We start from the raw sequence: 69,086 nt of genomic DNA, 5'->3' as shown, positions 1-69,086 counted from the left end.
ACTGACAAAGATGGAAGATGGCATTTAATAGGACCCCATTTATAAAGCCTCTTATACATCTGCTCGGTTTAAAATCAGCAGAATTTGGTACACACTGAGAATGTAGCATATATGTAGGATTGTTTTTTTTATTTTCTGGAAAGGCAGATCTTGGAAACACACAGTTGTACCACACAGCAGCCACCTGCTGCCAGTGACCAAGGCTGATAGAACAGCTTTTGTCTTTTAAATCTTACTGTACTAAAACTCCTCTAATTCAGAATTGTGACTAAGTGCATTTTAAAAAATACGTGTTCGTGTTCCTCCTCAGATCTGTACCTCCAGAGAGACTCAGCAAATTTTAGAAGTAAGAGTTGCGTGGCTAATTAAAATGCATGTGAAAATTAAAACTTTATATTAAGGAAGGGAATTGTTTTATTGCTATTTCAGCATCCAAATATAAACATCTAGAAATTCGAAAATGCTGTATGCATGGAGTAAAAGTATATCCAGTAAGTGAGACTTGCAGTGACAGAGCCCGGCGAATTCAGAGTCATCCAAAGTGCATTTCAGCATTCATAAATTGCTGTGAATTTGCAAACAGACTGCGGGAAGAAGAGCCTAATAAGCTCCTAATATTGGCAAGAAAACGTAAGTTTTAGACTCTTTAGACTCTCGTAAGTTTTAAGACTCTTGTGTGGACATGTAGAGACACTCTAGACTCTACTAGAGTGTGAATAAATGTAGAGGTGACAACTTAGTTAATCTGTTCACCCTCTCTGATTACCTCTTGGGATTTTTTCAGAAGGAATTGTGCCAGTCTCCATAGACTTTGACTTGTTACCCCTACAGAGCAGTTCTTTGTTCTGATAGAACTGCTGGAGAGCTATATTCTATTCATCCATGTTTAGAACAAGCAAAAATGTGTTGATCGTGTGAAGAGAATGTTAGTTTGAATGCTTAACTTGGAATCCTTTGCCTAGGCCTAAAACAGCCAGTAGGTAACATCTCAGGAATGATCAGTGGGAATGTGAAATGTCTTGTGTCTCCTGTTCTCTCCCTATAATTGCTTGTTAACAGGTTAATCTGTCCAGATACTGAATGGCTGTCCATATGTATAAATAGATGAACTGGAATAAACAGGCTCTTGATTTGGGTATTCAGGTACTTTTTTTTGTATCAGGACTAACCTGAGGCAAATAGGCTTATAGAATACAGTATCACAAAAGGAAGATATAATGATTTTCATGCCTTTAGTGGAAGGCCTTTGTCAAGCGTTTTTTGGTTGTTTATTTTTCTCTTGATTTACTCATCTTCTACAGAATTTGAGGCTCTCTTGGAACTAGATGAGACAGAAGTTCGAAGCTATTTTCCTGAAAGCTGGTTATGGGAAGTTCATCAAGTTTCTCCACGGTACTTCTTTTCTCAAGGAAATTACTAACATCATCAGGTTACTTTCTATAAAGTAAATGCTAACTTGAGATAACCTGTGTAACTTTACACACAGTCACAGTGTGTGCTAGGATGCAGTATTGTGTAGGCACACTCTTCCTGTCATGTTCTACATGCAGGAGGTGCTGTCTGGCACCCAGATTGAGTCCCTTTTCTGTTCACTTTTTACCTTGCTAAACACCAGCTTCCATGAAGTCAGCTAAAAACAAGCTTATTCAAACGAAACCCAGACTTTCAGTTCCCAGTGCTCTCGTCTTGCCTCAGACACTGCAGTTCTTCTGTGCACCTGCTGTTTTTATGTTGATCAGCTGTTGGTGTTAGCGAATAGTTAATGTATGAATGTGCTGACTGTAAAGAAAAACACTTCCAAACACAGGTCAAAGACTTTGTCTGTCACTCTGCCTGATTCGCTGACTACCTGGGAGGTGCAAGGTGTTGGCATTTCTGATAAAGGTAGGTACTGCAACCCAATTAAGTTGTAGCCAAAGAATTAGGTAATTTTTCAGTCTGGATTTTGTAAAACCTCTCAGTTTAGTTCCCATGCATATTCTCAAACGTTCATTTTCTGGTTATAAAAGAGGAAAAGACAACATAAAAATACATATTTTAGGGAAATGAAATTACTTCATTTCCTGCTATGAGGGTAAAAATGGCAGTGCAAGAGAAAGGTGGTCCAGCCTAACGACTTGTATTTGATGGAGGCCCATAATAAAGAATTGAGAAAGAATATTAAAACATCACAAATAATGAGTGACTCCTCCATAGCACACCTGTGCTGTGACCTGCTGTCAATATCTTGGGAACCTGAGGAGAGAAAGAGATGGATTTTCCATTAGATATGGTAGTTTAAACAGAAGAGTTTCTTTTAGTTTTGGGAACAAATAGAAGGAGCAAAAGGACTACGATGTCAGCAAGCATATGAAAGAAATGCACTTGAAAGTGAGTATGTAAAAGAAAGTATATGTGAAGAACAGGAAGCAACAGCTTTGGAAAAAAACAGGGCTATTTCAAAGTGCATTTTTAAAAATGATAAATCATCAGTAAAGGTGGCAAGAATGGTTTATCAGAAGGGAAGACAAGTAGCGTGATTTTATGTGTTTCATTTTGTTAGGTATATGTGTTGCTGCACCACTGGAAGTGCAAGTTGTGAAAGACATCTTCCTTAGCATTCATGTTCCTTATTCTGTGGTGCGAGGAGAACAAATTGAATTAAAAGGATCTGTTTATAACCACAGAGCTTCTGAAATTAAGGTAATTTGTCTTCCTGAATTTTATTGAAATATTAACAAATAAACTGAAAAAAAAGCACTTCCTCTATGAGTACCTATTATAAACAGATCTCTTGATCAGGTTTATGTAGTCCTTCAGGAAGAGTTAAGTATGCTCTGCTATACTATGTAACAGTAACATACGTTAATCAGTTCATTTCCAGCCATTTCACTGACTATGATGTTGTCATGGATTTGTGTAGCAAATTTGTCCCATAAAAGTTGAAATACAATCTTTCTACTCCAAATGTTGGGATAAGATATCAAGTATGTGATGGGATTTTTGGAATAATGTGCTCCAGAGCTAGCAGGTTATTTTGTCCAGGGACTTGATGCAAAAGAGCTTCTTTTAATGAAGTACATTTAAAGTGAGATGCAAGATTATTGAAAAGTATGTAAAGATGTCTGTGATCCCCAGACATTGCTAAGGAACATTTGTTAATGTGTCTCTAGTGCAAAAAGCAGCAATTCTGCAATTAACACCAGTAATATTTGTTCATTGTAGACAGAAATAGAGTATTACAGTAATAGAATGCTCAGTATGATAGTTCAGTGTCTTCAGTATTTCTCTGGTAGTTTGCCTGTTGTGAAGATGAATATTTAAAATCTTTCAATGTTTCAGTTCTGTGTTAAAATAGCAGCTGGAGATGGAATCTGTTCTTCTGGAGATTCTGCAACTTCTGGAACAAGGATGCACAATTGTGATTTGAAGAATCTGGGTGCTGGTTCCTCAGCACCAATTACGTTCAGGATTCTTCCTTTGGAATTAGGGCTTCACACCATCAACTTCACACTGCTGACAACTGGGAGCAGTGAAACTGTGGTTAAAACATTGCGTGTAAAGGTGAGAGAAAAATGATTATTTCTGATTTTCATATTGATTCGATTACAAAAAGAACAAAATATATGAAATCAATATATGAATATTGCTTTATGTTAATGTTATTTTACTCCCAAATATCATGTGATATCATAGAATTAATTGAGGTGTACGCAGTGGAAAAATGCATAGCAGGGTATTTGTGTGCATTTTATACCTTGCATGTGAAGACTGTCAGAAATATACATGTGTATCCAATTGCATAAGCGAGGAGAGCGTGAAATTCTAAACTGCTTGGTTCTGATTTTCAAATGCTTAATCCTATTTCACTGAAAGATATTTTTTGGAGGGGGATCTTACACTTTCCTGAGCTTTCATTTAAATCTTTTGTTAAACCTTCTCGAATACTTTTGGGAAACAGATCATTAACTTAAATATATTGTGGAACAGTCAAGTAGAACTCAGCTCTACAGAAGGATGCAGAAGGCAACTAATGTATTTGTGTGTAACAGTGTTACTGTTCTCTGCTTCTTTCCTCCTAATGCTTACAGCCAGAAGGCATTAAAAAAGAACTTCACGCGGGTGTCACTTTGGATCCACAAGGTGTTTATGGTATGAAAATTGATTCTATGCATCTGTATATATTTTCTTTACTTTCTCATTTTCTGGATTCATGCAGTTACGATGCTCAAGTTTTTTGTGATATGAAAAGATTGGCACTTCTCTGTTCTGACATATTCTTTGTGGGACGAGTCCAAGGATGTCTTGTCCTCCCATTGGCTTACAAATCCAGCTCTAAATATCTAGCCTTTGAAAAAATACATTCTTGAGAAATAAACCATTATGTATTTTTAAAAATATGATGTAATGATACTTTTTTCTTTGTGTGCTTGAAAGCTGATCAACAGGTATGTTAGTACTAAAGATGGAATGTACTCGTTTGATCACAGCTGACTTATGAACTCAAAGATATTTCCTCCTAACAGTAAAGACAAAAGTACAATTACAGTGTTTGCATCTGTTCTTTTTCAACAGATGATACTGTATGCATGCATATTTCTACTTTTCATGTCATTTATTTTTGCTGCTATCTTAGACAGTTGAAACATTTAAATCCAAATGTTTTATCTTAATTCTCTACTGATTTAGATTTTGCTGTGTTATATGTGCATCTTCCTTTGTAGGTTCAATCAAGAGACGACAAGAATTTCGTTATAAAATTCCACTAAACCTGGTCCCTAAAACAAAAATTGATAGAAGTGTCAGTGTAAAAGGTAAATTGTATTGAAGCTTTTGATATACTATTACTCCATAAACTTAAACTCCCTTTAAATTTGCATGCATTTATTCTTAGTTTTTTGCTTTTTTTTATCTTTCTAGAAAAGGCTTTGCAGATCACTTAATAAAAAATGATTGCTTATAAGTCAGTCAGATTCTGTCCTTGGATTCACTTTCCTGATCATTCATTTAAGTCAGTTTTGTTATTATTCTTTCCACAGGACATCTTTTGGGTGAAGTAATTGCCACAATCCTCAGTCCTGAAGGTCTCAGTACTCTTACGAGTCTGCCGAAGGGCAGTGCAGAGGCAGAGCTCATGAGTATTGCCCCAATATTTTATGTGTTTCACTACTTGGAAGCATCAAACAACTGGCATGTACTGGGTCCTGAAACCTTAACTTCAAGAACTCAAATGAGGAGGAAGATGAAAGAAGGTAGAAAAATATAACTTCTCTTGCTTCAGATTTGTAGATCTTCATGGACTTTGCTGAATAAGAAAGATAATGTATCTGAGTGAGCAGATGTAACCTTAATGTCTCTTTTTGTAACTTTCTTTCTGCCTAATATATCCCTTAGGAATTGTAAGCATCTTGTCATTCAGAAATTCTGACTTCTCATACAGCATGTGGAAGAACGGGCAAGCTAGCACATGGTGAGTTGGAAGTCTTTGGATTTGCATGAATGGAAGAGGTTTGAGTCAGTCCTTTGCTTTCATACTATAGCTCATTTTTTAAAGGGTGATATTTACAAGTAGGACATGTAGCATCATAGTGAGTTCGTATCCTGAAGCATGGTATTTGATCCCTATTATAACATTATTTACCACTAATTATGGCCCACTTATCAAATTTAAAATTACTCTCCAATATCTCTTTGAACTGTGGGAGTGCATTACATACCTGAATCATAAACAATGCAAATCTGTCTAATCTCCAGCAATTTGAGAGCATCTGCAAATGAAAAATATGAAATATTCATCAAATATGAAATATGAATGAAAAACAAAAAATAATGTATTTGATTTCTTTGTCAGGTTGACAGCTTTTGCTTTAAGGATTCTTGGACAAGTGAATCAATATGTAAATCTTGATCAAATTTCTGTTTGTAATACACTTCTGTGGTTCATTGACAACTGCCAAATGCCAGATGGTTCATTCAGTGAATTTTCAGATTATCAACCAGTGAAACTACAGGTATGAAAACTGCAATGTTTACTGTGTGTGCAGAGCAAGAACTGAAGTTACAGAAAGTGCAAGATTTTCCAGGCTGCATTTCACCAGAAATCTAGTTGGGAGAATTCTGCCAATTTTACCTCTTTGTAACTAATTTAAAGAACAGCACAACATTACAAGTTTTCCTGTCCTCCCACTAAAAGTAGCTGTGTGACAATTCTTAATGTTTAGAAAAAATAAATGTGTAGCTTGATTTTACAAAATTATAGACCTGGCTTGAGGACAAATATGTTTTTGTCTCTTTTACTAATGTGCTCTTAGCTACAAAAGACTCCACATATTTTCAGGTAAAATCAAATTGATATTTCCTACAGGAATTCCTATTTCTTTCCTCTCTTAAAACATAAAAAGTTGTAATTATTGAAATTAACTGATACTTCTATTTAATTATATTTAGATATTTTATTTTCTAGGGTACGTTACCCAGAGAAGCTAAAGAAAAATCTTTGTATCTCACAGCATTTTCTGTTATTGGAATTGAAAAATCAATTAAAATGTGCCCTACTCAGGTAAATAACATTTTTATTTCTGCCTGCAGTCATGTTCTGGGATTCTGATTTCTCTATTTTCTTTAACATTTGTTCAAAGAAATCAGCAGGATTTTTTACAGTGACAGAGGTTAAGATTTAGTTGCTTTCAAAATTGGTTAAAGAACAACAATGAAATTCTAGATCACTTTATGGTAAACTGTAGAAAATACTATGCAATCCTATATTGTCTTGATAGATGTGTGTAATCGGTGTATCTAAATATGCATTGTATATGTAAAGTATATACATATACACACACATACATAAATGTCTTATACATGTAAGCTGTAGTCTGTTTATTTTTTCAGAAAATCCATGATGCTAAAAACAAGGCAGGAGATTATTTGTTGAAAAACACACAGGCTGCTCAAAGCCCCTTTACGATGGCAATAATTTCATATGCTTTAGCTCTTGTGGATTTGAATCATCAGGCTGCAAGATTGTTGTTCTCTGCTCTGAAGAGGGAAGCATCTGTCATAGGTATTGCTTATTAAATTCTCTCAAACTGTGCATCAGGCTTGATCCCCAAGTAGATTGTTCTGATCATCAGCTTCTAGAATAAATGTCATTTATCTTCATCTCTTATATATGCAGGGTGCCTCCTTTTCCTCTTGAGCTGCATAGACAACTTGAAACCTTTTTCTGTACTTGTGTAGGTGACCCTCCTATCTATCGTTTTTGGAAAGATGGTTTTAAAACACCAGACCTACATGCTCCCAGTTCTGTTACTGCACAAATGGTTGAAACTACAGCATATGCATTGCTTACTGCTTTGTTAAGAGGAGACAAGAGCTATGCTAATCCGATCATCAAGTGGTTGTCTGAAGAACAAAGATACGGTGGAGGATTTTACTCAACTCAGGTGAGCTTGTAAATACTTTGTTCCCATTCCTCAAGTGCCACAGTCTGAGAAACCTTAAGAGGATGCTATCATTAGATGACCCTGCTTGACAATGTCCTGTACATGGCACAAGCATTGAACAGCTCTCATGCCATGGTTTTCTTTGTCTCTTGGAAATACATATTTTTGTGAAGTTCATTATAAACAGAAATTTGCAAGCTGATTCCACTGACTTGAGATAAGCTGAACGAAAGGAGTCATACCAGAAGGCTGTTATAAATCAGAGTCAGTTATAAAACAGAATATTTCATTTTGTGACATGTTTGTTCTTTTTTCCCCAAAAAATGAGGTATGCAATGTAAGAGGGTTTGCAGTTTTGTTTTCTGTGCAAAAACTGTATTAGAATAGAGTGGAATAGTTCAGTTGGAAAGGACTCATACAGAGCTTTGAGTCCAGCTGCCAGAGAACTTCAGGTGCTGAATGCCTCTTGAACACTGACAAATACGGGCCATCAACCACCTCTCCAGGAAGCCTGTAGTGATCATACTATGTAGAACATTCCAGTTCATACAAGGCTCCTGATCTTTTCAAATTATAAGGGAGAAAGAACAAATTGCAGAGAGAATATGACAGGTGTTTGCTATTTACTGTTTGCTTGTCTTTTCTTTAGTGCTTGCATTTGTTTGTTTAAGTTGCACAATTATGCCTGTGAGAATAGCTGTGAGATAGCTTAGCTCTGTCTGGAGTGTGCTGCCATGCTGCATGAGCTCTGCAGCAGGTAATGGTTACCAACAAGTGTCATCCTGTTTAAGTTGCAGAAAATGAATTGCTTTGTAACAATTTTTTTTAGTTTTATGTTTCTGTAAGTAAATCTTTAAAATCATTTGCTGACAGGATACTGTTAATGCTCTTGAGGCCTTGACTGAATATTCCCTTCTTGTCAAACGGCTTCATCTGGACATGGGTGTTAAGGTTGCATACAAAAATCATGGAGACCTGCATCTATTTAAACTGACAGAAGATAATTTTGTGGGAAGAACCGTGACAGTGAGTGAATGGCATCTCTTCTGAAAAGCCAAAGCAGAATTCTGTTTAATTTAAGTAGTTCTATGAACTTTAAAAGCACTGCCAAATTAGCTTAATCCATTGATAAACTGGTATTAATATGACATAGAAAGTGTTCAAGGAATTTGCTTATCTGCTACATTTAATCATTTAGTGTGGTTTTTTTACTGTATAACTCATCTCTGCTTGTTCCTCTCAAGTTGTGTTGTTGTGTTTTTTGGTGGTGTGTTTTTTTTTTTTTTTTTTTTTTTTTTTGTAGAAGCTGTTTGTGGCCTTAATTTGTATCTGAATATAGAAAAGACAAGCAGTTCATCTGGCTTCAGTTATCTTCTTTACTATTAAAACTATTTATGTTTAACACCAATCCCTTAGGTACCTTTGGATGATGACATATACATAAGCACAGGCAGCAGCACTGGCATAGCTACAATAAATGTAAGCATGCAACCCGTTTCTTATTGGTATCTCCTGTTTGTTAACATGACTGCTGAGAAAGAACATGCAGCTTTTCATAAGCTATTCCTCTTGTTGCCCTTACTTTTACACTGAAAGGATGGATGTGATTTTGGCCGTTTTGTACTGAGCTGATGTAGGACAGTGTGTGGGCTAGTGTTTACATTCATAAAACAATCAGGACTTGTTCATGCAGTACTTTTAGTCTTCTAAACACCACCAAGCCAGAGTTGTAGTTTTACTTGTCTCATAATCCTCCAACTCTGACGTGTCAATGTTAGCATTTGTATGCCATATTTGAGCATTGTTTGCTGTTCCTGTACTGTGCTATCTGTTTGTTTGTAGGTGAGGACAGTATATAATGTAATGGGCACTTCTGAAGAGTCATGTAACTTTGAATTGAAGATTGTTCCAAGGAGAGATGATGGTAAAGAGTTAATGTGGTTTTGAATATTGCTGATTGGGTCAGTGCTTAGGTGGGGGAAGCTTGTTTTGTTTGTCAATGTGCTTCTTATTAGGAATGATATTAATGAATTCTTCCACTGGAAAAATTGCTAGAAGCTTTTTTGCCCTTTTTGAATCTATTGTCTTTTTGTGAATGGAAATATTTTTAGTGTGTTTATGTTGTTGCATTTTTACTCATTTGTAGAAGTGCTATTACAATTGAGGCAGTGAGAAATATAAAATTCTAGCAGAAGAAAGAAATATAATAGGAGAGTGGTTTGTGGTAAATTCTGCGAGGTACTGAGACTTGTACAACAGGGTGTACAAATGCATTCTGAGCTTTTGCTATGAAGCACTTTTAACAATTGTAGTACATGATAAATCATAGTAAGCATTAAAGCTGACATTTTTCCCACATTATAAAATACTTTGGTGTTGTTTGTTTGTGACTGGACAATGGGTTCACATGAGAAGTAGCTACCAAAGCAGTTTTTAAAACTCTGTTTCAGTTATGAGAACAGTTGACAAGAATTTGGGGTTGCTATTTCTGAAGTGTTTTCAAATCACTTCTTTGACTCTTCTTGATTTAAAAGGTTACAGAGGGGAAGATGGTGAGCCACTTGGGCGCTTGGAGGCTTGTGCAAAGTAAGTACAGCTGGTGGGGGTTAGTTGGGTAGTTTGTTATTATTTCTGCAGTGATTGAGCCAAAGTTTTGTTTTTAAATGTGTCATTTAAATTCAGTGCTGGTTCCAAACATCCTGGATTGCTGAACATTCAGCACTCCTATTTGCAAAGGAGTAATTCCCATCTCTTAAGGGATTTGAGTTGTGCAAGGAAATATATTGTGGCTGTATGTATACATAATGAAATTTCTCTAAGAATGTTATAAGGACTTTCTGCTCTTATATTATTTCTTAGTTATTGTTTTCATATTGCATTAAGTGACATTTATATTCAAATCTTTTTTTTTCTTTTTTTCTTTTTCCAAGAGAGATTAAAATGATTTGTCTGCTAATCCTCCCTTGTTAATAATAACATCTGGTCTTCTGATCTTGTTTTCTTCATTTTTCTCTATGCATTTGTGTAAGCAATAATCAAGACAAAGGTCATTATTCTTTTGGGAAATAGTTTTCATTGATTGATATCTGAGTGCTCCAGGAAAATAAGTATTAAGAAAAACTCCTTTAAGTATGAGAACTTTCACAAATCTGAAATGATTCATCCTGAATATATTTCTTTCTGATGGTGTTATGAATGTTGATAGTTTTCCTTGAGATTTCTGAGGTGGCACGCTGAAGATTATTTTTAGTTTCAGTTGTGTTTAAGTAATTTTACTTTAAATATATTTTAGGTACAGGCCCAGCACAAGGGAGCCACAGTCAGGATCTGCTCATGCAGTGATGGACATAAGTTTGGTTAGTGGATTGGAAGCAAATAGAGAAGACTTATCTACTGTAAGTATCAAAGAACATCTTCCTTCTGCTGGAGATTTTTCTGACATCTGTGATACTTACTATTCTTCATCTCTCTCTGTTAAACTAGTAGTGCAGATTCTATTATATTCATTCTATTTTCGTTGCTGCAAAGTACTTCTAATGCTGATGAGAATAGTCTACCTAAGTGTAGAATCTGTAGATTCAGATCACCTTCCTTCTACTGATCAGAAGCCAGACATCTAACTAAAGCTTGTAATACAGGCTCCCTCTGTGATCAGTGGAAAGAGAGAAGTGAATAGAGACTGGCTGCCATTTGTGTTAGGATGATGTTAATCCACCTCTGGAGGGGTTTTATCTGCTAAGTGTGTCGAGGATTCTCTTAGTGTTCACACCTGTTAGGTGCCTGAAATCTGTGAGATGAATCTCCACTGCAGCATCAGTCCACCTTTACTGCAAGACAAAGGCACTCTGAGTTATGGGATTTAAATGGGGTGCTAGAAATGGACACAAGTATCCCTTTAAAGACAGTTAGCTTTGTAACTCTTCGTTGTCTTCATGCAATGTGTAAAAGGAAAGTTTCCTTTAAAAAAAAAAAAAAGGCAAAAAAATGAGAGTATAAGCATCATAAGAGGCAATTGGAAAATAGCTTTTTAGGTCTCAAAATTGTGTCAAAGCTACTGACTGAAAAATTTTCAAGGTCATCTAGAAAACTTTATCCATTTTTTTTTTCTGTTTTTCTTCCCTACAGCTTGCAAGTGGAGTCGACCAGTTGGTAGCTGATTATGAGATAAAAGATGGGCATGTTATTCTGCAGATAGACTCTGTATGTTACCTCTATCGTAACTGCAAGAACAACTTCAATTCTTTCTGTATTTCCTTTTCACAGCTTCTTCATTCATGTGTCTTTCAAATAGGTGCCAGCTGATCAGTTCCTCTGTGTTGGGTTCCGAATAAGTCAACTTTTCCATGTTGGAATGCTAAATCCTGGCACATTCACTGTATATGAGTATCATGCACCTGGTATGTATTCCATGTCTCCACCCTTGTGCTTTTTAGCTCTTTATACCTTTTTTGAAGGCTACATTTTTCCCTTCTTCCACAGCTTTCTCATCCTTGTTATTTTAAGCACAGGTAATTTCCGACTCACAGAATTTCAGTGCTATTTTCCTGGTTTCTCTATATTTATTTATTGTATCTTTTTGGATCTTGTAGATAAAAGATGCACTGTATTTTATAACCCGTATGGAAATGAAAAACTTGTGAGGTTGTGTGAAGGAGATGAATGCAGATGCATGGAAGGTAAACTTTTTAAAAGATGTTCTTCTATTTCATTTGGTGTGAAAGTGCAGTTTAATGCTTTGGACAAAATCATTTTAAACCACAAAGAAAAATCCTCTGTCCTGTAAAGATACACCTTACTTGCATTAAAAAAACCAACCAAACAAATAAACAACAGCAAAAAAGTTATTGTTACACCATGCACTGCCATCATTACGGTGTTTGTCAGTTACAGTAGATTATCTGGATCAGGTAGAAGCTCGTGATGTTTTTTGGGAGGATGCTTGATGACACTGCCTTAACCGTTTGTATTTTCTCTCTCAATGTAGCTGAGTGTAGCAAAGTACAAGAAAGACTGGATCAGTCGATAACTGCTGATACCAGGAGAGAAGCTGCATGCCAGAATGATATTGCATATGGTAATATTTGAATTGTTATTACTTATTTCTCATGCTTTTGCTAAAATTTAAGATATTTAAGAGACATGGACATGACACTGGGAGACACGGGTTAGTGACAGGACGCGGTGGGTGAGGCTGATGGTAGGAATTAATGATCTTGAAGGTCTTTTCCAATCTAAATGATTCTGTGTGACTTAGGGGTTAGGAGAAGTTGTGGATCATCAGATAAGAGCCAAACAGTGTACAGCTGCAGTCATAATTTTATCAGAATTTAACACAAAGGGATGCTGTATCTTCTGCCTGAGCATCTGTACGACATTTGAAACGTACTGCAGGAAAAAGGAATAAAAAACCTTTGTTTTGTGTTGTTTTGCAGTTTACAAAGTGAACATCTTATCTCGCAGTGAAGAAGGTTACTTTGTAAAGTATTCTGCAACTATTCTCGATTTGTATAAAAGAGGTGAGTGTCCCATTTCTACTGCATGTAACTATTTCACTTAGAGCAAGTGCTGTTTGGTGGATATTGCTGAAGCAGATGACAAAAATCAAGAGTCAAACCCACTCATTTCAGGAGAGTAAAAAACCCTAGCCTCAAATACAGACTTTGAACATTCTTGTCCTAAGAAGGGCAGTGTTTGCACGATGTTTTTAGAAAGTTTTTCTGTATTATAGCTGTTAACAGTCCTAAACCGTAATCAGTTCATCACCTCTTAAGAGATAAAACAAGATGGACATATTCCTGCTGTTTTTCACCCATTTTTTGTTTGAGTTTAATCAATTGGTAAGTGGTTTTAATTAATAGAAAATTATTTAATCTGTACAAGGTTTATTTACCATTCTATTTCATTTAGCAATAATTTGCAGGAAACATGTTTACATCAGCAAATTTTCCTGTTATACAGTAAGTGGCAAATAGCTCACTGTCCCACGCCATAGGACACATTAGTGTTTCCTAATACAAATGTGATGAGAAAGATTCTTCTTATGTACTGCTCAATTTTTCAATTCTACTTCAGGACAGGCTTTTGCTCAAAAAAATAACGAAATTACCTTTGTTAAAAAGAAGACCTGTACTGATGTTGAGCTGAGCCCTGGAATGCAATATTTGATCATGGGAAAAGAAGCCTTAAAGATAAACATCGGTTACAGTTTCAGGTAAGAATCTTCCATCAGAATGTGCTGTGCTGTCAGGTGGCGAGTTTCTGTATGCCATAAATCTCACATAGTGTCTGATGTGTTGTTTTTTAAGCATCAGTTCAACCAGCAGTCAGTCAACCGATGTGTTTTCAGCCGTGTAAATTTAAAATAGGGCTATGAACAGAAAGCAAGCTATTTCTTATTGTATTTCTTTTTCTATCTGATGGTTTTCTCCCCAGATCTTACTTTAAAATATGAGCATTGTTGATCCTTTTTTTTTTTTTTTTTTTTTTTTTAGGTTCCAATATCCTTTGGACTCCAGCACTTGGATTGAGTGGTGGCCTTCAAATACAGCGTGTACATTTTGTCAGGAGTTTTTAAACAGAATGGAAGATTTTGTTGAAGATCTCATCATCAGTGGCTGTTGATCTACGTGGAGAATTTTTAAATTAAAAACACAGATCACATCTCATTTAAGAAATCCTCAGTTGTTTAGTAATTCGAGAACTTAACTGTCATGATTATTACCTTGGAAAAAACTCTTGGCTTGTATTTCATAGCCATTTTTTTATTACCTGGTAATTTTCAAAGTATGTTTTTTGAGCTTGGATGGGAGAATAATGCAGAAGACTTCAAAGACGTTTGAAGTCAGATGAACTGAAAAGGAATGATTGTAAAAATAACATGGAAAAGACTGTCTTTTGCCAGTAGCAAAAATGCCTCAGAACACTGAAATCCAAAGTCTTGTAAAAACAACCCTGCCTTCAGCACACACACTACAGAAGGAAAAATAAAATGGCTTATTAAATAATTTTGCTAAAGCTTTAATTTTCAGTTTCTTAGACCTGCAGATGACAGAATCTTGCTTTTTTTTAACCTTTGGTTGTATCCAGGCACTTAACATTTTTCATTCAACATTTGGACAGAGTAACAGATGTTTAAATTAAACAATGCTGAAGGTTTACTAAGTTAAGAAATTACAGATTGTTCTAGTCCATTTATTTTAACAATGCATTGAAACACTGCAGTGTATTTCAGACAAACAGCTCCCACTCCCTGCAGCAGAAAGAAGCCATTTTGGAAACCTATAGTTCATATTCAATAGGCAGAAACTTCACATTTTGTAACTAAACAAACTGAATTTATCATGCTGAAAAACAGTCAATATGGCCTTCAGTATAGCTGCAATGTTTCAGTTATGGACTTATAATTGCTTGCATTGAAGAATTGAAGATAGTTACTTGCAAATTATTTTGCTGTAATACGAGAAAATCCCCTTAAAATAATGCAAACTGTGTTAGTCTAGTGACTGAAAAATGGCAGTGTTAAATTAAGGCTAAAAAGAGACTAGTCGTGCTGTTACAATGAAAAGTACAGCATGTGTTACAGGGGAATCTCATTCTGAGAGAGCTTGGATCGAGGGGTTCCCCTTGCTGCTGCTGACTAAGAATTTCAGTCATCACCTGGTTTGGTAAGTCCTCTCCAGAGAAGTTGTTACATGAGATATTAGAACCAACTTTGAATGTTCTTGTATGTGATGGCTTGTTTTTTTTCCTGATATTGTTAGTATGTCATCCATGTATGTAGAGAAAAAAAGAACATTTTAAAACTTGTACTGTATTTCTCACAGCTTCTATTTTATGAAGACCAAATTTTGGATACTAACCCTGCAGTCTTGGTTAATAAATTGTTTGAACAATTATGATAATAAGTAACAACACTATAGTTTCTATTACAGTAATATGTAAAACTCCTGTGGAATTTGTTAGTATTTATAACAAAGCAGAGCTCTGTGTTAATTTAAAGACTGCCCAGCTATGCCCATGAATCATGCATAATATCTTGTTTTCCAAGTAGATACAGCTGTTTATCCTTAGTTTTTTCAAAGCTGCTTTAGTTTTGAAAGTCCTTTTGCTAGGAAACCTATTTTACTAAATACTAAAACCTAAATTACTCCCCTTTTTATTTAGGCATCCATGTATCTTAAACAAAGGAATACATTCAGCTTTTGAAGCATTCCCAGTTTGCCACTGTGATAGAAACAGTAGAGGGAGTGCAAGAACACAGTTTTTGTGCAGGTCCTATAAACATCAGTGCTTTACTGCCTCACTCCCTGAAAAAAAGAACTGTAACAGAAAAGTTTCAATGTCCAACTACTGAAAATGCTCCACTCATTTCCTGGTGGATGAAAAACACACGTACTTTACTGTATAGAGCTCTGAAGTCGATTTTGTGTCAGCAGGAAAAACCACTTCCACCTCTGCAGAGATCTTAGTCAACAAATCCACCACGGGACAGGAGCTGTGATCTCTGGGATTGGTGGGCACATTCTGGATTTGCCAGCATTACAGTTGGGACTGTGGGACAACGTCTGGGCAGGGGATGCAGAGCCTCTCCTGATCAGAGCTCTGAGCATGGAGTGGCTGCAGGAAGCAGTGGGGCCGATTGCTCAGCTCACTTGCTTTATGGAGTTTAACAGAGCTACTTCGTTTCTCCCCAGAAAGACGTGGTATTTGAGAACCTGGAATAGGAAATGTGCACTGGTGCTGCTTCCTGCCTTTTAGAGAGAATCTAGTCTAATTTAAAACCACAGAAAGAAGGAAATTCGGAATTCAGCCTGACAACATCCATGCTCCTGCACTAACCTGGGCACTGGCAAGTATGTGCACACAGTAATGATAATGGGGCTTAAGCTACAAGTTAAAACATTCTGTACTGAACAGGAGGCAGTTCATTTACTGTCTATGACATAAATTATTTTATTCCCTAGCTTTTCCCTTTGGACTCTTTTCTGAACTTCTGTAGTATTCTATTGTACTTTCTTGATACGAACTCAATTCTATGCTCCGAATTCTTGTTTAAAAAATAAAACAAGTCTGAAAAAATATTTGTGCCATTCATTTGCACTTTAAGGCACAGCAGACTGAATCATTTACAACAAATGTTGCTTTGGCACTTGATAACTGAATTTGACCACTAGAACTCTTGCCTTGCCTCCAGGAAAGTAGCAGATAAAGGGACAATTTTCACTCTCACAGCTGCTGGCACAGGCCAGGTTGATTCCTAGTAAAACTCGAAACAGTTTGATAGAAAGTGCAGTTGCACATGTTCATTTTTATTGACTAGCTACCCAAAAGCCTCATGTCCAAGAGCCTTAAATTCCCTGTTTTCTCTCTCATAGGAATCCCCTCCATCCAGACTGTTCAATATCTGGAAAGAAGACAGTCACGGCTGATTTCATTGTTGGTTCTGTGAGTACTTTTTTTGGATCTTCTGTACTTCTCTAAGAAGCATGAGAAGATACCACTGTATCCAATACTGATTAGATATAAACTGAAACTGCAGAGTGAAACATGCTTAAAAACTTGGGGAGGTTGCCTGGGCAGTCCACCTGTAAACCAACTTCTGAACTGCATGACATTGTAGTGAAGGTAACTGTGTTTTATGAAACCCAATTATCTCCAAGAACAACACACCTTCTGGGAAACATTTCTTGTTTCTCAATACAGAGATGCTGCCTCAGCTGCCCTTGCTGAGGTAGAACTCGTTGATTTGATTAAAGTGCAATGATATCATTGTATAAAACAGGTATATCTTTGTCCACTTGACACATGTGAATTATGTTGGTCCTAGTCAGTAAGACAGGAGAAAAATGGAAGTAGCATAAGGGTGAGTTTAGAACATTCTGCCATGCTTACCTTAGTGATTTCTAGCCATATAGGCCCGAGGTACTCAACTAATCTCAGAAAAGAACAGAAATTCCTGGAAAAATCCCCGTATAGATGACTCATCTGTATTATAAAATGGGAATTACTACAAGACACATTCTGTACTTATATACTTACCGGGGATTCTGGACATTAGAAAGGGCATTTAATCTGAATTGTGCAGTTTTTTTGTTCCTTGGTTGTTTGTGTACATGGTGTGCGAGTCTCCAAATGTTCCAGGCTCTGAATCATAGGCTTATGGCTTTAGTGGTTCCAGAGAAATAAGCATTCAAATACTATATTTCTGTATTTTATCCTCAGGCTGGCCTCTGTGGCATTACCAGTCTGTCTACACAGTAATGCACTTGTCCAAGGACCATTGCTTCAGTCCAAATTGCCTCCCTTGCTTCTCTCAGAAGAGAGACAACCGGCCTTGGGTCTGTCGGTTCTGGCAGGACAACAAGGGCCGCTGGCACACAGGCTTGTTCTGGCATCCATTTATTGGCACAATGGCACACGACAGTCAAACTTGTCTCCAGAAGTGAATTGCAGGTTGCTTCTAGCAATGCATGCTACCCACCGAAGTGAATGAAATGGGGTTTGTCATTCTAATTTAAGTCTCCTTTAATACATTTCCAGATCAGAATCTGAATAAGATTTGCCAGATGCCATTCTAGTGTGATTTCCTCTCTTGAATACTCTTGGCAGATATGGGAGAACTGAGTTGGTTGAATTCTGGGATAACAACAACAAAGGGTTAACACTAAGCAAGCCCGTTAGTTTTAAGTTTATTTATTTTGCTTTTTAAGAAGTATTTTTCTGTTTGTTTCCATTTGCATTTTACTAATTTTTTTTAGATAACTGAATGTTGCAATGAAGTGAAGAAATCATTTTGTGACCAGGAATTTATCCAGTTGATCCAAGCTAATAAATGGCTTGAACAGATCAAATTCCTCCCTGGTGTGCATGGTGACACGTGAAACTTGCACTTCTTTGGTCTGGTCGTGAAAGCTTTGTGCTACACCAAACTACTGTGACTAATGTAGGAAGGAAGCCAAATGGTGCCACACTGCTGTATTAGCAGCACAGAAATGATTTATGTGTATGATCTTTCTGGATGCGTCACGAGGCCTAAGCAGACTGAGCCAGATTAGTTCTGCCAAAACTCTTCTGAGTGAGAAATACCCCACAGTTTTAGTAATGCTAAGTCCCTGCAGCACGTGACAAGCCTTGCTTTTTAAAAGTTGAGTATCTGTAAGTGACTGCCATCTTTCTTGGTGGACTGCAAAACATACCATGCTAACTACCAGGTGAAAGAGAAAACTGCTTATGTGAGCCACTGAGATGCACTTTGGGCAATGCAATGCCATGACATCGCACTGAAATTAGCCTCTATCTTTGCATAGCAATAGAAATGTTCAATATAGGCTCCGTTCTGAGCCTGCAGGTGGGATCCTATTCAGGGTGGAGAAACAAAGACAGCAGTAAGATAATTGAATCTAATCCTCAGTGAGGCTTCTTTCAAGTTCAAATATCTTTTCAAAACTCAGCTCAAACTGTCGTTTCCACATGTCAGCAGATCCACTTACAGTATGTGTGTAGAAGTGAGCAGAAGAGATGAGAGAACACATGAACACATACCTGTTTTTTCATAGGAGTGAAAATCATTTTGTAATTTAAAAAGTCCTTTTTCTGAGGGCTGCCGATTTGGTTCTCAGCCATTGTGAGCTTTCTTCTGACCCTACCTGCAGAGGCTTATTTACAGCCCATGTGAACGTTAACATTTCTGCGTGTCTCCTAGAAAAATGTGTTCTTAATCTCCTGCTGAATTCTTACATGAGAACACACTGAAATTTGGCACGGCCACCAGTTATTTTCCAGTAAAAAACCACCTTATAGCAGTTGCATATGCTTTCAATTTTTAAGGTATTTAGTAATGTTTTCACCTCTAATTAGCAGAAATTTCTGGGTTTGGCTCTTTCATTCCCCTGGGAACCAAGAGTTTGATTTTGCCAGTTGCTGGGTCATTACAGAATTCCATTCCTCGTGTTAAATGTTGCTTTTCAAGTTCTGAATGAACTTGGAACTCAGACCAGCAGCAACTGAGTTCCTGGAAAATACTGAACCGCATTAATTGCCACAACTGTCATAAAAAGAGCGTTCAAGTTTAGAAAACAATCACAGAGAAATCTTGAGTAAGGATTGCTGTTTTCCTTTCTGTCCCAGGAAATATCAGTTACACACAGGTGCTTACCCGTGTCGGTAGCTGGAAGGCATGAAGTGCAGGTTGTCCCTGTGGTTCAGACTGTGATTCCTTCTTCTGCTACCTGACAACTGAAATGCCAATTCCTGCTGTAAATAAAGCAAACAGAAAGTTAGACGTGATGCACTCTGAATCGGCAGAGATATTGAATGACAAAAATTGGGGTTTACAGTGGAAAATCAGTTGTCTTTTAATGGCAGCAGCCCCACTGGCGCCACAAAAAGTTCTCCAAAAGAAGCAGAGAGGCTCAGTGCTTGGATGTAGCACGATGTAAGGGAGCCCTGACATGGACTTGCATTGTCTCGCTTGGCTTTACGACTGTAACCTCAACAGTGCATTCTTTCCACTGGCCATTATGTGTTCTCTGCAATTTAAACAGTGAGGCCACAGAGCTAATGGAAATCAGCGTTGTTATGATTATTTTGGAGAAGCTGTACTCCTTACATTTGATATCCAGATCTGCAGTTGTAGTATTTCTACTACTGAGTCACAAAAAAAGTGAAAATCTCTTTTCAAAGAGGAAGTGTTTTTAAAGCATCTCACTCCCCCCACACACAGAGATTCATGTTACTCCACGCCAGTTTATACCTGATGAAACGTAATGTGCAGTATAAGGCTTGATTGTTAGTGCTGCTGACAGGCTGGGCATGAGCTGCAGCTGTACCAGAAGAGCTGCCCTCACTGTGCCAGGGCTGCTGTCTCATTCACAGAGACATTTCCTAAGCACTTTGTGCCCCGCTCACTTGCTGTGGGGTTTCAGTGCCCAATTTGCGATGCAGATGTTCAACAAAGAGTCTCAAGGTTTGGTTTCTTGGCCGAATACCAAAGACACTGCTGGGAACTTTTCTGTAATGATCTGATTTTGGAGTCCCATCACTGGCAGAGCTGCCAAGATACTTGTCCTCATGAGAGGACTCTGCTCATTCATTAAAGCACTGTCTGCTTGCTTCTGTCTGTGCACAATATAGACCCATCTTTCTCTGTGCCTACTTTTTCCCATTTACAACTTCCCTCTTTCATTCAGGCTTCTCCTGTGTTAAAAACATCTTTTTATTTCTCTTTCATTTTTCTTTAAATGCATCTGATTTTGTCTTGTTCTGCCTCTGCCCACTATAATATTCTAAACATCTCTTTAGGATGAAGGTGATCTTACTAACAACGTGAGTTAACTACTGGCAATGTAATGGTGTGGTTGTGGCCTTCACTCTTTCCTCCATTTCTCTCATTTAAGGAGAATTAATGAAGACGTTTGTTAAAGAAATGTATTTCCATTTTCTGTTTCCACTAATTAGTCCCAAATATGCTGAGATTTCTGTTACCGGTGTCGTTTCTCTAACGCTCTGTACCAATGAACTGAGCTATCAATAGAATATCCATTCTTTGCCAACTGCTTTATAGTTGAAAATGTTGAATCTTAGCTTGTTTCTTCACGTTACATCCAGAACATTGGAAGAGCTCTTTGGCAGGCTCCTGCTGGGCTCAGCTCCCGTTCCCTGACTTCTCTCCAGAGCAGTAAGAATGGAAATAAGCAGCTCAGAATTTTCCAGTTCAGATCAGGCTCTGTGTGTGTTAAGAGAAACAGAAGCACAACCACAAGCACAGAGCAGACCCTTGATGTAGGCAGGCTGCAGCAGAAAGCAGAACTTCGCCAGCTGAAGCTGCCAAAAGCCATCCCACGTCAGCTGCAGACATCCATGCACAGCGCTTCTCCTGCTGCAGAGATGCAGTGACACAGGTGTGCCACCAAGTCCCTGCTGTCACAGATCTGTGTGATAGGTGGCCTAAAAGCAGCTTCAGTCGTCTCTTTGTGATGCTTTCACTCTCAAGTAGTACTGTGCATAGGAAGCAATCTGGGACACCATGGTGGAGAGAAACACTTCTTCTCTTTACTTTCTTTCAATGGGTTCCTTGGCTTCTGTTGTGGAGCTGCTTTAGTGAAGCACTGAGATCAGAGAATTGGTGCATAATGCTCATTTTAATGGGTGCTTTTTTTTTGTTTTCCCCCTGACAAATCCTGAAGAGATGCTCCAGAACACCCGTTATTGAGGGGGAGGGGAAACCCTGCGTACTGAGAAGCTGAGGATTATACTGTGCTACAGAGAATATGAGCTGGGAAAATGTAGAGGCAGAGAAGGGGGTAAAGGAAAAAAAGATTGATTCCTGATGTCTTTTTGAGGAGCAGAGTCCAACTCTTCCAGAAGTTAGTGGGAATCTTTCCAGCTCTTTCATGTGAGTGGGGCCGGGTCCTGGCAATGGCACCACGTGGAGCTGAAGCTGGCCGTGTGCCATCACACTGCAGGTAAGGGATGGAGCTGCAGCAAAGCTCTCACGTGTGATAAGGACAACAAAAGATGGAAGTGCACGGCTCTGCACCTTCTTATTTGAAAATCTGGAGGGTGAATGGACGGAATCTTACCACTCTATTTACATCTATCTCATGGGGGCTAAAGTCAGGAAGGTGACAGCAAAGAAGATAAAGAGTGGATTGGTCTCAGCTGTGCACACAGGTGAGCACTAAGCTCTGGTTCCTGGAAGTACTGTGCCCCATGGGCACCGGGTGCTTTGCTACTAACCAGCTTTCTTTGCTGTGTTTTACCCATTTTTCAGTGTTTCCTAGGATGCAGACACATTTCCAGATATTTTATACTAACTGAAAAGTGTGTTTTTATAGTGTGAGACCTCCCTACTTGTAGCATTTTTTCTGTCTGAAATTAGATTCTCGGCCTTGAAAGCACTGTTTGCACTTTGACTGCAGTCTTTCAAACGCTTAGCATCCAAATGTGCCATTTGTATACATACTAAAAACTCAAGCTCTTGGACGCTTCTAAAAGGACAACACTCAAGTTATAAATACTCCCTCATGAGCTTCTTCTCTCAGATGTATAAGTGAACATTCTCCTTAAATAGTAACGCCGTGAGCTGTGGTAGGAATGGCTCTGCAGTGAAATGATGCTGCAGAGGTCGGTCCCTCTGAGCCACATCCTGTTTTCAGTTAACTGATCTCATATGGGGGAAATTTGTCAGAGGAAATATATCTAGTTTGGAAAGTACCAAAAACTTATCTCTCGTTTCTTTGTGTAATTCAGCACCTATTGAGATTGAGGTGCCGTATTTTCGAGAACTCTTGAGGCAGAAGTGGAGGAGCAAGCTGGCAGCCCGGATGGGTGGCCTGGAAGGTGACAGCACGCAGCGTCCCTTCAGCCCCAAACCAAAACTCCTCATTGGTGCAGCAGCAATCTTCCTGAAATTATCAACTTCCAAAAACTTACAATTGCTTCATCCAGAACTGCTTTTAGAACCTCTTGAAAAATGAGCTCACTTCCTGGCAGAAATGCTCTCTGCCAGAATAACTTGCTATGACTTCTCACAGCTCATTATAAAGCAATGACAGCGAACGTCTGAAGCCATACCATCTCAGGCAGACCACAGTGTCCTCGTAGATTCTTAGCTCTGTACTCAGAGCATCCACAAATCTACGTATAGCACAGAGAAGTAGAGAGAAGTGGAGATGAAGAGCCATTACATGTGATTCTGTAAGGCAAGCCTTCTGCTCCTGCGGGTGGATCTCAGTAGTTAACTGGAAACCTCAGAAGTAGCTAATAAAACTGACACACTGCTCCTCTTCTACAAGATTTTCACCAGCTCTTGCTCACACCGTTGCTCTCACAGAGGCTGTGTGTGCAGGTAGCACGGCTGCAGCACAGAACACGTGTGCTCCCATCTGCTTGTGCTGGAACAACACTGCTGAGCTGCCGCTGGTGCTTTTCACTGCTGAGATGGTGGTGTTTTGCCAAAGGGAATAAACGCTGTTCCCTCTTTGCAGTGAGGGAGGTGGAAGCATTCAGTGAGTTTGTGGTTCACCCAAATGCTCTTGTGATGTAGGGCAGTAAGCCAGATGAGTGCCCTAAAGCTGACCTGTGGCAATTGGCTCCATCCAACTCAGCTTTCCTTTTCTCTACAGTGACGCTTTCCTCTGCATCATCATTTCTTACCTGTTAAAACCTTCAGGAAAAAGAAAAAAAAGAGAAAAAAACACGCATTGCTTGCCAAAGACAGTCTAACCCAAAGGCATGTAATTAAAGGGCCTCTGGCAAAGCGAAGGACCAAATTCTTGATCCTTCAGTCTTGTGTAGTGGTTCTGTGGTCTACAGGGTGCAGCTGTGGAAAGACACTGCCTGTGCAGCAAAGGAGCTGAAGGAGGGGTGAGAGCTGCAGATGGAAGAGCCCAAAATGGTGAAGGAGCCGGAGCAGTTACCTGCTTATGTAAAGATGCTTCTGTGTTGTGCAGATGTTTTTAATAGTTCCTGTTGTCTGCAAGGCTGCCTTGTTCCTAGAAGCTCCCTCCTTCCAATCTGTGATTTAATACAGCTCTAATCAGTTTGGTAATCTGTAATTGTGGCAAGAGGGCAATCAGCCCATGTGACAGCAGCACGCGTGGCACTGTTATCTGAGCAAACACAGCCCAGAAGCTATCAGACACTCAGTGATAACCAAGCACGGTGCGGTGCTGGCACACTGTACATGGCTATGAATGCCAGTGAGCGTTGCAGAGTAACAAACCAATGGAAGCAGCTAGGGCATGACCTCTTCATGTTTAGTTTCCTGCTGGGACGCCCCCAGCAGTATTCCCCACGTGTCTTTCACCGGGAAGAACGAACAGATTTGCATCTGAAACACTCTTCTTACCGAACCCCAGGCGCCGCGGTTGCAGCACATGATTTCACAGCAAACCCGCCTTATCCCGAGAGCGAAACTTCAGCTCCCAAAGGCCCCGCAGCGCTGCGCGCACCCCGGCAGCACGTGCACGCGCCTGGCGCCGGGACCGCAAAGGCCGCAGGGCCGATAGCAAAGCCGGGCGTTCCGGTTACGGCTGGGCGCACGGGCACGGGGCGGTTTTCTCTCCGACGATGCTCCGAGCGACCGGGCGGCGCCGCACCGACCCCGGGACGTAACGGCATCACCGCGTTATCCGCCGGCCCGCCGAGCCCTGCGCCCGCCCCGGGCCGCCGCTCCCCCCAGCCGATCCCGGCCCCGCCCCCCCGGGAGCCCAAGGCCGCTCCTCCGCTCCCCGCGGCGCTGCGCCTCTCCGTGCCGCCTCGGCGTGCTGAGGTAAGGGGAGCGGGAGGAGGCCCCGCCTGTGCCGGCCCCGCCGGAGCTCCGGGGGCGCGGCAGCCACTCGGAGCCGCCGCTCGGATCCCGTCCGCCCCGCTCGGGGCCGCCCCGCCGTGCCGCGCTGCCCTGCCGGGCTCCTCTCCGGCCCGGGCCGCTCGTGGATGTGCTGGTCCCGTCCCGTCCCGTCCCGTCCCGTCCCGTCCCGCACGCGCAGCGCGATGCTGTTCGTACGCGCACGGCGCCCGCACGCGGTTTGCAGCCCGGCTCCGTTCCGCTGTTCCCGGGCTCGGGCGGCTCGCGGTGCGCCGCTGCCCGCTGTATTTTCATCTTGCGGCTCTCGGCAGGACCGGCGGGCCCTGCGCTCGTCGCAGACTTCCCTTGGGTACCGAGCGAGCGGCCTGAACCGCAAGGCGGAAAACGCTGCTTAAAGGGGTGTTTAAAATCCCGGGGGTGCCCAGCAGCCCGTGTCCCAGTCCCACCGCTTTCCGGCCCTCGGCCGGCCCTCGGACCGGATGGCAGGGATGTCCGTGTGGGCTGCGGTGCTCGGAGGCGAGCTGCGGGCTCCTCACACGCCGGGCTGCTGCTCACAGGGCCGCAGCTGCCGTCCCACCTCAGCCTCTCACCGCGTCTGCTGTGTGCCCCAGTACTGCAACACGGACGTGGGGTACCTCCACCGACAGCAGTGCGAGCATTTCTGAGCAACAGCGAGACCCCCAGAGTCAGTTCTGGGTGCGTTCCCAGCGGTGTTCCATTGCTCTCATTAACCAGAAGCCGTGCTGAACGTACTTGCACCTTTTCACACGAGGCACTCGGTGCTTTTGGAGGCCTTGAGGTTCCCTTTCTTCGTGTTGCTGGATATGTTATGGCTTCAGGAAGGTCACTGTCAGCACACCTGTTGTTCAATTTCTGTGCCTATAAAGTGTAATCCCAAATTTTGGCCCCTGGAAATGGAAGATTGTTGGGGATTTACTGTACAGGAAATAATTCTGTGTGTTATGAACCGCTGGGATTGTGGCTCTGAAATGATAGAACCATTTACTTCATCTTTCTATGAACTCAAACACGAGCAGAAAACCCCAGAGCTTCATTTTAGCGTGTTGTCCATTCTCACGTTGTGCTCGAGGGAAATTTTACATCTGCACAGTAATTTCCTGCAGGTCCCTCGTCAGACCTGCTGTGACATTTAGTCATGCACGTCAGCTGCACATTCAGTCCAACAGATCACTATGACGACTGCACTGCTTTGGGGCTGTGCTGTGGCCTTGGTGCCGATGTGCTCCCTCCCAAGGCAGTGAGCAGCACCCATTTCTCTCCCCTGCTCTCCTCTTTGCCAGCAGCTCCCTTCAGATGGCTGAGAAAGCAAGCGGAGGCCCGCAAGATATCCCCAGCTCTTCTCCCGATGAAAACGAGTTTCCTTTCGGATATCCCACCAGCATCTGTGAAGATGTGCCCGAGCAGAAGTACCTGTGCAGCAACTGCAACAACGTTCTGAAGAAAGCCCTGCAGACGCTCTGCGGGCACAGATACTGCTCTGCCTGCCTGTCCTGGATTGTCCGGTAGGTCCTGACCGCAAAGCTGGCACTGCTGTGTGCTCAGTAGGTGATGCTGCTTTCAGCTTTGCGAACAGTACATCTGCCCTGCAGGTGGGCAGTGAAGTTGCAGCAGCGATCGCTGTGTGAGCTGATGGTAGCCTTGGTGTTTGGAAAGCAGCAGCAGTCAAGGTTCAGTGGCAGGATTCTAGCACTGCTTCAGTAGCTTCCAGCTTTATTTTTCCTGATCCAGGCTGCTCTTGCTTTGCTGAAATACAGGTAGGATTGATGGCCTTGAGGAATAAGACCCAGTCTTGAAACCAAGCATTTATTTGCTTGGTTCGCTTCGTTATGTTTTTGTTGGTGGTTCTTGTTATTTATTAATTTATTCTACTTCAATGTCTTCAATAATTGGACCTTTCGTGAGCAAAGACTGCGGATTCCGAGTGGAAATTACGTCCATGTTTTCATTTATTTTAGTGTATATGCAAAGATCCCCTGAACTCCAGTTCAATAATCCTTTGTTATTTTGCTCTTCTTTTTCCAGGAACAATAAAAATCCAGTTTGCCAGAAATGTAAAGAGGAGGATCCCAGCACTCTGAGTGAAGGAAGCCTATTGGCAGAGGAAAGGGTGAGTTGTGGTTCACAGTTCAGTCATGTATCGCTTACTGTTCTCTGGTCTGCTCTGCAGAGCTCTCTTCTGCTGCTGTGTGGTTTCTCCAGGCAGATCACTGCACTGTTCTGTGTCCTGAGCACACACACAGGGCTCACTCCCAGCTCAGCTTCTTCCTTTCTTCCTGACTACATGCAGGAGCACCAAGACATACACGTTCTGTGTACATTTGTTAGGCAAGAATGAAACCCAATAGTCAGCTGGCAGCGAGGAAGAAGGCAAAATATAGAATATGGCTGCACCAAAGTAATGAATCTGCAGTTAACACTGAAGATCTCAGAAAAAAATAAAAAATCCTTAATTCTGCAATAAATTTCCCAGTAACAATTTCAGGCATCCTAGAACCAACTGAGTGTTGGCTGTCGGTTCTTTTACAACGTTTGGATTCTCACTGGGTCTTCTGGGACCTCCTGCAGTCTGTGGGTGGGTGGAGGTGCTGGGTGAGCTGATCTGCACAGGCAGGTTCTTGCTGGGAAGTCTTCACCACAAAGGCACGATGATCTGCCTATGGACCCATCCAGAACAAAGGGTCTGGGCTTTGTAAACAGCATGACTAACAAAGGCTGCATAGCAGGTTTGTTCTTGGCTCCGTATCTTTTCCTGATAATCTCTGCTTCACCTTTGCTGCGGTTTTGCTTCATGTTTATTCCCTCTGCTATCTGATTATATGTTTATATTTTAAATAAGGTACTTACACTAGAGGAACAAAAGGCCCTATCAGGATATGTGTTTGATTATCTTATCCCTTGACCAGCTTCTGTGGTAGCTTCCGTCCCTTCCCCACTATTCAAGTCTTGCTGCAGTGCTGTTCATCAGGATTTCAGTGCCTTTATTTAAGTGTGGACATGATTGGTAAATACTTTTCCCTCCTTTCATTGTAAAGACTCCCTCCAGCCTCCAACTTCCTGACTCACTTCTGTGTTAGGAAATCTGCTGTCATCTGCATTGTGTTCTTATTACTGTCTTGTTCCTGTGCCAGTGTAAAATGCAATATTAAAAGTGTGCAGGGTTTATTCATTTGCAGAATAATTGTACAATTCTTGGTGGTTGCTATAAGAAAAAAGATCTATGCAGTCAAAAAACATCTGCCACGTGGTTTACATTTTGTGAGTACACAGCACTGTGGTAAATGGAAACAGCCCTTATCTGGGAAGCTTAGGCTCACTGAAGTCTCAATCTTCTCCACTGCACTTCAGGAGGTGTTAATGACCCCAATAATTAAATACTTCCATTATAGAGTCTGCATAGCAGCACCCTCAGGATCACCTCAGCACATCCACTGCACGTGATGTGTGTCAGATTTCTGTGAAGAGGAACTCAGAGCAATAGCTGTTCTGTTAGGTGTATTGGCAGTAAATACAGATAGCATCAAATGGTTTATTTTTGAGTCATAACCATGAAGTGATTTGATAATTATTTGACTCTTACCAACACCAAAATACTTGCTAAGTCAAACAAATCTTGACACAGTCACTGAACTCCTGTCCCAGGAATGCATGCTGACCTTCCTGCGTTTGCTTTCCAGGCCTTTGGGGATGCTGCCATTAACAAGGAGATTTCTGAGCTCAGAGTGCACTGTGTGACCCTTGGATGCAGTTGGTGTGGTACCATGAAAAACTTCGAAGTATGTTTGCATTTCCAGCTCACTGTTCTCAATACCATGGAGTCACAGACCATGGAATGGCTGAGGGTGGGAGGGACCTCGCAGCCCCCCCAAAACCTTCCCTACAGCCTGCTGTGAGGGCTGCCTGCCCCACAGCTCACCCTGCAGGGCCCATCTGTGGGGCACACACAGCTCTGGGCAGTGCCACGGCCTCGGCCCCTGAGGGAAGAACTGTTTTTCTGTTGGAGTGTTGGCCTCTTTAAGACAAACCCACCTGGTTTGCTCTGTGTTGTAAATTTGAGAATCGGAGCCCCTCTCGGCAACGGTGTTGTGGCAAAAGGGATTTGAGAGCTGAGCGTGTGATCGAAATTGGCATTTCTGAGGCATTTCTTTCATTTGGCATGAGGCATTTCAGGGGACAGGCATCTCCTTCTGAAGACAAAATCGGCTGTGACACAGCACCCATAGAAGCTTCAGTAGAAGAGGCCGGGAGAAACATTTTCAGTTCAATATTGTGTTTGTATGGCAGCAGAGCTGTTGGACATTGCCATGGGAGAAATCATGCTGATGTTTTTTCCTTGGCAAAATGAGAAAGTGCAAACAGTGAGAAGGGAGTGTTGTAGAAGTCATTCCGAAGGTGGGTGAGAGATGCACCCTGACTGCTGCACGGAGGCTCGATGGCTCTGCCCCCCTCTGGGGCTGTGCAGGGATGTCAGCACTCTGACTGCACTCATCCTGCCGGTCCGAGCAGCATAGAGCTGCTGTTGGAATTAATCACAAGTTGTGTGGGCTTTGTCTTTCTTTCTTCTTCTTTCATGTGATTGTTTACTTAAGTTAAAAATCATCAAAAAAAAAAAAAAAACCCAACAAAACAAAGCAGGAAAGACTGTGGATTTTTCAACAGTAATTTTGGTATCACTGCAGAGTGGGTCATTGCCCGAGGTTCGAAGAGATGCAAACAACGCTGCAGGGATGGGTGCTGTTTACAGATGAGTGTTTATCTGCAGTTTAAGTTAGGGTTTGTAACTTTTGGCTTCCAGGAGCATCAGATTCTGTGTGAATATGCTTTGATCCCTTGTCACACTGGCTGTGGGCACGTGGTGATGAGGAAGAAACTTGCAGATCATTTGGAAAACGGATGTGTTAATAACATGACCGTGTGTCACAAGTGTAAGCAGAGCTCATCCAGCAGCGAGTACCAAGTAAGAACGTTCATTGGTTTCAAATAAGGGTTCTGTATGAATGGCTTAACTACTTTATCATCATGTTTTTCATCCCGATTTGCTGACTGCTGTTGCATGAGAAGTGCCTTTCGTTTCTCAAGGTTTGCTAATTTCTCCATGCTCATCGTAACACTTTAAAAGTTGCTCTTTGTTTTCCCTCGTTCTGAAGCAGCAAAGTGGTGCAGATGGTGGGAGTGCTCCAAGGACACAAAGTGAGCAAATAGAAACTGCTCTAGAATAGAAACGGTGTGCTGGGGCAGCTGTAAAGTGATAGAAAATGATCTGTTCTTATGTGAATAGATTGGTATTTTAGATAGATAAGAGATGCTTGTATGAAGATACAGCAGCAGTGAGCCACTGCTCTCATTCTCTCCACCTTTACCAATCAGTCACTGGTCTCATGACTTCTGCATTCCCATACCTGAAATAAACCTCCTCCAGCCCCACTGCCCCAGGAAACCAAAGATCTGAAGGAGAGAACCGGCAGTGAGTAAGAAAATAAACACACACGTTGTGCAATCACTCAGATGCACAGCATTCAAAGTGAGTTCGAGGGAGGAAAAAAACCTGGTGTTGTTTCTGGGGATCGAAAGAGAAACTTCAGAACTGAAGGTGAAATGACTTTATAAAATTCCGGACTGCTCTAGGAAATGTGCCGGCACGCAAGGGCATTTCTTAAGATCAAAACCACCCCTGTGTGGTTTGAGTTGAAAGCTGACAGTTGCTGTGTTAAATGCACAAGTTGCAGCAGTAGTGTGAACCAAAGGCAGAATTATTTTCATCTCCTCGCAGCCAGGAAAGACAGGAAGTCTGATGTTAGCTCTGATGCATTCTGCATTAGCAAGTCGTGATGGAACGTTTGGATTCCTGCCTTCAAAACGCAGGATATTATGCACAAAATAATCAGGATCCAAGAAATGTCTGCACGTGGGACAAACTGTATGAAGCCAGTTTATTTTTGGGTTTCTGTTTATTCGCTCCCTGTTCCGTTACCCACCTGCATTCACTGTGTGTTTATGTGTGCACACAGTGCTCATACTACAGTTTGAGCTGAGCAAGACCTTTACATTGTCAGTCTTGTGTCCAACTTTGCAGGATGACTTTGCAAAGCATCTGTAAGCAGTTTTCAGAAGCTTGATGCCCTGTAAGTGTCAGATCAGAGTTGGAACTTTCATTGACTGGCATTGCATCTGAAGCTCTGTCACTGAACCGACCTGCTGGGCTGGGAGGAAGAGCTGTTGGCTTGGAAGCTTAGCTTGAGAAGCCCCCCAGTCTGTCCCTGTACAGCCAACTGCTTGGGAGGGTACAGCAGCTCCTGCCTTTAACAGATGTGCCTTAGTCCCAGATTTCTGAACATTATCCTGTCTGTAAAGAAGCCTGAAAACACTGCAGTGTTGAATAGTGAGGTCAGTAGCAGTCATTCTCTGGACATGTGTTGTGGAGCTTGTTGTGCTGTAGTGATCCTTCCTTTATTTTCCTCAAATCTGTACCTTCTAGGAAGGAAGCAGGAGACTTGCACAGAATGTACTGCATAAAAGCCCCTCTAAACTTCAACTGCCTGTGAAGGGGGAGTAGCACTCCCAAAGAGAAGCTGTGTTTCAAAGACTCTTCAGTAAAGATGCTCAGGCGTTTTACTGATGTACTCAGTTCCTTTCTTCTTGTTTTAATGACAGAAACATTCATGTGAAGGCAATTTATATAGAGAGCAGAAGCATGTGCAAGCAGAAACACCATCAAACGAAAAGGTGGGTAAAAGATGAGTAAATACAGTACAGTTTTATTTCAACTCGTGAAATAAAATCTTCATGTAGGTGAGATGATCACCTGAGAACATCTTCAGATGTGACATTTGTATCTGGGTGCTTTTTCCATCCTGGCATAGCTCTCTTGAATAGCTTCACTTTGCTGCTCCCCCAGTTAATTTATTAAATCAGCCTATTTGTTTGTAGGTAAATAAAAGAATCCCTGGAAGCTGCTATTTGATTATTTTCTCACTTTTCCAATTCTTTTTCCCCAGCAGAACCATTCTGGGCTCTCAGGCAGCACGGATGGATGTCGGTTTTCTGAGGTTGGCTGTTCCTTTGGGGTAAGTGAAAGTGCTGCCTTCCAGCACAGCTCCATCCTGTGCCTGTGGCCTCACCAGCCTTTGTGCTCAGGGCAGCAGGCCTTGACTTAAATGTGTCTTTAAAGAAAGAAAGAGCTGTGCCCATTTTTAGTAGACCAGGAGAGGTGATGTTGGAGCTGCCATGGCTACAGGATGCAGTAAGGTGCAGTTTGCTCTGTGTTGTGGCTTTATTTGGCCCCATGATATTTGTATGGAGAATGTATTAACCATATCTTCTTACAGGGCAGCAAAGAGGTGATAAAGGAGCATGAAGAAGCTGCAGTTGGGACTCACATGCTGCTTCTGCTGCAGTACGTAAAGCAGCTGAAGGCAAACCTGAGCACTGCTTCCAAAGCTGCAAATGGTTTCATCCCACAGACAGAGCTGAATGTGAACGGTGCAGAAAAAAGCATCTCTGATCTGTGCATCCCAGGCAGTCTGCACATCAATGGGGATCTGGAAGCAGACTGTTTAACCAGAACTTCTGTTCCCAGAGATGAATCTATCGTACAGCAGCTAGTGAGGGAGAAGGTGATTTCTGAGCTTGAAAATAAGCTACATGTGTTTGAGAATATTGTGGCAGTGCTCAATAAAGAAGTGGAGACCTCCAACTTGGAAATCACAGCGTTTCGGAGGCAGAGTGAACTTGATCAAAATATAATACGAGGCCTTGAACTGAAGGTAAAGATTTATGACCAGCATTGGATTTGTTCTTGCTGTATAGATAACAAGTACTTACACATATCAGAGAGAGGTGCTGGAGAGATGGGGATGGAGATGAGCACAGGCACTGAGGCTGTGCAGGGTTGTGTTCTGGACACATCAGCAGGATCCTTCTCTTGTTTTGGATGTTTTTTTCGCATGAGCATCACTAATATTTGCTCTCTGAAACCACCTTTAGGCACATACCTTGTGCATTAAGAATGTGCCAAAAGAAATCAGAGGAGACCCCCAAGGATGTGAGGACCTGGGGACGATTCTGCTGCTTCTGCAGTGCGTGGGGATGGAGTTGGCTGAGAACTATTTTGTTTTTCCTCCTAGATTGCAGAGTTGCACCGCTGCCTGACCCAGAAGGACGCAGGCCTGAGCAGGCTCCATAAGAGCCTTCTGTTCTCTGAGCAAACTTCCTACGATGGGGTCTTTTTGTGGAAGATCACAGATGTTAGCCAGAAGCTACAGGACTCAGTGACGGGCAGAGCAGTCAGTCTGTACTCACCAGGTAAACACAGCAGACAGAGTAGCACATCTCCATCCTTTAGGATGCACTGATTTCTCTAGAATGATGCTTCTTTCTGCTCTGGATGGGAGGTGCTTTAAAATAGTTCCCTGAGCTAAGGTGCTGTTTGTGTGAAGGCGTTTTGCTCTCCTGCCTGTTACTCAGGGCAGCTGTGCTGTACTCTGCCACAGAGCTGTGTTCTCCTCTAGACTTTCATTTTGCAATTTGCCCTCTGCTGCAGCTACTTGCAGTGACATCTGCTGGATCTGCATTGTCTAACCCCCAGCCATGGCTCTTGGTGGTGCTGAATGGTCTCCTGCTGCAGTTATCTCCTGTGTGAGAAGTGATTTAATTAGGGAAGATATCCTTATGTGGCTAATAACGGGTATTTTTTACCAAGGTATGAGGGATTAGAAGGATTCCAGCCACTGTATTCTTCCTGTTTATTTGCTGTACTGACCTGTTGTTCTCCTCATCTCTGTGGCACCAAATTTGGCACAAGTCTTTCTGTAATATGTATATGTAATATAACACTCATTTTGCCTTGTTTGCAGAGGAGGCTTTACTAATGAAGCGTTCTGATTTTCAGCGTTCTACACTGCAAAGTATGGCTACAAGGTGTGCCTGAGGATTTATCTGAATGGGGATGGGATGGGAAAAGGAACCCACATATCCCTCTTCTTTGTTGTCATGAAAGGAGACTACGATGCTCTGCTCCCGTGGCCTTTCAGGCACAAGGTAAAAAGGGCAGCATTTCGTATCTGATCCGAGCTTACACCTTCTGCTTTTGGCAGGGGACTCAGGTGAATATGACAGTGGAGGAGGGAGCGTTTTCTCATGTTCTTGCATGATGACTAATGCACCATGCTCTATGCTTGGGTCACAATTTATCTCTGAAGTTTTTGAGTACAATCTGATAATGCAGCAATGGTGGAACAGTGAAAGTATGCACAGGTTCTGATCTCTCTGTTTAGCATCTGCCTTCCAGTGGGAGTGATTCTGTAAGCCTTTCATGCAGATGATCTTACTGCTGTTTAGCAGCCAAAAAAATAGTAATCAAAGTTCTCAATCCTCACTGCATTAAAAAAGTTCATCTGTATTTGACATTTCAAGCTCAGGAACAGTGGGATAATAAAAGTGATACTAAAATGGAGTCATTCTATAGGTTTTGTCTTCTATATGTGCATGCAGACAGTGGAGCTGTTTTGGTTCCAAACCACAGCACCAGAATGAATATAATGACTGGAACCAAACCTGGAGTTTGTTTAAGTTGTCAGAAGAGAGAGAAAAAGTCTTTGCAACGTACAATTCTCTATAATGACTTCATTTCATATCATTTCATTTCATTTCATGGGTGGCAAAGTTCTAAATATTTCATCTGGGAACTGTTACAGTCTCCCTTGTTCCCATTAATCAACCTTGTAGGCTGTGAGATGTTCATTGTAGCTTACATTTAATTGTCAGTAGAGCATCCAGCTGCTCTCACAGTGTTTGCACTTTTGTCTCCAACATTTTCTGTTCAGTTTTCGGGCCAGTATCTCATCACTGCTGCATTCTGCTTTTCAGGTTACATTTATGTTGCTGGACCAAAACAACAGAGAGCACATTATTGATGCATTCCGCCCAGACTTGGCTTCTGCTTCCTTTCAGAGACCTGTGCACGACATGAATGTTGCCAGCGGCTGTCCCACCTTCCTCCCTCTGACCAAACTGCAGTCCCCAAAGCACGCCTATGTGAAAGAAGATACACTTTTCCTTAAATGCATCATAGACACAAATTAGTAACTTCTGAAACGTCAGTGTCTGGTAAATCACCCACTGCAATTCATTTGTTTGCAAGAAAAGAAACATCAGTTTGAGGCATTGCATTGGTCTGGAGAGCTGGGTCTGCGTCCCCCTGCACTGGCTGGGACCAGCTGGGTCTGCCTGCTCGCTGTGGTTGCTGCTGGGTGTGCAAACACACTGCCCACACAGAGCATGCTATTGCACGTGGGGGCTGTGATTATGTCACTGACCAGCCCGAACTCTGCTTTAGATGTAGATCACAGCTGCTCCCCTTTGCATGCACAGGTGGGTCGAGGGGAGCTCCTTCCCCGCATTGCCCAGGTGTGCTGTTCTGGCAGGGCACCCTGGGGCTGAGGGCGGTGTGCTGCAGGGCTGCAGGGCTCTGCACACCCTTGGGAGCAGCAAGGAGTGCTGCTCCCTCTCCCACCATACCCAGGTTTGATGTACCCGTTGTGCTGCCTGCACTGTGGGACTTGTGCTGCTCCCCAGCAGGGATGGGGCAGATCCCTCCCATAGGCTCTGGGTGGGTGTCTGTGCTTTTTGAGGACCCTGAAAGCTGTGAGCTGTGGGTAGCACTGGCAGCTTCAAATTCTTATACTGGATGATTTATTTCTTGCTATTTATTTCAGACCTGTATTTATGTGCTCTGTATGGAGATGCTCTGCTGCATGAGGAATGAAACCAGGTTACACTGTGCCTGGGGAAAGTTGCCTCTGGTGTTTCCAAAAGTGGCACTCTGACTTTCCCACCTCAGCCGTGGAGCTGTGGGGGTTAACAGCAGGCAGGGCCAGGCTGGCAGCTCAGCAGTGGGAAGGAGCCCTGGAGGGCTTGGGCTTAAAGTGCTCCCTCACTTCTGAAGCTTTGAGGCAAGTGACTTGTTAGGAAATATTGATCTTTTATGTGCTTCACATGCTAACAAGCAGGAAGTACCTGCTAGAAATGTTTTTCTTTAAGAGGCGAGGAATGAATAAAAGTTATTTTTACAATCAAGTTAAACTTGGAAATGGTTGGATGTGTGTGAAATTCAAATGCTGGACTTTATCCCCCCAAAAGCACTAAAGCTGGTGCTCTCCATTTGCTGCTTCAGAACCTGTTGGTGGATCAGTGCAGCTGGGCTGGGTTTGGCTGCAGCAGTTGCTGGTCCATGCCTGGTCAGTGCCTGCAGTGCAGCTGCTGCTCCTGGCCTGCAAGGCATTCTGCAGGATAGGTGCAAGCGTAGGATGCAGACCCAAGGCAGGTGTTTATTTATGATTGAAAATCTTTTATGTAACCTTTTTTCCTCTGCAATGTTTCCCAAGAATCACTTGAAAAAGCAAAACTGGCAGAATTGTTATACTCACTGCATGAGAAGGGAAAGGGGAAACTGTCCATTGAACAACCACGGAACAGCAGCTGCCTCAGAGCTGCTGCATGCCCTGTGCTGCATGCTCCCCCCAGACCTACGGGCACATTTTCCAGAACTCTCCCTTCTATCTCAACAGTGCCTTTTTCATAGAGTCGTTGGGTTGGAAGGGATCTCAAGGATCATGAATCTCCAGCCCCCCTCCCACATGCAGGGCCACCGACCTTCACATCTCATAGCAGACTGGGCTGCCCAGGGTCCCATCCAACCTGGCCTTGAACACCTCCAGGGACAGAGCATCCTCATTTTACACAACGAGTTGTGATGAAGTGCCACATTTCAGGAAAAAAAACCCAACAAACCCACTTCATAAACAAATATCTGTCATGGGCTGTTTGGGGAGGAGCTGAGTGTTCTTTGCCATCACACACGCACACTCACTGTCATTTTTCTCTCATGTTTAAGACATTTTTCAGGGACAGAAAGTTATTTTTCCAGCACTGTGCCAGACCTCCCGCCCACACTGCAGTAATGTGCCTAAAAATATTTTCCTTTTCATGGCTGTGTAATTCTGACAAGTGCTGTATTTATTCTAATCATTCATATTTTCTTACCGTCTCGTTTATTCCCCAAATAAAGCTCACGAACATAAAAAAGGTTTGTGCATCATTTTAACTGCAGAAGAGGGAACTGAGCAACCCGGGGATGTGATACAGCAGCTTGCAGTGGGAATTGCTGAGCCGTGCTGCAAACCCCACTTGTTGCTGTGAGGCAATGGTGGGCTGAGCTCTGACAGCAGTGGTTGCTGCCTTGGGGGGGGGTGGGAGGGTGGGGGTCTGCATCCTTGCTCTGCTTCAGGCTTGTTTGCAAAACACATCTCTGTATGGAGCTGCTGTCTCGTAGCAGAAAGGGAAGGGCTGTCCTTGGTTGTGAGAGGGCTGGGGAAAGAGAAAGTGTGTGGGAGAGCTGCAAACACGCGTTGGTGCAGAGCGCTGTGTGTCTGCGTGCACGTTTGTGCTGCTGGTGCAATTAATGGAGGAGTCCAATCAGAGCTCGTTGTGCATGGAGCAGCAAGGGGCCCTCAAAGAGCACAGCAGGGCTCATGGCTGCTGCTCCCTGATTGCAGCCTGGGGCTGTGAGAGCCCTGTGGGAGGGAAGGGCCCTGGGCTGTGCTGCCATCACGGCCTCACACCACTCTTCATGTTTTCCATTTCTTCTTTCTTTTTTCTTAATTTTTATGCTGGGGTGTCTTTGCTGAGCCGAGCTCAGGAACTGCAGACGTGTACATAACGTATCTGTGTCAAAGTTATGTAACCACTCCATTAATATAAACCTTGCCCAGCTGCAGGAACGCTTACAAGCTCCTCGCCTCTTATGCAATTGCATGGGAGCACACAAAGCTAAGCTTAAAAAAAAAAAAAAAGGACATGGATTAAGTTCATACTAAGTAAATACAAGACACGAAACCCAACGCCTTGATGCTCTTCCTCTTAAAGGCACAGCTGGCACGGAGCAGCTGGATGTCAGATGCAACCACCCCTCATCACAGCCACACACCTCAGTAGCCCCGTGCCCAGCTGCTGGGAGCACAGCTTGCCCATGCTGGCTGAGCAGTTAGCTCTGGGGGAAGGACACTGAGTGTGTGGGGCTGCAGGAAGCACTGAGCAAGGTGAGGTGTGCCAGCGGCCAAATGCAACTTGTTGTGGCTGCTCCCATATGCACAAGTGGGTGCTATGGTGCTATTCACCCGGCTGGGCGGAGGTGGCACTGGGGTGGTTGGAGGCATGGAGCCTCGTGATCTGTGTGTGTTGCAGTGCACATCCTCACTGCACGTCGTACCTCCAGGCCCGGCAGTGCTGTGGTGCAGCCTCGTGTTTGGGCTTCCATTCAATATTCCTTGGCTCTGGTTATGAGCCAACACAAAACCCCTCCTCCCATTCCTGTTTGCAAAGGAAATAAAATGTGGGGCAAAGCCACTGCCATCAGAGCTGCGCTCAGAGCACCATTGGAAGGACAGCGTGGGAGCCCTCAGCACCCCTGCTCCATGGGCACAGGGTGTGGGGAGAGGCCTTGGGGACAGCGTGGGGCCGTGGGACAACGTGCCACCGAGGTTTTGTGCAAACCATTCTGTAGGGACTGCATGGGAAATGCAACCACAGTGAAGGATCCCCATGGTGAGGAGGTCAGCGTTGTTCAAATGAGCCCAGAGGGCACTGCCACTGTGGGGTGCCCCCGTTGGTGATGTTGTCCCATCTCATTAAAAGGGTTTGGGCATCGCTCAGTGCCTGGCTGACCTCTCACATCACCCACACTGCCATGGCCAACGACCCGGGTGCTACACACACAACCACAATGGTTGAGGAGGTTCGGGGAGAGCACTGCTGTCCCAGCATCGCACCCTCACACCCAGACCGGCTGCCTGTGGGCCCAAGCACATCTGCAAAGTGCAGGGACACGAGCAGCAGTGTTTGCCCACAGGCAAAATTCTGGTGCAGGAGTTATTTTAATCCCGTGGTGACTCACGGCTGCACACTGTGACTCACTGCAGGGCTCAGCCGTGGGGCGCCTGGAAGATGTGTCAGGTTCTCTGTGCAGGATAGGGCTGCAGGCAGCGGGAAGGAGCTGCCAGTTTTTGGCTGCTTATGGCAAACATGGCCTGGCCTTGGGGAACTGGGAGGAAGCACAGCATGGCTCAGCATGGCATGGCATGGCATGGCACGGTGCTGCATGGTCTCTGACCCCTACAAGGGCAACCCAAGACTATCTGGACCACTCCTTTGGATTATTCGGACCATTTCTGGATCTCGGGAAATCCCATGCAGGGTTTTGGGAGCTGTGCTGCAGATGCTGCATTTGTTGCTGGCACGGCTGCTGGAGCGCTCCAATCCAGGATCTCTGAAATGCAATGAATCACCCCAAAATGCAATGAATCACCCTGAAACCCACACTTTGCCCTCCCCGCTCTCACTCCCCGCACAGGCAGTTGGCGGCAGCAGCGCCGGCGGCCCCACGTGTTTCTGAGCCCGTACGGAGCCGCCCGCCGCACAACGCGATGCCAGCGGTTCTGGGAGGCTCCGGTTTGCAAAAAGAAACGACGACAAAACTCCTCCGAAGAGAACAGAATTCCGCAGCCGTCTTCGAGAGGTGACTTTAGCACCGATGCGCCGGGAGCGGCTCTCCGTGCGCTGCTTCCACGCAGGTGCGCGACGAACGGCGGTGCGCGGAAGCCCTGCGCGGGGCAGCGGAACGCGCACGGAGCGCCTCGCTCCGAACCCGGCGGATTCGCCGCCGCCCGATCGGGCCTGGAAACGTTTCTTTTTTTTTTTTGGCAGCGCTCTCTCGCAAATAGCAAACCCTGCAGCCTCCGTCTCGGCACCGCCCGGAGCGCTTTTGCACCGACGGATTTGTTTCGGTTTTCTTTTTTTTTTCTGCTTGGATTCGGAGAAAAACGACCCCCGGTTCCCGGAATCCCGGCGGGCGGCAGCACGGGCCGTTCCCTGGCGCGGGGCCGGGCGGCGTCTGGGGCACCCCGGGATGCTCCGCGCCGCGCCGCTCGGAGCTCCGGGAGGCGGCCCCGCGCTAATTGCATAAGCGGGACGTCAATGCCCGCGGGAAGCGCGGGAAGATGGCGCCCCGCGCCCTGCCCCCGCCGCGCGCCGCCGCGCCCCGCCGCTGCCCCGGCGGCCCCCGAGCGGGCGGGCGCTGAGCCGAGCCCGGCGGCGGCGGCAGAGCGGCGGAGGAGCGGCGCCGAGCGGTGAGGGCGGCGCGGAGCGGAGCGGCGGGAGGCGGCCGGGGCGGCGGGGCCGGGCGGGACGGGACGGGACGGACCGGCGCCGCAGCGCCTTTGAATGAACCAATGGCGGAGGGTCTCGCGGCTGCGGGGCCGCCCGCGGAGCTCCCGCCCGGCAGGTGCCGTCGCTCCCGGTGCCGGCGGGGTCCCGGAGCGGCGCTGCGCAGTTCCCGGAGCGGTCCCGGCAGCGGCGCGTGGCTGCGCCCGCCGCGGTGTTCGGAACCTCTCGGCGCGGCGGCGCTGAGCTCCGTGCGGTGACTCGCGGCCGCCGCCGCTGTGCGGCTCTGCCCGGAGCGTTCGGCTCCGTCCGGCGGCACCGCGCCGCCTCCAGTCGGGCGGCGGCCCCGCGGGGCTCGTCCCGGGCGGCGCGGCGCTCGGATCGCTTCGACCGGCAGCGCTGCGGTCCGCGGTGTGAGGGCCCCGCACGGAGCCCCGGGGGGGGGAAAGTGACATCGGGGCGGTGCTGCCGGCAGTCGGGGCTCTGTCCCGCGCTCGGAACCCTCGGCGTCTGCGAAACGCGGCCGCTCGGTTTTATCCGCTGCTGCCCGCGCTGCTCCCCGCTCCCCCAGCGGTCCCGTTGGCAAAAGTGCAGAAGGAAATCGTCGACTTCGCGTTCGATTTAAAGCTGCCGATGCTGAGAGCGTCCGGGCGAACCCCGCGCTTACGGAGCGGGCGCCTCGCTCGGCCCGCGGGCACATCGCGCCGCTGCTGATGGGAGATCGCCTCCGTCCCTGCAGGCTCTGCTCATGGAGAACGGGACGCTGAACTCCATCACCCGGGATGTGCACGGGGCTGCCGGGCGCAGGGGCGGCAGCTGCAGGGAGCTGAGTGAGGGGCAGTACGTGCTGTGCCGCTGGACCGATGGGCTGTACTACCTGGGGAAGATCAAAAGGGTAAAGAGGGCATGCGGAAGGGTAAATGGGCGCCCAAAAGGGTAAGAATGCATCCAGATGGCTTAAGTGGGCATCCAGAAGTGTAAAGTTGGCACACAGAAGAGTAAAGAGGGAATTCAGAAGGGTAAGAGGGCATCCAAAGTGCGCCTGGTGCAGATGCTGTTCTCTGGGGCAGCTCACAGCATGCTGGCCTGCACTGTGAAGTGACTGTGGTCTTTGGAGTGGCTGGATTGATGTCCTAGCCGAGTATCTGTCCTGGAACCCACCTTCCTGCAGCTCTGAGAGATGGGGAAAATGGCTTTGGGGAAAGAGGAGAGTGCAGGCAATGGGAGCAGGCTTCTTTGTGCTCTGTCCCTACAGGTGAGTGGCTCCAAGCAGAGCTGCCTGGTGACGTTTGAGGACAACTCCAAGTACTGGGTCCTCTGGAAGGACATCCAGCATGGTGAGTGCCACCCCGTCATGCCCTGCTTACTGCTCCTGGGAGCCCATTTGCCGTGGGCAGCACTGTGAAGCCATCACCACTTTCTCCATCTTGCAGCCGGCGTCCCCGGGGAGGAACCCAAGTGCAACATTTGCCTGGGAAAGACATCAGGGCCAAGGAATGAAATCCTCATCTGTGGGAAATGCGGGCTGGGTGAGTGCGGGCACATGGCTCTGTGTCCTGCAGCATCCTGCATGCGTCCGGCCAGCTTGGTGATGCTGACCCCAAGCCGTCCCATAGGTTACCATCAGCAGTGCCACGTCCCGGTGGCGAGCAGCAGCGAGGGCCCGCTGGGGACGCCGTGGTTCTGCCGCCGCTGCATCTTCGCCCTGGCTGTGCGGGTGAGTGGGGCTGCGGGGCGCTGCGGGGTGGGCTGCGGTCTCACTGCTGACCCTGTCCTGGTGGCTCCTGCAGAAGGGGGGTGCCCTGAAGAAGGGAGCCATTGCCAAGACACTGCAAGCCGTCAAGATGGTGCTGTCCTACAACCCTGACCTGCTGGAGTGGGACTCTCCACACCGCACCAACCAGCAGCAGTGCTACTGCTACTGCGGGGGCCCTGGCGAGTAAGCACTGCCTGCTCAGGGGCTGGCCTGCTCTGGTTCATGGGTGTTTTTCCTCCAAGAGAGGCTCTCTGCTTGCAAGGCCATTCTCTGGGGCTGGCGGCTCTGCTGCCCTCTCTGCCCTGCTCTGTCTGCATGCAGCTCCTTGCCAGTGAGGGTTCACATTCCTGGCTGGGGCTGCTCACACTGCCCTCCCCAGCACCGTCTCCTCTCCCTCCCCAGGTGGTACCTGAAGATGCTGCAGTGCTACCGCTGCCGGCAGTGGTTCCATGAAGCGTGCACTCAGTGCCTCAGTGACCCCATGATGTTCGGGGATCGGTACGTCCCCGTGTCCACATCTCCATGCTAGGGCAGGTGCTGCATCCTTGCGGGGTGATCCGACCCCCCTTATGCTCTCCATCCTCATTCTTTTCCAGATTCTATGTGTTTTTCTGCTCCGTGTGCAACCAGGGACCTGAGTACATCAAGCGCCTGCCCCTGCGATGGTGAGAAAGGGCCGTGGCCCCGGTGTGCTGTGCTGGGTCCCATTGGGCTCGTGGGACACCAGTGTGCTGTGCTGTGGTGTCAGGGAGCCAAAGCACACCTTCACCAGGAGATAACTGCAAAAAGCAATTTGGGAACGAGCCATCAAGTTTTGAGATTAAATATAAGTTTCTGCGGTACTTTATAGTGCACCTTGATGATCTGAAAGCACTTTGTAAAATATCCTAACAGTGCTAGCTGCACTGGGGTGTTGCACAGAGCAGCACTGGGTGCAGGAGAAGGGAAATTCTGCAGGACATGTTGCTTGGCTTTCACTTTTGGAGATGCAAGTGTGAAGTCCAGCAGGAGAGACTGTTTTGTAAATAGTCTACATGTGAGTAAGAGCCATCCTGCTCTCGTACTTGAGCGCAGTGAGAGTGCATGGCTGGAGCTTGGTAGGAAGCTGCAGCAGTGGGTGTCTGTCCTGGGACTGGCGCATCCTTGGGCTCCAGACCTCAGGGCTGCTGTGGGCTCTCGAGGCACAGAGCTGCTGTAGTTGTGCTGTGCCCTGGGCCAGCATTGCTGGGTATGGGCTGCTCACTGCTCATTGACCTGCTGGCCTTGGCTGCTCCCGCAGGGTGGACGTGGTTCATCTTGCCCTGTACAACCTGGGCGTGCAGAGCAAGAAGAAATACTTTGACTTTGAGGAGATCCTGGCCTTCGTGAACCACCACTGGGACCCTCTGCAGCTCGGGAAGGTAATGCCTGTGGGTGTTGGGTGCGAAGGGTCAGAGCCTCAGGGGCACAGGGACACGGGGGGCAGGAGGCCAGAAGGGGAAGGGGTCGGGGTGGCCGTCCTGCCCCGAGGAGCTCAGGCTGGTGTCTCTCTGCAGCTGACCGGCACCCCTGTGTCTGAGCGCGGCCCCCACCTGCTCAATGCCCTCAACAGCTACAAGAGCAGGTGAGTGCTGGCTGGGAATGGAACAGCGCACGGAGTGCTCCTGCTCTTCTGGGATCGATTCGTCCCCACAAGGCTGAAGGCTGCTTCCTCCTCAGGTTTCTCTGTGGGAAGGAGATCAAGAAGAAGAAATGCATCTTCCGCCTGCGGATCCGCGTCCCGCCGAACCCCCCCAGCAAAGTGCTGCCGGAGAAGGCGCCGGGCGAGAGGGGCTCCTGTGAGCTGAAGAGGAGAGGGAAGAGCAGATATGTGCACAAGGACAGGTGAGTGCTGCACAGCCACAAAGGCAGGTGGGTGCTGCACAGCGCCGTTATGCAGCCCCAGCCCTGTATCTCACCCTACATCTCGCCTTGCAGCCTGCTCCCAGAGCAGCTCCAGCAGCAGAAGCGGCGTGCGGTGCGGCGGAAGAGGGCCAAGTTCCTTCTGGAGGATGCCATCCCCAGCGTGAGTCCCTGCGGGCTGTGGGACGGCCATGGGAGGAGGGAGTGCTGCGGTGGCTGGGCAGAGGGTTCCGAGCCGCTGTGTGGTGTTGAGGTGCTGTTCTTTGTGGTGCAGAGCGACTTCACCTCTGCCTGGAGCACCAACCACCACCTGGCCAGCATCTTTGACTTCACACTGGATGAGATTCAGAGCCTGAAGAGGTGAGTGCCGCCCAGCCGTGGTGCTGGGGGAGCTCTGAGGTGTGGGGCCGCAGGGCCGACGCTGCCTCCATCCCAGTGCCAGCTCGGGGCAGACCTTCCTTTCCGATGTGGACTCCACGGATGCCGTCAGCACCTCAGGCTCAGCCACCACCAGCCTGTCCTGCGAGTCCAGGTGAGGGCTGTGGCCCCTTCACCCCCTTCCTGAGGATCTTCTATCTCCCCTCACGGCACCGCATTGCCTCTCTCCCTGTCCCACAGCCGAAGGACGGTGGGCAGCCGTAAGCGCAAGCAGACAGTTCTGAGCCCCTCCTCAGCACGGCCCAAGCGTGGCAGCGGGGCAGCAGGCAGGCAGCCGGCAGTGGGCAGCCCCCAGGGCAGCGAGATGACGTGTGGGCCTGAGCGGCCGGATGATGGCATCGACAGCCACACCTTCGAGAGCATCAGCGAGGACGACTCGTCGCTCTCACACCTCAAGTCGTCCATCAGCAGCTACTTCGGGGCAGCGGGGCGGCTGGTGTGCGGGGAGAAGTACCAGGTGCTGGCACGGCGTGTGACGCTGGAGGGCAGAGTGCAGTACCTGGTGGAGTGGGAAGGGACCACCCCCTACTGAGCCCCCGTCCCTCTGGTCCCAATGCCTTCTCTGGAGCTGACAGCGGAGCCCTTGGGTGCAGCCAGGCCTTGGTGCAGCAGAGGAGGAAGAGGAAGAGGAGGAGGAGGATGCCCTGTGCTCGGCACCCTGGCTACATGGAGCTGTGAGGGGTGGACCCCCCCCCAGCCTTTTTATTGTATTCCTTTGACAATTGTTGTTTTATTGGCCACGTATATGCAAAGAGCCACGCTTCGGCCTTTGGTCACCAGAGGAGTGGGGCAGTCAGGCCCCTCCTGGAGCACCGCATCCAGGCAGGAGCATCCAGGTCTCGCAGGGACCCTGGCTGAAGCACCACTGCTGTCCCACTGTGGAGCCCAGTGGCTCATCCCTACACCGTAGGAAATGGCACGTGATGCCGCAGTTCTTGCGTGGGCTTTTCCTTCTCCTGCCAAACCCATTCATCACATCAGAGGAATGTGATTTGCTCTGAGGGGAGGACACCCTACGAATTGCTCAGACCCCATCCCAGAGCCTGGATGTGCTGCGTTCCCCATCTCAACAATCACCTCTTGGCACAGCTCAGCCAAACACATTCATGTGCCTTAAACCAGAGCGGGCACCACTTGGACTGGTCTTCATTCCTTCGGAGATGCCCGTCCTGCAGTGCCAAACCAGCCAAGAAACCAAAAAGGCAGCAGGGTGCCCCCCTGCCCATGGGGCTGTCCCTGCTGTGGGCATGCTGCTGCTTCACCGTGGTTTTCTATACCGAAGGAGAACGAGAACCCCTTTTTGTCTAAAGCAATACGGCCACTTGGTTCAGGGGCAAACTTTTTTTTTAAATTCTATTCTCAGATGTACTCGTTAGGTTCTTTCTAAGATATGCTGATGTATGTGTGCTGCTCTGCCCCATCCCCCCACTGAGCCGCGTGCTCCTGCAGCAGCATCGTTCCTCGGCGTGTTCGTGGTCTGCCAGCCGGCGGATGAACGGAAAAAGCTGTTTTATTGCAGAAGTACTGAAATGATTCAGTACTCTGTCGGAGTACAGCGAGGGTGTGGGGAGCGAGGCGGCGTGCTGCCTCGTGTCGTATAAAGGTGAAAATCCATCGGCATGAGAGAGCAGATCGCAAACAGAACCCATAAAGAACAGACCTGGAGAACAGCCCCCCTGCTGCGGCACCGCAATGGCACACGCAGTGTGGGTGCTGCCCATGGCGTGGGCTGGGAGTGAGCTGCAGCACCCCGAGCACTGGGCACAGCACTGCAAAGCCCTGCAATGCCTTCACGCTGTGCCAGCTGGGCCGTGTGCTGGCGCGGTGCTCAGCGCAGAGCTGTGTGCTGAGCTCTGTTCGGCTGCAGCCACGGCGCGGTTTGCATCTGCTCATCTGAATGGAGCTGCCTCTGAGAGGCCCCAATGTTTTGGAGAGGTTGCTGCCAGGACTCCACCGTGCCTGGTGCTGGGCCCACCCATCCAGCCCAGGTTTGCTCGTGCTTCCACATCATGAGGGCCTATGGAGCCCAGGTGACTTATCTCAGTTACTGCCTGGAGGGCTGGGGGCTGCCAGGAGCTGTGCCCAGACCAACCCTGTGGCATCGATGTGCTGGGAGAACATGGGTGAACTCGGCAGCTCCCTCTTCATCCTCCTCCTCTCCCTTTCCTCTCCTCCTGGCCTATTGCAGAGAACTGAATATGGAGCCTTTAAAAATATTTTTGTTTCAGAATATATTTTGCATTAGTTATAATAGATATTATAATGACTCTATGCACCTTCTAAAGATTTATGGTTTCAGGCTGCTGCTTGTAATATCCAACTCTTGTTATATCTGAGTTGTAATTAATATGTCTGATGTACAATTAAAAAGTCTTTTTTTCTTCTTCTTTTTTTTTTTTTTTTTGTGGTATGGGGATTTGGGCAGCTGAGGGTTCAGTGTGTGGCCCTGGGCAGCACCCCATGCCTGGGTCATGCTGCAAAGAAATGCTGCTGCCTAGCACGGGGATGGCAGAAGGATGCAAACAGCTGTGCACAGGCACAGCCCAGCTACCATTTGCCCTGCTATCTTGTTTCCTGTACCTGGGAGCCCTCCTTGCAATACCTTTGACTGCAACTCAGTGCCTGCACCACATCCCCACTGCCTGCGATGGACACCGACTGAGCCCTGACAGGACCTTCCTGCCCTGCTCACTCCACCCATTAACTGCAATGACTCATGAGGCTGCAGGTAGGAAATGCTCTGGTTTATTCCCTTCCCAGTCACACAATGGATTTAATCAGTAACTTACATCCAATTACACAACATGAGCATCTTTTTCTAAGGCTCAGCTTGGTCTGGGGAGAAAGCAGCAGAGCTATACCCTGCTGGTCCTGGGTCCCTGAATGGGGTTGCTTTACCCAGCTCAGCCCAGCTGACAGGCAGGGTGCTTGCTGGGGCTCAGCCAGTGCCACGTGTGTGAGTGGCACATGCTGCACCATCCCCAGGTGCTGCAGGGCAGCGCTGAGAGCACCTTCAGTCAGCAGCAGCCCTGTGCTGCCCTTCCCCATTCCAGTGCCGCCTGCAGCTCAGTACTGCTGCGGGGCCAAGCCAGGGAGGGGACATCTCAAGTTCAGATGAAATTCCCCATCTCAAACCATCACACCCCTGATGTGAGCTGCTCCCCTGTGTCCCTCTGTGCACAAACCCCAGCAGAACTTGTCTCATCGGTCTCCTCAAGAGCAGGGTGGTTTCTGGGCTGTTCATTCAATCCCGCGGGACGTTTTCTCCAATCCACTTGAGGTAGAGGGGGTTTCCTTGGTCAATAGGCAGGCTGATGACTTCGGGGATTTCAAAGGGATGGATGGATCTAAAGTGGAAACAGACGCAGCGGCGCAGTGCCATGGCCGCATCCCGCAGCAGGAACAGGCTGGCGGTGCAGGAAGCAGCGTGGTGCGTGGGCCCTGCCCCGGGTGATCCCCCCTGACTTCAAAGCACTTTGTGCCACGTGGGAATTTTGCTTTGAGTTTGAGTTTTACCACAGCCACCAGCTGTGCTCAGCACTCAGTTCGTGGGGTGGACAGGAAATCTGCAGATGGGGGGACCTACAGACCCTGAAGCCCTCCCTGTCCCATGCAGGGAGCCCGATGTTCCCAGCAGCCTGCTCCAGCTGGTGTGCTGCAGGGGCTTTTCTGGCTCTCAGAGTGTACCCAGCAGTGCCTACAGCCCTCCTGGGTGGGATTGGTCTCGAGGAGAACAAAAGCCTGAGGATGAGATGGCTGCATACTGCGGATAGGAAGCCCCGTGCTCACCTGACATAGTTGGACAATTCACTTATTTTGGACGTCCTTGTTTTTACTAACTGCAGAGAGTAAAGAAAAAAGAGTAAAGGGAGGGAACAATCCTGAATCCTGGCCATGCACCACTGCCATGACCCTGGGGGTACTCGGGGTTGGTGCCACCCTGCAGCCCCATTTGGCTTGGGCTCTGGGATGGGGATTGCTGTGCCATGGGACACTGTCACTTACCAGCAGGATTTCAGTGGATTCTTCCAGTTCCCCTTTCCAGAAATACCTGTATGTAAAAGGAAAGAACCATTAGCACGTTCAGCTATGGGTACAGCCCTGCTGATCTCCCTGGTGCTTGGTGCCCCCGCATGTGACTGTTCCTCTATGAAGTGGTGCTGGAAAAGCATCACCAGTCCTAAATGCCCATGATCCAACACATGGAGCTTTAAGGCTGGGGCCACCCTTGATGTTCCAGGTCTGAGGGAGCTAAGGGCAGCAGGGCAGGGTGAGGTGAGCACTGGGAGGGCCGTAGGTGCTGACCCCTCTGAATGAGGCAGGGAGACATTTTGGACAGAGAGCACAGTGCAGTGGGATACTGAGCGTGGTATCACACTTTTTCCCTCTTTTTCCCTGCAGGAGAGGAGCTCTGCTTCTTGTGAGTCAGCTCTGACCTTTCAAAGCAAAAACGCTGCCAGAAGGCCACAGTGATTTCATCTGCACGCAGGGTCCCCATGTGAGGAGGCACCTGGAGGCTCTCAGTGTCCACTGCACAGGGTGGGGAGGAGGAACAGATGGAGCAGGTGGGCCGTGCAGCTCAGCCCCGGTCCCCTCCTCCTTTGGGGTACAGCAGCCCAACTTACAAGGCCGAGCTCTTGGGCAGGATGTTCACATAGGCAGCCAGCTTCTTGTCCATGATGCCCCTGGTGAGAGAGGAGAGGGTCACTGCCACTTGGCTCCCAGGGACATCCCTCATGCTGCCTCGTGCAGCAGATGGGAGACATGGACTGAGGCTAATTATTACCCTGGGAAAGCAAAGTGATCTCCAGCTGGGGCTGCTCTCGCTCAGATCCTCCTGGCCTGGGGCTGGAACTGTCCCTAAAGCTGTCCCAATCCCCGGCAGCAGGGAGTGGTGCCTGGCACAGAGCTGCCCCCATGGACAAGTCGCAGGAGCCGTGGCCTGGAGGCCAGCTGTGCCAGGAGCTGTGTGCCCCAGCCACATGCAGCTCGAGTCACTTAAAGCTCGTAAAGCATCTTGAGTTAATTTGCAGCCCAACAAATGGCAGCAGCACGAATGGAGATCTCCCCGCTGTGCTCATCATGTAGGACACATGGCACAAATCACTTTGTTTTCCCATCTGCAACTTCCAAGTCACTTGAGCGCCGCAGCCTTTTCGATACCTTCTAATTGCTTCTGCTTTGCCTCAGCAAACTGTGATCCTGACTGATATCCTGCTCTTTGTTCTGGTGAGATGGGTGGAAACAGGCAACCACCATGGTAACAGGAAACACTGTGAGATGCTGCACGTGGGCAGTGCAGAATGCCTGCATAATAGGTGGTATCTTTGGGTTGGGTACCTAACGGGGGTTTCTGCGTCCCTGCCACACTGAACAATAGGCTCTGAAGGGAGATGGATGAAATATTACTAAGCAGAAAAGCCAAGGAAACGATGCACACGGGCCCAAGGCAGAAGCACCTCATGGGCTGCCAAGTGTTGAGTGAGTTCTGTGGCATGCAACCACCCAACAGCAGGTATGGGGAAGGGGCACATCTCTGGGTGGGCCATGAGTGTCCTCTGAGGCCTTGAAGTTATCTCTTAGAGACAGTGCAAACCTGTTTCCACAAACCCTGATCTCCTCTTCCTTAAAAACAGCAGAAAATTCCCCTGCATCCTGATTCTTTAGAGCGCTCCTTTGAGCAACATTAAGGAAGAGCACACATGACAGCTCCAAGAAAAAGGTGGGTGGGAAAATAAATGCAGGAGCCCTGTGTCATCCTTCACAACCATTGCTCATTCATCCAAATTCCTGGAACAATTACTCCACCAGTAGAAATGCAAGCAAAGTAAACAGATCTCAGCAACAGAGAATGATTTGCTTCCTCTCCCTTCCTTGCAAGATAAGGAACAAAGAGTGGAAAACGTTTGCAGAGCTGTTACAACTCAGTGTTTTCAGGAACAGAGGGATCTTTTCACCAGCCATGTACAGTTGTTCTTTTTTTTCTGGAGACATCCAGTGGCACAGACACTATTCTACTTGAATTTCTTCATACAGTTGAAGTATTTAGGGTGACACAAAATCCCTTTCAGTAGCCGGTCAGCTCCTGAATGGCTGCTTGGGAATGCTCTGCTCTTACAGAGGACAGGGAGAGTTTTTGGCAAGCAAGAGCATAGCAGGGAAAACGGCTCAGAGAAGGTGTTGCAGGAAACTTAATGGTCCATCATAAACATTTCCCGACTCAACAGTTTCACTGCTTTGAACAAACCACCTATTGAGTCACAGACTGATGGATATGTGGAAAAACTGCATGCAAAACATCATGCAATGTATCTCAGACACTGAAAGAGAAAAAAAATATCGGGTTTGATATTTCCCCAAAGTTTGTTCTGTGTTTTCTGTGGATCACTTCATTCATATTTGTTTTTATGTTAGTGCACTGTGCACTTCTCAGGGAATTTGTTACTGTGCTGCTCAGAGAAGGATTATGGTCTGTCAGAGGACACGGGGTTGGGTCTTAATCCAACTGAGGATGCAGAGATTTCGGGCCATGGCTTGATCTTAAAAACAAAAGGCAGAAGTGTCAAAGCCCTGACACAGCAGAGAAGTGCAGCTCCTTTCCGGGGTCAAAGAAAAGCTTTATTTTGCAAAAAGCCATTTCCAAACAACTGCAGCAGACAAGCAGGGAAAGCTTCTCAGTACCTTGCAATATCCTTGGCAATCTGCTCGTTGAGGCAGTTGATGAAGACGATGGAGTGGGTCCCAGAGACATAGCTGCCAGTGATGGCAGAGTGCAGCTGGAGAGCGAGGCTTCTCAGCATGGGGTACATGAGCAGAGACAGCGTCATCGCCTGCAGTGCAACATGTGAGTGCTTATTGAAGGGAAAACGTTGCATTTTCTAAAAACAAGCATTTATCTTAATCTTATCTCTGGCTCAAAAGACCTCTCCAGTCTTCTTTCAACATTACAGCAGTGCTCACTGCAATTTAAGTGAGATTTATTCCCCCACAATGGGGCCAACCTAATGCTGTGCCAAGTTGCCTCTGTTCAGCTGTTTCTATTGCAAACAGGAGCACCCAGGACACATCCTGCAGCCAAGTGGGGATGGAGCCCCTGCCTCCCTGAAGATGCAGCTGGAGGAGAGCAGCATCTCCAGGAGGGACTCTGGACAACACATTCTGTGCAGGCCCTGCAGAGCTTTAGTCCTTACCTGCAAGTTCTTTCCTGCATTCTGCTGACAGATGTTTTGCTGTGACACAGACCTCGCACAGCAGGCATGGTAGGACAGGGCCAAAATGCTGTTTTTAAGTTCATTTCATCTTAATTATCTGATAAGGATGATACAGTCAGATTCCATCTGTTCACAGCAATCCTTACCAACGCAGCCTAAGTCTGTAGGGCTGCACAACAGTACTGCTCTTTCCACGTGCTGACAGCGCAGTGGCAACAAGTTGTTTTGCTGCACATCCCATTCCTGGCAAGCACGTTAGCTGCTCTTGGTCATCACATGCCATAAACACAGTCACACAGAAATGCAATCCGTAAATTATCTCAGTTGGGAATAGCAAGGTTAATTTGGTGTGCTGAGTAATAGCCAAAGGATGGGTGCCTGTGCTGGGGTTGCAGCTCTGCTGTCTCTGCACAGCTGCTCTTCTCTTTGTTGTTGTTTTTCAAACAAACAGCGTCTGGCCCTTATTCAGCAACAGTGACAAAAAGGTTTTTATAAGACTAAGAAGATAGTCCTTTTTTCCTCCTTATTCCCACCCTTCTCTGTCCTCTGAACACCTCCCAGCACATAGATAATGGCAGAAGTGCTCGTTGTTTTCTTAAAAGATTGAATTCTAAAAATATCTTGACACCACAAAGACAGGAACACTTCCGCTGGGGAAATGACTGATGCTCTGTATTCGTTGTCTCCTCTTTTTCAGTCCATTTGAGGAAATACTTCTTGTTATCACAAGATTTATCATCATAATTCTTTGAGCTTGTGTTTTTCCCCACGAAGCCATTGAACATTTACTGTACAGCAAATCCCACAACCAAATCCCACAGCCACAAGCCAGGCTGAGATACGCTGCTGTATTTACTTCTCCAGATTAGAATATAATCACATTCCCTGCTTAGGACAAACTCTGTCCTGTTTAGCATGGCAATCATTAATCTCCTTGGAAGATGTATGTGCATGGGAAGAGGAAATCCCCATGAACACTTGTGGTTAAGTATTAGCATAACAGTGGCCACCCCTTTGATTTTCTTGGTGACGTTTTTTATGTTTGCTTGTGTTTGTTTCTGAAAAAAAATGGTGACAGCACGGAAGCACTGAATGTGCCAAGGGATGGTGCAAAAGTGAAGGGCTGAACCTTCAGGATTCCCACCTGAGGGAGCAGACAAACTCCTGGCTGCCAAAAGGTTCAAGTGAACAAAGATGAACAGCCTGCTGTGCGATTATTTCATTGCAAAGCACTGACTGGCAAAACGGTAGCTGAGCTTAGAGACTAAGATGTGCGTGAGATGAATTTGTTTTGGCTTTGGCCAGCCATAAACAGCTTTAGGGATTAAAGTCACCTTGTAAGGACTTTTCCTAAACGACTCTGCCTGGATGAGGCTGCGTACAAATCAAACAAACACACAACAACCAAACAACAACACAGCTCGTGCCAACCTCCAGGCACAAGTGGAAAAACACCTCGGACACTCGCTTTGCTCGCAGCAACCCAAGAACGCCTTTCTCCTGCAGGCTCCTTCCCTTCCACACCCTCAAGTTGCCCTCCAGGCGCCCCTCTGAAACCATGCCCTTGCTGCCCGCTCCCACTTACCAGCAGCACGGTGCGGCAGCCCGGCCGGGGGCAGCCCTGGGCGGTGGGCAGCAGGCAGCGGGGGCCCAGAGCTTCCATGCCCCAGCCGGGCGAGAGCTCCGTCCCACTGCCTCCACCTGCTCTGCCTGTGCTGGGCAGGCTGCCCGGGACGGCTGCCCACAGCCAGCCCTGGCTCCTCCTCCTCTGCCCTGCTGCCTGCCTGCCTGCCTGCCTGCCAGCCCACACGGGGCCACTGAGGTTGGGAAGGCCCACTAAGGCCATCCAGTCCAAGCAGCCCACCCTCCTGCCTGCTTTGCGTGGGGCTGGAGCACGGCCCCCCTCCTCCTGCCTTCATCTTCCCATCATTCGGTGTTTTTCTCAGACTCTGGGGCTTGGTGCTTTGGGCAGGAGCTGCCGCAGAGCTGTGATGTGCCACGGCCCTGAAACGTTTCACGACTTCAGACATGCCAGGCGCTGCCCAGCACGAGCACGGCTCCAATCCCTGCTGTTCCACACACTGAAAAAAACGACATTTTGTCTCCCTTCTGCACTTCTGTCTGTATTTGCCATACGGGGCTTGGCCCACACAGCCTCGCTGCCCAGCGGCACAGCCTGTGAGCACTGCCTGCCCCCCAGCAGCCCCCACCCGAGCTGCTCCCAGCAGGGCTGCGCACGACAGACGCCATCACAGACCCCAAACTCGCCCCACGCTCGCACGCTGCAGACCATTCAATTTCTTAGAGTTAGGGCACTGTGGTTACGTTGCCGTTGGACTTGATGATCTTTGAGGTGTTTTCCAAACTCAGCAGCTCCACCACCCTACAGAAAATCTCCCCGCCGCCCCACGCAGCCCCCCAACAACACCCCTCACACGGGGCGGGACAACGCCAGCCCCGCCCCCACTTTATCCCCGTCCAATCGCAGCGCGAGGCGGTGGCGAAGGTCACGAGGGGGCGGGGCACGGCCGCCATTTTGTTTACTGCGCTGCGGACGCGAAAGGGACCCTTAGCGACGGGGTGGCGTTGCTAAAGAGGAGGAAGGGGTGGGGCGGCGATCTCGCGGGACTTGGCGGCGGCGCCAAGATGGCGGAGGCGGTGATGGAGCTGCTGGAGCGCGCGGCGCGGCAGGAGGCGCCTCTGGAGGAGCTGCGCGCACTGCGGCTCGCCGTGCAGGCCGTGCCGCCCGCCGCCCTGCGCGCCCGCCTCAGCGATGAGCACCTGGCAGCGCTCTTCAACCTCCTCGGCACCAGTGAACGGTGAGCGGCCCGGCCCTGCCTCCCCCCGTCTCTCGCGGTGGCTCCCGTGCCTCCTCCTGCTCCCGGCCCCGTCCTCTCGGCGAGGTGCGGGTCCCGGTGAGGGGTTTCTCTCTGTCCGCGCAGGGAGCAGCTGTCCGCCTGCGTTGCCGTCCTGGAGAGGCTCCTGCAGGCCCTGGACCCGCTTTACGTGATCCAGAACCTGCGGGAGGAGTTGCGGAAGGGGCTGTTCCACCCCGACGACTCCGTGAAGATCCTCTCCATATCCCAGGTACGGCCGTGATCTGGGATTCAGCTCCGCGCTCATTCCAACCTGCTGGGGTGCTTTGCTGCAGGCTGCTGCTCTTACTGTGCAGCGTGTGAGCTTCGTGATATGCCTGCTAACCATAACACATAAAGCTCTGTTTGGACAGTGATCGCTTGTAACTGAACCTTCTGTTTGTTATGGGCTCTTCTGAGTAGAGAATTATAAGCCAGCACTGACAGCGGGTGCCATAGGGCAAAGTGCAGCAATGTTGTATTGCTCAGGTCCCTTCCTATCTGTGGCATTCTATGATTCTGAAGTTTGGGATGGAGCTCTGGTCATCACAGGCCCAATCCCAGCTAAAAGCAGGGCCACAGTAGGCTGCGTGGGGTGCTGGCCTGCTTTGTTCTGAGTGCCTCCAGAAATGGTGATTCCCTTTGCCTGATGGGTGTCTGATCCAACCCTTGTGGGGGGAAAAAAATCATAAAATGAATCATAGAATGGCCTGGGTTGAAAAGGACCACAGTGATCATGTAGTTTCAACCTCCTGCTATGTGCAGAGTCGTCAACCAGCAGACCAGGCTGCCCAGAGCCACATCCAGCCTGGCCTTGAATGCCTCCAGGGATGGGGCATCCACAGCTTCCTTGGGCAACCTGTTCCAGTGCCTCACCACCCTCTGAGTGAAAAACTTTCTCCTAAGATTTAACCTAAACCTCCCCTGTCTCGGTTTAAAACCACTTCCCCTTGTCCTATCACCATCCACCCTTGTAAACAGCCATTCCTCCTCCTGTTTGTATGCTCTCTTCAAGTACTGGAAGGCCTCAATTAGGTCTCCCCAGAGCCTTCTCTTCTCCAAGCTAAATAAGCCCAGTTCACTCAACCTTTCTTCGTAGGAGAAAAAAGGCCGTTATGGTGCTATTCAATAACTTTATTTAATTATACCCATAGGTTGGGAGGATTGTTGAAAATTCAGATGCTGTTAGAGAAATTCTCAACACTCCTGAACTACTACGGCAGATAATAAATTGCATTGGTGGTGAGAAAATAGCGGTGGCTAAAGAGGTAAGTGTTGCTTTCTTCCTCTTCTGTAGATGCTGCACAGAATGCCTCTTCTGCTGTTGTTGAAATGTCAGCTGCTGCTCTTTGTTAAGGAAAAAAGAGCTCATGTTGCCTGGAAGACATTTATAATCATATAAGTGACTTAAGCCCAGAATATCCTTAGATATGGTTAAAAACATTTACCCAGAACTGTTTTTTTCCAGTAACTATTGGTGCGTAAGTGAACTTAGAGGCCCACGTTTGATGCTGGAGGTTTGAATCACAGTAACAAAAGCTAGCCCTTGTCAGCAGTAGAATAATTCTTGTTGAAAAGTGAATGAGAACTACAATTTTAGACAAATAGCATGATTTAAGATGTTATTAAAAAACGCTGAGGCTAAATCAAATCGTCCTGTTTTCTTCCCTTTGTGTTATTATAGCAAGCAATTGTTTTTGTTTACAGGCCATCAAATCTCTCTCAAGAATAGCCCAGACACAAGATGGCTTAGAGGCTTTGTTTGTGAGCAGCTTATTAAGTGACTTGAAAAATGTCATGGCAACAAATGATGTTGTTCGGTACAGAGTGTATGAGGTAGGAATGGGATCCACGTTGTCCTTACTGTTATGTGAGTTTTCTTCATGTCTGTTTTGTCAAGGCGAGAAGGGAGCAGGAGGAGTGCAGCACTGCTGTGCAGAGCTGTTAGAAACTCAGGTGTGGGAAAGAAACAGTGATGCTGAGCAGTGTGTCAGTTTAGAAATGCATGCTGAAGGAGGTATAATGCAGGTTAGCCATTTAGAGCCTAATGGGGATAGCAGTTCATATTTTAAAGAAAAGTCAGGTGTGTGTGCTGTCAGCTTGCAGCCCTGCAGGAGCCTGTTTCAGGCAAGCATTTAGATTAATTCTGAAAAGATAAAACTGTATTTAATGTATAAAGGGTTAATCTGTGTTATGAGGTGTATTTGGCCATTACTGTGAATTGTTATATACAAGGTGTGGTATTACCTTCTTTTCTCCTGTGTTTTTATTTAGCTAATTGTTGAGATTTCTTCAGTGTCAGCAGATTCACTTAATTACTGTGCAAACAGTGGATTAATATCAGACTTAATTGGAGAGTTGACTGGAGATGATGTTCTGGTCAGGTATGTCACAGTGAATTTGAGATTTCCCAGACTGCTGAAGCCGTGGTGCTTGACCTCAAAATAACCCCCTGTAAACAGAAGACCAGATAAACTGTTTGTCTGTTACAGAGCCACGTGCATAGAGATGGTGACTTCATTGGCTCATACTCCCCATGGACGTCAGTATCTTGCTCAGCAAGGAGTGATTGACAAAATCTCTAACATCATCATTGGTGCAGAGTCTGATCCTTTCTCAGGCTTCTACTTACCAGGTTACATCATGCCTTCCTAATTTCCCGTGGTTACCCTTTGCAAGTATTAGATGTTAAACTGGGAGGACTACTAAGCTGTTTCAAAAGCCCTTGAATTTTTTGGATAGTAGAATTCACATTGGATGCGCACAAAATGCTAAAGAATAGGCTTAATTTGTCTTAATTTATGCTGTTACTCCACTCTGAGTACTTGTTTCTTGTTGTCTCCATTAGGATTTATTAAATTCTTTGGAAACCTGGCTGTTGTCGACAGCCCGCAGCAGATCTGTGAGCGATACCCTGTCTTTATGGAGAAGGTCTTTGAAATGGCAGAAAGTCACGATCCAACCATGATTGGAGTCGCTGTGGACACGCTAGGAATCCTGGGATCAAGTGTGGAAGGCAAACAGGTTTTACAGAAAGCAAGTTAGTATCATCTTTCTTGGTAATAACATTTTCTCAGTGTATTATACTATTAAAAAGTGTATTGATAACAGTGTAATAGAGGAAAGAGATGAAAAACATATTCAGCAGTCAAGGTTGTCTCTTCAAATAGCTGCATTATAGCAGATAAGGAGGTTTTTAATTGCCTTGTCAGGCATGGCGGAGTGAAATGCCTCCCAGATAGAATGCTGGTGTTATTGGAGTCACTCTTCTCTAGTGAGCTGCAGCATACAAACTGTCAGTATACCTGTCATGTTGGATTCCTTTGTTTCTCTTATCTCATGGCCTTCTCAGCAGGGTGAGAAAAATACGAACTATCGTGCAGTGTCACTTTTTTTTTTTTTTTCTTCTCAAAGGCTGCAGGTTTTTTTCTTAATATAAAATGGTTCAAATGATTGAAAGTAGGTCCTGGGTTTTTTGTTGTTGTTATTTTCTTTTTGCTGCTAGTCCAAAGTGAAGAACTTCAGTGAAAAATGAGCATTAGCAGACATACAACAGATAACTGTTGTGGCACTGTAGGTTGGGACTGGGGATTTCTAATCACAAATGTACAAGGGTCTGAGCTTCCCGATGCGATTCAGTTATCTGGGACAAATAACTTTGCTTCTGGAAATCTCTGGATAGTCCACAGAACAAACATAAAAGCTTTGGATTCATCCGTCTTAGGTCTGTATGAAGCAGAGAGAATCTTTCAGTGCTCTTGTTACAGTGGATCAAGGTATTCTTTCTCAGGCTTTATATACTACATCAGTGGTAGGAGAGTGTTGTATAAAGTAACAGGTCAGTAATGTTGTACTTCTGCTGAGGTCTGCCTGAATTACTCAAGGAACTGTTTTCTTACTTTCAAAGGAAGCAGATTTCAGAATCTGTTAAACAAAATAGGGCACCAGGCTAAGAATGCACCCACGGAGCTGCGGCTTCGATGCTTGGATGCTGTTTCATCTCTTCTCTACTTGCCTGTAAGTTTATTTGGTGGGTTGGTTTTCTGGTCGATTGGTGGGTCTTTGTTTGTGTGCAGGCTTACTCATAATTCTAAGTAACCTTTCATATCTGAACACTTCTGTGATCTGTGCAGCCAGACCAGCAGACAGAAGACCTTCTAAGAATGACTGAGTCATGGTTCACATCCTTGTCCAGCCAACCACTGGAACTCTTCAGGAGCATCAGTACTCAGCCGTTCCCTGATCTGCACTGTGGAGCTCTAAGGGTGTTCACTGTAAGCTTCTTTCTTTTATTAAAGATCTGGTCATGAATTGTATTGTCATGCAGTTTCAGGCTCTTCAGTCACAAACGGTGGTGTTTTATTATATGAAGTCCTGAAGCAGTCAGAAATAAATGTCTTTTCCATTGTGTCTCACTTGTGTTCACCATTTAATGACTACAGCAAATCAGTCATGTCTGCAGTGCTTTTCTTAGAAACTTTAATTCAAAGGTTTTTTTTTTCCCTTGAAATCCTATACAGGAGGTCACTGCTTTGATAACTCACTTAAAATGCTAGAGAAGCACTGAACTGTGCTTGGTTTCCAGTGATAAATACTGTTCAGATGGTAGTTGTGTAAATACTGTGTAGAATTAATACTCCATTTAAGTTTTTCTGCTCTCTCTACTGTGTTACTGATTTTGGGGTGTTTTTAAAAGTAAGATGAATTTTCCTTCTCTTTTTGTCTTCACATTTAGGCTATTGCAAATCAAGCTTGGGCCCAGAAGTTGATGCTCAACAGTCCAGGGTTTGTGGAATACGTTGTAGACAGATCTGTGGAACCCGACAAAGCTTCCAAGGATGCCAAGTATGAACTGGTGAAGGCCCTTGTAAACTCTAAAACAATTGCAGAAATCTTTGGAAATCAGTATTACTTGAGGCTTAGGGCTTATTTGAATGAAGGCCCTTATTATGTCAAAGCAGTTTCTACTACAGCTGTGGAAGGAGCAGAGTAAAGTCACTGATGTCTCAATTCCCCTTCTTACAAACCACATTACTGAGATAGGTGTTAAGATGTAAGGTGTGAAGGATTCCCCACACAGGAGCTGTGTGAGTGTCTCTTTAAAGGAACATGAAGCACTTTGACTCCGTTTGAAATGAGAGTCATGAGAGCAAATCAATTCTTACAGGGCACAATGTAATTTTTCATGGGATCTCCTGGCAGAGTTTTCCCATGTGCTGTTCTGAGACAAGCACTGCTGACTGTGTCTTATTGTGCAGAAGCTGTCAATGTTTACTTAAACTGTTTTGAGGTTAAAGTTCCTATCATGTTTTCTCAGTAGATCACAGTACAATTAAAAAAAATTAAAAAAGGCAAAGAACTGTTGAGGTTTTGTAACCTCACATGCTGCCATAGTTTCTCTTTTTTAAAAAACTTTTTTTTTTTTTATCTCTGCCAAGGTTGGCACTTGCATAGAAAATATTCTTTTAGCCAGCTGTAGTTCTGTCAGAAACTTGCTAAGAGTAAACTGGTCACGTTCTGTCCACATGAGGGAGCACAAACTGGATTCTCTTCTCTGATCAGGTTGCTGGAAGTAAGTCTTGTTTAAATAAGTCCTGAGCATTGTTTACATTTTATACTGAGGATCACAAAAAACAAACACTTAATCCTTAAACAAACAGAAGTAAGCTGATCTATAAAACCAAACTGGGAGCTTTGCCTCGTTAACTGTGGCTGTGGCAGCTTGGTTTGCTTGCTGAACAGGAGCACCAGCTACAAGTCTACTTCAGAACCAAATCTTAAAACTGTTTGTGTTTTTTTTAATTGAAGATTAATGTTTTAATGTGTTATTTAAAGAAGTACCAATTTTATTTGCCTGAGTTGGAATAAAAGGGGTAAGAACACAAAAGTGTTTATGTTCAAATGCATGAACTGAATTGGGATACAAATGTAGTGCTTCATGAGACTTCATCTTCCTCTGGAGGTGATGGGTGAGGTGAGGTACAAGGTTGGCTGGGTCCCTTCTGTCCCCCCCCGATGTGTCGGTCCATAAACAAAGATCACAGTGTGTTTTATACTGGAGGTCTGTCTTGGATTTGTTGGGGACATAAATCTGAAGACAAGGTGGAGGGAGCATAATAACACATGAAATGACTGCTGTGGGGCTTATTTTAGTGTGTGAAGTCAGCTGTGCATCTATGGAAAGTACTTGCCTGGTGTCCTCACGCTGCCAAGCGGAGTGGGCTGAGCTGTCTGGTTGTGCAGTAACTCTTCTATTGCTTGTAGTACATTCAGGCTGCAGCAGAGATGTTAGCATTGCCTGCCAAAACATTGCTGGCAAGGAACTGAATGGGCTCAGAGAAGTTGGATAGTTGGGGGAGAATCTGTCTGACAAACTATCTGAATGCAGGTGATCTGCTTTGTTACTTATGATCAGATATGTACAAAAAATTGTCATCCAACGTTATGCTACTTCTCACTTCATCCTAGTGTGCATAATAAACATCTGCTGGTGGGAAGCACAGTATGTACTGTCTCATTTGTGAGCTGAGGGAGCACAGGAGCTGTGCGAACCTCTGAGTATGGAGAAACATGAAAGCACTAAAAAGGAAAAGAATGTGACTTTGCACTTGTATTGGGGTTGAGCTTGGTTATTCCAGGTGGCTTCTTGTGCTGGTAGCTCTAGATGAGCTGTACACTGAAATCTTGGTAAAGGAAATCAGTATAAACCTTATCTGCAGCTCATGAGTCACTTCTGTGCACGTCTTCCGCTGTTGCTTATGAAGGCTGCTCTCTGTGTCAAGTCCTTAACATCTGTTTTGCATGGTTCATGTGCCAAATACAATACATTGAAATACAGAGGTGCCAAACGAGGGGTTTGTATGCACGTGTGCCTCAGGTTTTTGAGCTTAGAGCTCAGGTCTACCCCTGTTCAGTACATGCCAATACATTTTTTTATAGCCAAATGGTTCACGTGTTACTGGTGGTGTATCTTTATGTACAAAGGAAAACACTGGGTGCACACCATGTTTCTTTGTTCTTGTTTTACTTGCTTCACACACATGTACAAGGGCATGCAGCTAGAATATGTTTAAAGCTTTTGTTACTGCAACATGATAGCATTAGTAATTCATTAGCTGATGAAGGGAAGAAGCCAACTTGGAGGGGAGATTGCTGACTATGTACAAGAAAGAAGGAGTGGTGGAAGGAAATGCAGCCTTCCTTCCCAAAAATTATACTTTAATCAGAGAAATGGAAAGCTTCACTTGTTATTCTGTCCAAGTGAAACTGTTTGAACTTATCGATATAGGTCAGAACCCTGCAGGACACCAGGCTGTAGTACGTTTCCAATAGCGAGCAGTTTTTCCCGTCGCTTGTTTCCTTCCAATCCCTAAATAGCTCATCCTCGTTCACGTTGGAAGAGGTAAAAATGAATTTATAGCAGCATCGACTGTAGCTGATGTGCTTTTCGCCGGAAAAGCGAGAGCTGTGGATGGGAGTGATGCCAGCTTTCTTAGCACAGATGCCGACAAAGACGTCGGCAGGCACTGAAGTTGGCACCTCCTGAGCGGCCACGAACACCTTGCGCACGACGTCCTGCGACATGACGAAGGCTCTCCTGTCACAGTAGTCCGGGTAAAACTCCTCTGGGTAGTGATGGATGGGGACGAAGCTGGGGCTCTGGGGGTCTCTGTCAGGCACCCCTTGGTGGATGACCCTCCCACTGTAGACATCCTCGAGTTGAGTCAAGCTGAGCAAGTATCCAGCCAGGCTGGGAATGCCAACAAACATTTCTTCGTCCGTCTTAAGAGTGTACCTTGCGTGAGGACAGAAAGTCACCACCCACTCCACAATCATCATCATCTTCTGTGTCTGAGTCGCAGGACAATCGATGAAGCTGCCCTCGATAATATCTCGGTGCTTTTGAGACTCTTCATCAATCTCCTGCTGGGCTTCTGCCGAAGCTGGCCTTCCTAAAGCAAACAAGGTGAGGACAGCATAACCCGTGGTGTCTGTCACGTTGCCCCACGTCTGCCTGATGGCGTTGCGCCTAGTTCTGTTTCCTGGGCTGCTGCAGACGAGAACAAGCAGAAATATCTCTTGATCAGAGCACGTTGCGCTGCTGACAGTGTAAGACCTGGAGAGGTTGGCCTTCAGCAGGGCTGTGTCCAGCTTCCTGGCCCGCTCCCTGATCTCCAGGGTCTTTGCATCGCTGTAGGAGAGAGGTAACGACCGCAGGAAGTATTCCTCCAGCAAGTCTGCCCCGAAGAGCAGCATGTGGAACAGCAGGACATTGAACAGGACAAAGCACCACTGGTGGGTCCGGAGTCTGCACAGCTGGGGAAGAAACACACCTGGATGCTGAGGATTTAATTTTGTCTCACGTTCGTAGTACATCTTATGATACATTCAGGCAAAATGGAACTGTAGCTTGTAGTTGTGTACATCTATTAAGTCTACAGCTTTTTGCTTCCTACAAACCAGAGGGAGCTTAAGCTGAGGTGGACATTAATGTGCTGTAGATTAAATGTCTCATCTCTGTGCATCCATCTGTGGATATGCTGAGGAATAACTGAATATTTGAATGCTTTCTGCCTGTTTTAGCTTGTTACTGAAGGCATGAGATATTAATGAAGTCCTGTAAGGTCAGTTTGCATCCTCAGAGGTTAGCCTTGGTACTTGATCTGACAGAACCATGGGACGAGGGGTAAGGAGAAAAGGGGAACCGTTACTGCATGGGATTGAACTGTATCGCTCAGGACCAAGCCCCACCTCAGCCCAGGGCTGCTCCCCACCTCTCCTGCTCCCTGCTGTGCTGCTGGCCCAGCTGCTCCCCACCCAGCGCCGGCTCTGATCTGTGGGACGCACCTCACAGCCTCGTGCTGTGCCCACACCCCACACCTGGGCACCCACCTGCATGGCCGTGGGCAGCAGCTCCCGGAGCAGAGTCCCCTCGGGTGGCAGCGCCTATCTGGGGCTGCAGGGTTGGGTTACCTCCCCCTACCCACGCACAGCTTCACCTCTCCTGCTGTGGGGAGGAAAGATGATCCCGAGGCCGATTGTGTTGCAGCTGCAGCAAACATAAAGCCAGGTTCTAGCCTTTCCTTCTGCTCTTTGTTGACGCTCAGGAGGGGTTTGTGTGATGTCTGTGGGGTCCTGGGGGAATGACAGAGTGCAGCTGCACTGGGGACACTTCATGAAATGCATTGTGTCACAGGGCTGTTCTATCTGCCCACCCATCACTTGCACTTCTTAAGGGCTGCACGTGTTGGTGCTGTGGTGGTGGTGGCACCCGGGGCGTCCCCACAACACCCCCAAAAAGTAGCATGGAACCATGGGGGGACAAGAGTCCCACCTTCTCCTTGGGCAGCTGTTGTAATGGTGGCAGGAGAAGTGCCCTGCTGTGAGCAATGGGATCACCCAGATCTCCTTTCTGGGCTGCCCACTGGGCTGCAGCTTTGGCTGGAGCAGGGTTGGGTCCCCGCAGCCCTCACAGAGCTGTGCTGTGGAGCTTGGCAAGCTGTCTGCACGGGTAATGTCACTTGAGTGTGCTCTCCGGAATAAAAAGCTGATGAGGAAATATTTTTCATGTATAATAATACAGCTCTACAGCCCCAGATACCCATTCTGAGGAAAAAAAATTCCTCCTTTGAAGATGCTCTGTCTCCAGCTAAACTATTTAATAAGCAAATAAACACTGGTATTTGAAACTTCTTCCATTACAAATATTGGCTTTCCCAATTGTGCGTTTTTAAAACAATAATAAGCCCCCCATGTGCATCAGCCTGCTGCAATTACACACAGCATGGTGCCTGCAGTGCTGGAGCCCTTCCTTCTGCTCAGCGTTGTGGTGGCAGGGCTTGATTCAAACAGCCACGTGTGCACCCAAAATATATGCAGATTTCTGTTTTCCAACCAAAGCTGCTCCTTATGGCTAAACTGATGAGATTTATCTGTGTTAGGAGAAACCTCACTGCTCACGAGGTTCAATAGCCTCCAGAAAAGGGAATTCCACGTCCTTGAGGGGCTGAGCTCAGGTCTGGGCACCTCCCTGTGTGCAGAGAGCACCAGGGACTGCACAGGGGCTTCTCTTGGGTTTTAATAACAGCATCGATGGTGATAAATAGAGGAAGACAACAGTTTTGGTCTTAGTCACCTAATAGAGATGTTTTTGCTGACAGTTATGATTCAGCTCCTGCAAGCGGTTCTTCACCCTGAATTCTCCGCAAAGCTGGGGAGGTGATGGGGGAGATGGTTTCACAGAGCTTAATCACGTTTATTTCATTTGGGTTTTGATATTTAATGTTCCTCAGGATGTTAAACGAAGGTAGAGAACTTACAAACAAGCCAGCAAACCGGAGAGCTGACAAATAGCTCAGCTCCTCTGCATCCCAGGAAGGGCATCTTTTTCCTATTTCATGGCTCACTTGACTCAGTTGACTACACTGAAAATATGTTCTGTAGCCAAGCTCCCGGCATTCATTCTTTCTTTGCATACATCAGGCTTGGAATTACAGAGCTCTATCTTTCTCTATGTGTGTGTTTGATTATTGCTTCTTGAGTTCAATGACAGCTTTGACAACCATCTCCCGCTGTGTTTCTCGATACAGACAGCTCAAACCCTCTGTGTGTTCTCTCAGCATTATGTTCAGCATCAGAAACGCAGAGCTAAATATCGGCTGAATGGAGAGAGCATTAATGGTTGCAAAACGTTGAGCTCAGGCACAGCCACAGTCCTTGCTTGGCTCCAGAGCATGGAGGTGTGCTGGACTTTGCTCCTTTGTTCCTCCCCAAATGACTCCCTGCCTCTGACTCATCCACGCCATCGCCTCCCACAGATGTATTTATTGCTCCTCCAGACACAAAGATCCTGGGCTGTGCCCCCTGTGCTCCCGCAGTGAGGCTGCACAGGCCCCACGATGACTCAAGGTTGCATTAAACTGCAGCTGCTGGGAAAGATGCACGGGGCATTGCTGGCTGGAGCTGGAATGGCTTTCCAAAGAGAAGTGAACATTCCTAGCAAAGCACTGGAGGAGGGGAAGGGCAGCATCTCTGGGCAGTGCCAGCGCTGATTGAGAGGCACTCGGCTCTCAGGGGGAGAAAATGCAGGATGGAAGCCCTGCTGTGGGCTGGGAAGGGGCAGGGAGCATGGGGAGGAGCAGCCGGCACCGCTTTGGCACAGACACTGTGTGGGACGTCGTGCCAGCTGTCATTGAGGTGTACACACGACGTGGGGCAACCTTCAGGCTGAAGGCAATGAGTGCCCACACGGTCCCATTGGCTCTCCAGCCCTATTGGCTCTATTTAACCCTATCTGTGCAGTGCAGCCGCACGCTCCCGGCTCAGGTCCCTGTGCACGAGGATTCTTTCCCCTTCTGGCTCTTTCTCTTCCATTTTTCACATCTTTTTCCTACCCATCCCCATCGTAATTTTAAGTAATTCCTCCCCCAGACTGTGCTCACCCCGCGTGTCACCGCGCCGCCGCCCCCTCTCCTCGCAGAGCTGCGCATTAACATTTTGCACCCGCTAATGGGAGGCAATTAGTGAATGAAGAATAACTTCTCCTTCTTAAAAGCACGTTGGGTCAGGAAGCGTCACATGGATGGATGGCACAGGCGGCACGGATCGCTTTTCTCTCAAACGACTCCGAGTGTAGGAGAGCCCATATGGAGAGGGAGGAGGAGGAAGGGATGCTGCGAGAGGAACACAAAGTCTGCTCATGGAAAGCAGTAAACCCGGAGAGCGTTTGGGGAGGGAGAGGAGCTGCGGCACCGCGGTGGCACCGCGCGGGGCATCGCGCTCCGGGGCGGCTCCGTTACCCGTTTCCCGGGGGCAGCGGCCGCCCCCAGCCCGGGCGGGGCCGCGTTACGGCAGCGGTGCCCCCCCGGGAGATCAGTACCGGCCGCGCAGCACGGCCCGGGCCCGGCGCCCGGCACAAATATTGACGCGACCCTATCCAAAATAAAACAAACAGAAAGCCATCCCTCGCACCGGGGGAGGCGGCGGGGCGGCCGGCAGGTGGCGGCGCGGGGCAGCGGCCGTGCCGTGCCGTGCCGTGCCGGGACCGCAGCGGGCACCAGCAGAGGGAGCAGCGCCGTGGCGGCACCCCCACCGAGCCGTGCCGTGCCGTGCCGTGCCGTGCCGTGCCGTGCCGTGCCGTGCCGTGCCGTGCCGTGCCGTGCCACAGCATCCCCCCGGCAGCAGCACGGCGGGAGCCGAGCCGAGCCGTGTCGGTGTGCGTTGAGGGCACACCGCTCCCGCCCCCGTTCCGCCTCCCAACTTCCCGGCACCTGTTGCTGCCGCCGCCTCTCCCAGCATGCGGAGCGCCCGGCCGACCCGCGGGCTGCTGCGGGGCGCGCCGTGATGGGCGGCCGCCACCGGGAGCGGCACCGGTACCGGGAGCGCGCCGCCGCCCGCGCCCGCCGGGGGCAGCGCCCGGCCGGAGGCTCCGGCAGCGCGGGGCGCCGATGCTCTGCTCCGCTTCGCCCCTCCGGGCGCCCGCGCCGCTGCGCTGATGCCGTTCTCGGGCGAGGAGCGGAGCCTGCAGGGGATCTACAAACCCGCGGCGCCGGCGGAGGGCAGGGCGGGCGGCGGGGCCGCCGTCTGCGCCGAGTGTTACACCAACCGCACCTTCGTCTACGACGATGGCAGCGCCCACAGGTACGGCTAAGGGGTCGGGGGGGGCACCGGGTACCGCCGGAGGGGAAGGGAAGGGAAGAACCGGGGCGGCCGTGTCGGGACCCCTGGTGTACCGAGAGACCTCGTCCCTGCCGGCGGCACGAAGTTTCTGCGGGAAATTCGACCCCCGAGCTCAGAAGCGGTCGTGAATCCCGAGGACCGCGCAATGCACACGCGGGAGAAGCTCGAACGCTGCCGAGCGTGGCACGTCCCAGCCTGGGCTCTGTGTTGGGTGGGTTCTGTGCCGAAGTTACGATGGTTGGGGCTGCGGGCAGAGCTGCTCCGTGGGGTCACAGTACACGATGCCATCTTTGCGTGCTCAGCGCCCATCTAACGGGGGATGCGTTGCTGCTGGACAACCCCGGCTTTTCCTGACAGCTCCGTAACGCGATCATTGGCTTTCGTGTTCGTCAGATATTAACAGGACAAATGAAGTGGGTGCATCAGTTTGCTGTTGGTCATAAGGACTCGGGTTTGTGCCCAGAGTTGGATGACTGCGGTGTTGTTTTTATGTCGACATCTCACTGTGATTTAGGGACACCATCTCTTGTTCCTAAGAGACTAGACAGGAAGATAAGCAGCAGTGTAGCCGATGAACTCTATCACTTTCAAAGCATTGCTGCTGGCCGGGTAACGTGCAGTTGTTGAACACTGGTTCCTGTGGTTGGAACTCCTGTCGCCACCTCCTGCTGTCCTCTGCCAGAGGCACAATGTGCCATGCAAAGGAGGGACTGCAGTGCCTCAGGGACTGGGACAGCATCACCCCTACGTGCATATGCTGTCTGTCTGCCTGTATGTTTGTCTGTCCCCCGTCTAGGCTTTGTGGGCGTTCCAGGGTGGTGGTGAAGCTGTAGAGCACCCCTGGAACCACTTTGCTCATTGCACACCTGTGTGTGGTGTGTTTCAGACCCTGTCCTTGATGAGGTTATGGAGTACAGCTGTGTGTGTGAGCAGGTTTGGGCTGGGGATGCAGCTGGTGGGGGACTGGGGCTGTAACAACACAGGAAAGCGACAAGCTGAGACTGCAGCTATTGCTCCTTTTTATTTATTCTACAGTACTGCCCAGTGTAATTTATCCCCATGTAACACGCGACAACACAACACTCGTCCAAAGGTCTTCTCCTCTGTCTTTTCCAATATGTAGAGAAGAGCCTGGGTTTTAATTATGATTACACAGCTCTGTGTGTTTGTAACCCCCTCCAGCTCTGTGGAGGCCGCAGTGCCGTCACATTCTATCTCTGTGTGCCTGCCCAGCACCCAGCACAGTGCCTGCAGGGCTGCTCTGGCCCCTGGCTCCGACCTGGTGCAGCTGCAGCTCTGCTGTGTGCAGAAGGCACTGAAGGTTTGTGTTCAGAGGACTTTGGCAGCAATGCTGGCCCCTCTGAGATAAGTGATGTTTCTGTTGTCCCTTCACTCTTCAAATCTAGGGATGGTTCAAAACTGGTTCCATCTTCTCTGTCACCACCATCTGTATGTGTAGATGTCTTTGTGCTTTCCCCCCATCCTTTATAAGTGGGTGAGCATCCCCAAAGCTCCTCGCAGTCAGGAAGAAAGGGGTTAACAGCAAAAGCACTTAAAAGTATGTTTGGAGAGCAAATACTCAGAGGGTACGAAGAACCTAAATTTTGCTTCCCTACATCATGGGAAATCTGGGTAAATGTTTACACAGGGAGCTGTCATTTAGGGAATAGAGGATTTCCTCCGGGCCAGAGCTGCGCTCCCCCTGCCTTGCCCATGTAAGGGCACGGGTGCAGAGCAGTGATGGATGGGGGCCATGTGGAAGGGCTCACACAAACATACCCTGTGCGAGTCGGGAGCCGGAGGGAGAGGAGCGGTGCGCAGGGGATGCGGCTGCGCCACCCGCTGCCTCCCGTGGGTTATTTGAGAAGGAAGAGGTGAAATGGGATGGTGTGCACCGTGACACCTGCAGGAGGAGCTCAGGAACATCGCGTCTTTGTCTTTGACGGATGTGGCTTTTCTCAGGTCGGTTTTTAAAGCCTCTTCCAGGGATGGCAGAGTCTGCCTGTCCCAGCGCTGGGCTGGGAGCGGCTGGGTGAGCGTGGGGAGGGCCGGGAGTGGGGCTGGGGGGAACCTCGTGCTCCTGGTTTCGTGCATTGAGTCTGCCTGTGACCCATCCCTGTGCTGTGGGAGTGCAGTCCTGGAGCCGACAGCTGCTTCTTTTTCCACTTCCAGAAATGAATGGGGAGATGCCTCTTGGATGGAAGCTCGCAGTGAGCTGGGCTCTGCAGCTAGTTAGTAACAGTTCTGCTGGGCTGGGTGATGGGCTCAGGCATTTATTGCCTTTCCAAAAGTCACCAGTGTGGGTTG

At 47.3% G+C, this 69,086-nt stretch overlaps 6 protein-coding genes across 6 annotated transcripts in view; 4 read left to right on the top strand and 2 right to left on the bottom strand.

The window, feature by feature from the left end:
* Positions 1 to 14,042, top strand: part of C5 (complement C5) — a gene marked incomplete at both ends in the record, with an annotated part of 23,637 nt that extends 9,595 nt beyond the window's left edge. The window contains 25 exons of the mRNA XM_079544916.1: positions 430 to 630; positions 1,302 to 1,392; positions 1,808 to 1,884; positions 2,543 to 2,682; positions 3,322 to 3,543; positions 4,071 to 4,131; positions 4,704 to 4,793; positions 5,019 to 5,231; positions 5,374 to 5,449; positions 5,831 to 5,990; positions 6,443 to 6,538; positions 6,868 to 7,039; positions 7,216 to 7,421; positions 8,295 to 8,447; positions 8,838 to 8,900; positions 9,264 to 9,345; positions 9,956 to 10,007; positions 10,714 to 10,816; positions 11,547 to 11,621; positions 11,713 to 11,818; positions 12,011 to 12,097; positions 12,406 to 12,495; positions 12,854 to 12,937; positions 13,494 to 13,632; positions 13,913 to 14,042. Of these exons, the coding sequence (XP_079401042.1) occupies positions 430 to 630; positions 1,302 to 1,392; positions 1,808 to 1,884; positions 2,543 to 2,682; positions 3,322 to 3,543; positions 4,071 to 4,131; positions 4,704 to 4,793; positions 5,019 to 5,231; positions 5,374 to 5,449; positions 5,831 to 5,990; positions 6,443 to 6,538; positions 6,868 to 7,039; positions 7,216 to 7,421; positions 8,295 to 8,447; positions 8,838 to 8,900; positions 9,264 to 9,345; positions 9,956 to 10,007; positions 10,714 to 10,816; positions 11,547 to 11,621; positions 11,713 to 11,818; positions 12,011 to 12,097; positions 12,406 to 12,495; positions 12,854 to 12,937; positions 13,494 to 13,632; positions 13,913 to 14,042 (2,969 nt within the window). The remainder of the gene's footprint in view (positions 1 to 429; positions 631 to 1,301; positions 1,393 to 1,807; positions 1,885 to 2,542; positions 2,683 to 3,321; positions 3,544 to 4,070; positions 4,132 to 4,703; positions 4,794 to 5,018; positions 5,232 to 5,373; positions 5,450 to 5,830; positions 5,991 to 6,442; positions 6,539 to 6,867; positions 7,040 to 7,215; positions 7,422 to 8,294; positions 8,448 to 8,837; positions 8,901 to 9,263; positions 9,346 to 9,955; positions 10,008 to 10,713; positions 10,817 to 11,546; positions 11,622 to 11,712; positions 11,819 to 12,010; positions 12,098 to 12,405; positions 12,496 to 12,853; positions 12,938 to 13,493; positions 13,633 to 13,912) is intronic.
* Positions 14,043 to 26,043: 12,001 nt separating this feature from the next.
* On the top strand, positions 26,044 to 34,827 carry TRAF1 (TNF receptor associated factor 1; the record flags this gene model as incomplete). The annotated part of the gene is made up of 10 exons (XM_079544549.1): positions 26,044 to 26,252; positions 26,773 to 26,857; positions 28,425 to 28,523; positions 29,543 to 29,704; positions 31,399 to 31,470; positions 31,746 to 31,811; positions 32,073 to 32,510; positions 32,871 to 33,048; positions 33,635 to 33,783; positions 34,612 to 34,827. 10 exons carry the CDS (start codon positions 26,044 to 26,046, stop codon positions 34,825 to 34,827), a joined length of 1,674 nt encoding a protein of 557 aa, XP_079400675.1.
* A 5,201-nt stretch (positions 34,828 to 40,028) lies between these two features.
* On the top strand, positions 40,029 to 44,567 carry PHF19 (PHD finger protein 19; the record flags this gene model as incomplete). The annotated part of the gene is given in 17 exon segments (XM_079544877.1): positions 40,029 to 40,154; positions 40,157 to 40,286; positions 40,289 to 40,371; positions 40,700 to 40,855; positions 41,216 to 41,297; positions 41,394 to 41,489; positions 41,577 to 41,677; positions 41,751 to 41,899; positions 42,119 to 42,214; positions 42,313 to 42,381; positions 42,996 to 43,116; positions 43,252 to 43,319; positions 43,415 to 43,579; positions 43,673 to 43,760; positions 43,872 to 43,957; positions 44,034 to 44,129; positions 44,216 to 44,567. Coding segments are annotated over 17 exon segments (2,064 nt in total).
* A 2,712-nt stretch (positions 44,568 to 47,279) lies between these two features.
* Positions 47,280 to 52,909, bottom strand: CUTA (cutA divalent cation tolerance homolog; the record flags this gene model as incomplete). The annotated part of the gene is made up of 6 exons (XM_079544609.1): positions 47,280 to 47,382; positions 47,825 to 47,874; positions 48,041 to 48,086; positions 48,661 to 48,720; positions 50,717 to 50,865; positions 52,832 to 52,909. The coding sequence occupies 6 exons, from the start codon at positions 52,907 to 52,909 to the stop codon at positions 47,280 to 47,282; spliced, it is 486 nt and encodes a 161-aa protein (XP_079400735.1).
* A 983-nt stretch (positions 52,910 to 53,892) lies between these two features.
* Positions 53,893 to 59,094, top strand: PSMD5 (proteasome 26S subunit, non-ATPase 5; the record flags this gene model as incomplete). Its single annotated transcript, XM_079544849.1, has 10 exons — positions 53,893 to 54,065; positions 54,189 to 54,333; positions 55,256 to 55,369; positions 55,809 to 55,937; positions 56,376 to 56,485; positions 56,594 to 56,736; positions 56,950 to 57,145; positions 58,013 to 58,118; positions 58,235 to 58,375; positions 58,837 to 59,094. The coding sequence occupies 10 exons, from the start codon at positions 53,893 to 53,895 to the stop codon at positions 59,092 to 59,094; spliced, it is 1,515 nt and encodes a 504-aa protein (XP_079400975.1).
* A 2,225-nt stretch (positions 59,095 to 61,319) lies between these two features.
* On the bottom strand, positions 61,320 to 62,477 carry B3GALT9 (beta-1,3-galactosyltransferase 9; the record flags this gene model as incomplete). Its single annotated transcript, XM_079544716.1, has 1 exon — positions 61,320 to 62,477. The coding sequence occupies one exon, from the start codon at positions 62,475 to 62,477 to the stop codon at positions 61,320 to 61,322; it is 1,158 nt and encodes a 385-aa protein (XP_079400842.1).
* Positions 62,478 to 69,086: the final 6,609 nt, after the last annotated feature.

The sequence above is a fragment of the Tetrao urogallus genome (assembly GCF_951394365.1).
Source record: "Tetrao urogallus genome assembly, chromosome: 19".
In the NCBI taxonomy this organism is placed as follows: Eukaryota; Metazoa; Chordata; class Aves; order Galliformes; family Phasianidae; genus Tetrao; species Tetrao urogallus.
This window is presented reverse-complemented; position numbering and strand designations above follow the sequence as displayed.